Here is a 65659-nt window from a genome sequence, read left to right as displayed (position 1 = left end):
CTCTGCCCCCCCCCCATGACACCGCGTCCCCCCCCCAGACTGGACAGAGGGTGAACGGTGCGAGCGGTGCCGCGCCGGCAGCTTCGGGGACGCGCGGGCACCGGGCGGCTGCCAACCCTGCCAGTGCCATGGCCACAGCCGGCCCGAGCGCGGCCACTGCCACCGTGACACTGGCCACTGCTTCTGCCGCCCCCCCGCCGAGGGCCCCCACTGCGAGCGCTGCGCCCCCGGCCACATCGGGGACCCCAGGTGAGGGGGGGGGGGGCAAGAACACCCCAAAATAGCCCCAAATCGCTCCAAAATATCCCAAATTGTTCCAAAATACCCCAAAATCACCCCCAAAACATCCCCTGACACCTACCCCAGGGCACTTTGGGGACTCCAGGTGAGGGGGGGCAAGAACACCCCAAAATCACCCCAAAATACCCCCAAACACCCCAAAATCACCCCAAAAACATCCCCTGACACCTACTCAGGGTACCTTGGGGACCCCAGGTGAGGGGGGGCAAGAACACCCCAAAATCACCCCAAAATACCCCCAAACACCAGGAAACACCCCATAAACACCCTCTGACACCCCCCTGGGCCACCTCGGGGACCCCAATTCGCTGGTCCCAGCTCCCATTTCAGTAGCCCCAGCCCCCGCTGACACCCTCCAGCCTCCCCCGGTCCTCCTGACTCCCCCAAACTCCCCCTCTCTCCCCAGGAATGGGGGTCTGTGCTACCGGGCATGCGGGGGCCGGCACTTGGTAGCCAACCTGTCCTCGTCGCTAGCCCTGAGCACACGGGGGGGCCCTGGAGCCGGGGGGAGCCTCTCCTACTGCCTGTGGGTGCTGTCGGTCGGGGGGGGCCCCGAGCCCTGCCCCCCCGGCCAGCCGTGCCCCCCCATCAGCCTCACGCTGCAGCCGGACCCCCACGGACCCTGCACGGTGAGGGGGTCTGAGGGGGAACGGGGAGGGGTTAGGGGGCTGGGGGCGTTGGGGTTTGGGGGGGCACGAGGGGAGTAGGGGGTGGGAGGGGGGCAATCCCAGGGGGATTTGGGGGTGTGGGAGGGGCGCGAGGGAGTCCTGATGGGATTGGGGGGCTCAGGGGAGGGCACAGGAGTTGCAGGGGGGGGGGGGCATGGGGGTTGCTGGGGACTTAAGGGTCACAGAAGGAGTGTGGGGGGGTCCTGGTGGGATTGGGGGGGTTTGGGGGCGCACAGGCAGTGCAGGGGGGATTGGGGGTGCAGGAGGGGGCACAGGGAGTTGATAGGAGTTTGAGGGGTTCAGAGGGGGTGTGGGAGGGTACCAGTGAGATTGCGGTGTTCCTGTGAGATTGGGGGGTGCACAGAGGGGGGCACAGGGGAGTCCTGGTGGGATTGGGGGGTACGGGGGGATCCCAGTGGGATTGTGGGGCACAAGGGGGCACAGAGGGATGTGGGGGGGGCGCCCGGGGGTCCCGGTGGGATTGGGGTGTGCAGGGGGTCACAGAGGGGCTTGAGGGGGTGCGGGGTGGGGGGGGCTGGGGAAATGGTGGGGGCATGGGGTCTGGGGAGGAATGGGGGTTGCTGGGGCCTTGGGGGGCACAGAGGGCTTTTGGGGGGTACAGGGGACCCTGGGAGGGGGTGTGAGGTTCAGGGGTGCATCAGCACCTCCTCCCATTTCCCCATACCCCCCCCACCCCCCCCCAGCACAGCTTTGCCTACGCCTTCGACGGAGCGCCGGCGCTGCTGCACGGCGGCGCCATCGAGGGGGACCCCGCGCTGCTGGGGGCCTTCTGCGGGGGGGGGCGCCCCCGGCCCCTCCGCCTGCGCGCCACCTCGGGTACGGGGGAGGGTCTGGGGGCGTCGGGGGGGTAATGGGGGTGCAGGGGGGAGTGATGGAGAGCATGGGGCAGATCTGAGGGATATGGGATGGGTTGGGATACGGGCAGGATGTGGGGTGGGGTGGTTTGGGATAGGGGCAGGATATAGGATGGGATGGGTTGGGATACGGTTGGGTATATTTGAGGGGTCGGGGGGGGGGGCGTGAAGAGGAGAGGGGTAGTGGCAAAACCCACTGTGGGGTTTCAGGGGGGGTGGCTTTGAGGGGGTTAAAGGGGAGATGGGGAGTGGGTTGTGGAGGTGAAGGGCAAATGATGTAGATTGGGGGACTGGGGGGATGGAGATGGGGGTGAGTCTGTGGGAGTGACGGGGAGATGGGGCAGGGGGTCAATGGGGGGGCTGATGTGGTGAAGAGGAGATGGGGGGTGGGTTTGGGGGGCTGAGGGGGTGCAGGGGGATGGGTTTGTGCCCCTCCCGGGGTGCTGGTTGGGGGGTCTGGGGGGGGTTCTGTGCCCCTGACCCCCCCCCCGTGCCCCTCCCGGGGTGCTGATTGGGGGGCACTGGGGGAGTGTATGTGTGTCTGTGCTTCTGACTACCCTGTTTCCCCCCCCCCCCCCGGGCTGCTGGTTCTCTACGTGGAAGCAAACGGGACGGGAGGGACGGGGCTCAACGCCAGCGTGGGGGTCGGCGACTGTGGGGAGGAACCGGGGGGGCCCGGCTGCCCCCCCGAGTGCCCAGGGGGCTGCAGAGGCCCCACACAGGGGGAATGCGACCAGGTGAGGGGGGGGGGCAACATGGCGGGGGGCACAGAAGAGGTGTTTTGGGGTGAAGATTGGGGGCGCGGGAGGGATTTTGGGGGTGCGTGGGGGTTATTGGGGATGCTTGGGGGAGTTCGAGGGCGCAAGGTGGGGGGTGGGGGCCTGGGGACCTCTGGGGGTGCGGGGGGGTCATGGGGTTTATTGGGGACACAAGGGGGAGTTTGGGGGTGTAAGGGAGCATTTTGGGTTGTGAGGGGGACTCCGGGTGAGTATTTGTGGGTGCAGCTCCCCCTGACTCCCCCACCCCTGCAGAGCCTGGGCCAGTGCCGCTGCTGGGGGGGCTTCTTGGGCCCTGACTGCTTGGAGCCCCCCGAGACTGAGCCCCTGGGCTGGGAGCGCCTGGGCGGGGGACAGGGCGACACGGTAAGTGCCTGGGGGGGGGCAGCACCCCCAGACTGCCCCCCCAGACCCCAATAACCCCCCCACCCCCACCAGTCAAGACCCCTGGGGTGGCAACAGCCCCCCCAGACCCCCAATAGCCCCCCAATGCCCCCCCCACGCCCCTCAGCCCCTCCTCACTCCCCAAATTTCACCCCCAGCCCCCTTCACTCCCCCCGCACCCCTCCCAGGCGCTCCCCCCTATCTGTTCTTCACGCCCCCCGACCCCCAAATCCTCCCCATCTCCCCTGAACCCCCACAACCCCCCCCCCCCCGCCCCATGACCCCCTCATCAACCCCCAGGACCCCTTCACTACCCTCATGCCCACATTTGCACCCACAATCCCCTCACTCCCCTGCCCCTCCTGGACCCCCTGCTCCCCCCTAACGGCCCCCCCCCACACTCTCCTTCTCCCCCCCCCCATTGCCTCCGGGACCCTCCCTCACCCCCCTGTCCCCCCAGGACCCCCCCAGCGGGTTCCTGCGCCGCCTGGGGCACAGCCTCGTCCCCGGCCCCGAGGGGACGCTCTGGATGTTTGGGGGTCTCGCGCCTGACCGGGGGCCCCTCGGCAGCCTGCACCGGTGAGACCCAACACGGGGGGGGGGGGGGGCCCAAATTGGGGGGGGCACCCCATAAACAGGGGGCAGAGGGCAGGGTTGAAGGGTTTGGAGTTGCAGGGAATCAGGGCTCTGGGGTTTGGGGGACAGGGGCTCAGGGTTCAGGGGTTTGGGGGTGCAGGATTTAGGGTTCTGGGGTTTGGGGATGCAGGGACTCAAGGATGCAGAAGCTCAGGGCTCTGGATTTTGGGGGATCAGGGGTGCAGGGACTCAGGGTTCAAGGGTTTGGGGTCCCAGTGTTTTTGGGTGTAGGGGTTCAAAGATGCAGGAGCTCAGGGTTCTGGATTTTGGGGGTACAAGTGCTCTGGGTTTGGGGTTTCAGGGGTTTGAGGGCGCAGGGTTTGGGGTCCCAGGGGTTTGGGGGTGCAGGGACTCAAGGCTCTGGGGTTTGGGGGTGCAGGGTTTGGGGTCCCAGTGGTTTAGGGGTGCAGGGACTCGGGACTCTGTGGTTTAGGGGTGCAGGAGCTTGAGGACTCAGGAGCTCAGGGCTCTGGATTTTGGGGTTCAGGGTTCAGGTTCCCCCTGTTCCTCCAGGTACTCCATCGCAGAGGGCCGCTGGCGGCAGATGCTGGCGGGCGCGGAGGATGGGGGGCCGGGCCCTGCCCCCCGATATTTCCACGCGGCGGCAGCGCTGCCGGGACGCCGGGCGCTGCTGGTTGTTGGAGGGATGACACGCGACGGCGCCGCCAGCGACGCATGGCTGCTCAACCTCACCACGCTGCAGTGGCGCCCCGCACAGGTGGGGCACCCCCAAACCCAGCCAGACCCCAAACCCCATCCTGGGGGGGGCTCCGGGACCCCCAAACCCCATCCTGGGGGCTCTGTGAGCCCCCCAACCCTGTCCTGGGGGCTCTGTGACCCCGAAACCCCATCCTGGTGAGATCTCTGTGTTTCCTGCGCCCCCAAACCCCATCCTGGGAGGCTCTGTGACCCCCCATCCCATCCTGGGGGGATCTCTGAGTCCCTTCCATCCCCAAACCCCATCCTGGGGGACTCCTGAGCCCCAAATCCTGTCGTGGGGGGGCTCTGTGACTCCCAAACCCCATCCTGGGGAGATCTCTGGGTCCCCTGTGCCCCCAAAACCTTTCTGGGGTGGCTTTGTGACCCCCAAGCCCCATCCTGGGGGACTCCCTGACCCCCAAACCCCATCCTGGGGGCTCTGTGACCCCCTTATCCCATCCTGGGTGGCTCCATGACCCCCAAACCCTGTTGTGGGGATCTGTGTGTCCCCCAGTCCCCCTCATCTGCCGCTGTTGCCCCCCAGGACCCGGTGTTGCCCCCCCTGGCCGGGCACACGCTGACTCCGCGCCGGGGGTTGTCGCTGCTGCTCATCGGGGGCTTCGCCCCCCAGGCCGGATTCAACCAGAAGCTGCTGGAATTCGGAGTGAACTCAGAGCGCTGGGAGACAGCGCCGCAGGCCGGGACCCCCCCCACCGGTACCACCATGACCCACACTTACGGGGCTGGGAATGCCAGTTATGGGGCTGGGAATTCTGGTTATGGGGCTGGGAACTCCAGTTATGGGGTGGAATCCCTGTTCTGGGGTGGAATCCCCCAGTTATGGAGTTGGGAACTCCAGTTAAGGGGTGGAATCGCTGTTAGTAGGGTGTAATTCCCCAGTTATGGGGTGGAATCTCTCAGGTTTGGGGCTAGGAGCTCTGGTTGTGGGGCTGGGAATGCCCATTATGGGGTGGAATCCCTGGTTGTGGGGTGAAGACCCCAAACTGTGGGGCTGAGACTCCCACCTGTGGGGTGGGAACCCCAAATTAGAGGTGGGACACCTGAGCTGCGGGCCGGGACCCGTGGTTATGGGTCTGTGAGTCGCAGTTAAGGGGTGGGACCCCCCATTTATGGGGCTGTGGGTCACCCCTCCCCTGCTGTGGGTCAGTCCCATAGCCGTGGGTCACCCCCCAGGGCTGTACGGGCACTCGGCCGTGTACCACGCGCCGTCAGACGCAGTGTTCGTTTTCGGGGGGCAGCGGTTCCTGGGGGGGCGCCTCGCCCCGTCCCCCGATCTCTACAGCCTGCACTGCCCGACCCACACGTGGGGGCTGCTGGCGCCCGCTCGCGGGGACAAGGTGCAGCTGGGGGCGCTGGGGGGATTTTGGGGGTGCTTGGGGAGGTCTGGGGGTGTCCAGGGGCCTGGGGAGGTTGAGGAGTCTGGGGGCTTTGGGGGAGTTTAGGGGTCTTGGGGTTTGAGGGGATTGGGGCGGTGTCTGGGGGTACAGGGGGTTAGGGGCCAGAGGGATTTGGGGGAGCTTGGGGGGGTCCAGGGGCGTCCAGGGGTCTGAGGAGTTTGGGGGGTTTTGGGGGGGTCTGGGGGCCTTGGGTTTCTGGGGAGTTTAGGGGGGTTTGGGGAGGTTGGGATGGTCTGGGGGTACAGGGGAGTTAGGGGTGGGGGGGCCTGAGGGGTTGGGGGGGGGCTGGGGGGGGTGGGGTTGGGATACAGGAAGGTTAGAGGCCTGGGGGGGGGGGTAGGGGTCTTGGGTTTTGGGGGGTTCTGGGGGGTTTAGGGATCTGGGGGGTTTGGGGGAGGTTTTCAGGTCCCCTCTGACCCCTTGGATCAGGGGGTTTTGGGGGGTGTCATTGGGTGTTTGGGGGGGGGGGGTCAGTGGTTTTGAGGGAGCTGTGGGGTTTTTGGGGTGCCCTCATGACTCACCGTTTGCCCCCCCCCCCAGCCCCAGCCGCGGTTCTTCCACGCGGCAGCAGCGCTGGGAGATGCGATGGTGGTGTTGGGGGGGCGTACAGAGCGTGAGGCCCTGGCGGAGGGGGCGCTGCTCTACCACCTGCGCTGCAATGCCTGGCTGCCCCCCCCTCCAGGTGAGGGGGGGACCCCAAAAATGGGGGGGCAGTGGGGCAAAACAGGGGAGGGACACTCCAAAAATAGGGGGGAGGGGGGCAAACTGGGAGGGGGGACACCCCAAAAATGAGGGGGAGGAGCACAAAATGAGGTCTGGGGGGGGTCCCCAAAGGGACCTGTGGGGGTCCCAAAGGGGGCTGGGGTTCCCAGAAAGGTTTTGAGGGATCCCTAAGGGGGTCTGGATGTCCCCAGAGAGGTCTGGAGGAGCTCCTAAAAGGGTCTGGGGGGTTCCCTAAGGGGTCTGGGAGTCCACAAAGAGCGGGGGGGATTCCCAAAGGAGTCCGGGGGTTCTCAAAGCGGTCTGAGAGGCCTCAAAGGGTTCTGGGGGTCCCCAAAGGCATCTAGGGGGGGGTCTCAAATGGGTCTGGAGGGTCTCAAAGGGTTCTGGGGGTCCCTAAAGTCGTCTGGGGGTATCAAAGGGTTCTGGGGGGGTCTCCAAAGGCATGTGGGGGGTCCCAAAGGGATCTGGGGGTCCCAAAAGGGTCTGGGAGGGTCTCAAAGGAGTCTGGGGGGGGTCTTGGGGGTCTGGGGGTCTCCATGCTGGTGGCCCCCCAGCCCCCCGTTGCCCACAGGCTGGGCTGGGGTCCCCGAGCCTGCGGTGGCCCTGGCGGTGGCCGAGGCCGAGGGCCGCGTCTTCGTCTCGGGGGGGTTCGCAGGGGTGGCCCTGGGGCAAGTGCTGGCCCTGCAGCTCCCCGGGGACCCGTGCGAGACCCTGCCCCCCCCCGCCTGCAACCGCTCGGGGGGCGTCTGCACCTGGTGCCGGGGGGGCTGTCGGGACCCCCACAGCGCCCACAGGTACAGGGAGGGCTGGGGGGCGGCTATGGGGGGCCAAGGGGGGGCTGCCGGGACCCCCACAGCGCCCACAGGTACAGGGGGGGGCTGGGGCGGGGGGGGCTATGCAGGGGCAATTGGGGGCTGCTGGGACCCCCGCAGTGCCCACAGGTACAGGGAGGGCTGGGGGAGGGGCGGGGGGGCTATGAGTGGGTTTGGGGGGGCTTTGGGGCTATGGGGGTATGCTGCGACTCCTACTGGTACAGAGGGGCTTGAGGTGGCTGTGGGGGCTATGGGGGGGCTGCTGTGACCCCCACAAGTATGGGGGGATCTGGGGGGGCTATGGGGGCTGTGGAACCATGGGGGGCGCTGCTGTGACCCTCACATCACCCAGAGGTACTACAGGGAGGGTTTTGGGCGGGCTATGCAAATGAGATGTAAATGAGATGCAGATGAGCTGCAAACATCACCCACCACCCCTCCCATCCCCAGGCTGGGGTGCTCACCTGAGGCCGCCTGCGCCCCCAGCCCCCGTGGCCCCCCCGACTGCCGGCGCCTGCGCAGCTGCAGCGAGTGCCTCGCGCTGCACCCCGAGACGCTGCAGCAGGGCACCCTGGTGAGGGGGAACAGCTGCACCCCAACCCCCCCCCCCAGCACCCCAACTGCCCCTGGCACCCTCAACCCCCAGCTTGCTCCTCAAACCCTGCACCCCAAACCCCCATGCACCCCAAGACACCTCGGTGAGGGGGGGCAGCTGCACCCCAACCCTTCCTGCACCCCCAACCCCCCCTGCACTCCAAGACCCCCCCCTGTACCCCCAAACCCCACTCTCTTACCCCACCCTCAAACGCCCCTATTGTCCTCCTGACCTCCCCCATTGCCTTCCAGCCCCCGCTATTGCTCCCCTGAGCCTCATATTGGCCCCCATACCCCTCTCTTTTGCTCCCCAGGGCCTCCCTCCCTGCAAGTGGTGCACCAGCTGCCCCGAGGGAACCTCCAGTTGCCTTCCAGCTCCCCCTATTGCCCCTCTGACCCCTTATTGGCCCCCGAGTTCCCCCATTGCCCCCCGACCTCCTTATTGCCCTCCTGACCCCCCCCCATTGCCTTCTAGCCCCCCCTTTTGCCCCCTGACTACCCATTTTGCCCCCCAACCCCTCCTATTGCCCCCTGACCCCCTCATTGCCCCCCCTAACCCCCCATTTTGTCCCCCAGGGCCCCCCTCCCTGCAAGTGGTGCACCAACTGCCCCGAGGGCGCCTGCATCGGGCGGGCCGCGAGCTGCGCGCAGGAGCACGACTGTCGCATCAACCAGCGCGAGGTCTTTGCCCCCCAAAACTGCTCTGAGGCCGCCTGCGGCGCCCCTGACTGTGCCTCCTGCACCGCTGGCGGTGCCTGCATGTGGACCCGGCAGTTCAAACGCACCGGTATGGGGAGCTGGGAGGGGCTGTGGGGGGCTGTGGGTCTGTGCGCCGCAGGTGAGGCGCGGCACATCCTGAGCATGCAGCCCAGATACAACTGGAGCTGTGGGGCCGCATCTGGGGGCTGTGGGTCGATGCGGGTCAGGTTATGGGTCCCTGCCCCACAAGTGAGACATGCCGCATTCTGAGCATCCAGCCCAGCTACGACTGGAGCTGTGGAGCCACTCCGGGGGCTGTGGGTTGCTATAGGTTGCTGTGGGTCAGGCTGTGGGTTGCTATGGGTCAGGCTATGGGTCGCTATGGATCGCTGTGGGTCTGGGCCCCACAGGTGAGACACGGCGCATCCTGAGCGTCCAGCCCAGCTACGACTGGAGCTGTTTCAGCCACTCGCTGCTCAACGTCTCGCCCATGCCTGTGGAGTCGTCACCGCCACTGCCCTGCCCCACACCCTGCCACCAGCTCGGCTCCTGCCCCACATGTTTGGGCTCCAAGGGGGCTGATGGCGGCTGGCAGCACTGCCTGTGGAGCGTGGCGCTGCAGGAGGTGAGCTATAGGGCTGGAGGGCCACTTGGAGGACAGCTGTGGGGCAACCGTGGGGCTTACTGTGGCCACTTGGGGGGCTGCATGCAAGGGTTTACGGCTCTGGTTATGGGTCTTGCAGGGTAGTTGGGGGGCTGGCTGGTGGCTGTGGGGCAGCTATGGGGCACTAATCCCCTCTGTGCTCCCTTGTAGTGCCTGAGCCCCTGTGTGGTGCCACTGCACTGTGTGGCGGGGGGCTGCGTGCAGGGGTTTGGGGGGCAGCTATGGGTCACAGGGGGGCAGCTATGGGGCGCTAATCCCCTCTCTGCACTCTTGCAGTGCCTGAGCTCCTGTGTGGTGCCACTGCACTGTGTGGCGGGGGGCTGCGTGCAGGGGTTTGGGGGGCAGCTGTGGGTCACAGGGGGGGCAGCTATGGGTCCTGGGGGGGGCAGCTATGGGTCCCGGGGGGCAGCTATGGGGCGCTAGTCCCCTCTCTGCCCTCTTGCAGTGCCTGAATCCCAGCGTGGTGCCACTGCGCTGCGTGGCGGGGGGCTGCGTGCAGGGGTTTGGGGGGCAGCTATGGGTCCCGGGGGGCAGCTATGGCGCGCTAGTCCCCTCTCTGCCCTCTTGCAGTGCCTGAGTCCCAGCGTGGTGCCGCTGCGCTGCGTGGCAGGGGGCTGCGGCCGCATGCTTCGCGCCCCCGAGAGCTGCACTCCCGGCTGCGCGGGGGCCTCCCAGTGCGCCCAGTGCCTGCGGCAGCCTCGCTGCGGCTGGTGCGCCCGCAAGGGGGGCAACGGCAGTGGCCGCTGCCTGGAGGGGGGCATCGGCGGCCCCCGCCACGGTACGGGGGGGGGAAATGGGGGGGAGTGGGGAGTTATGGGAGGAAGGGGGGCGGGTTTGGGAGGGAAATGGGAGGGTTATGGGGGGACTGGGATTGGGGGGAAGTTGGGGGGACATGGAGGGCTGGAGGGGGCAAACAGGTTATGAGAGGAAGTGGGGGGGGAAATGGGGTTATGGGGGGACTGAGAGGAGCTAGAGGGGGGAAATGGGGGGGTTAATGGGGGAAATAAGGGGGCAGCGGGAGGCTGTGGGGAGCTGGAGGGGGGAAATGGGCTATGGGGGAATAGGGGTGCTGGGGCGAGCAGGAGGGGAGAAATGGGGGCGTTATGTGGGGCTGGGGGGAAAGGGGGCTGTGCGGCAGGTTGGGGGGGTGTTATCAGAGACTGGGGGGTGAAATGGCGGGGGGGCTGTGGGGCTGCAGTGGGGGGTGGCTTTGGAGTCCTATGGGGAGAGCTGTGGGGCAGCTTCTGGGATGGATGGGGGAGGGAACTGGGGTCCGGGGGAGCTGTGGGGGGTCCCTGCCCCTAAGCCCCCCCCTCCCTCCCCCATTGCCCCCCAGGGCTGGCGCAGGCATGTGGGGCTGAGGCCGAATGGGCCTTTGTGCGCTGCCCCCCTGAGAACGAGTGCGAGAACGGGCACCACGACTGCGGCGCCAGCCAGGAGTGCCGCGACCTGCCAGAGGGCTTCACCTGCGCCTGCCGGCCTGGCTACCGGCCCCACAAGTGAGCTATGGGGCAGGGAGTGGGGCTGGGGGGTTGGCCTGCTGCCCCACAAGTGAGCTATGGAGCAGGCAGTGGGGCTGCGGGGTTGACCTGCTGCCCCACAAGGAATCTATGGAGCAGGATTAAAGGGGCGTGGCCTGGGCTTTGGCCCCGCCCCCTCCCACAGAGTAGGGCTCTTGTGGCTTATGACGGGGAGAGGGCGTGGCCATGGCTGGTTTGCTCCGCCCCTCAGCTCCTTGTATGGGGGATGTGGGTGTCTGCCCCGCCCCTTATTCCCTTATATGGACATAGTGGGCGCGGCCGTTCCTGACCCTGCCCTCCCGCAGTGCGTAGGGCGTGTGTTTATGAACGAGAGGTGTGGCTATTGCTTTGGCCCCGCCCCTCATTCCCTTAAGTGGGTGGGGGCGTCGACTGGCCGGTTGGTCACACCCCTTGCTCCCTTATATGGGCACGGTGGGCGTATCCACGGCTGACCCCGCCCCTCCCCGCAGCGACTCCACCTCGTGCCGCCCGGTGTGTGAGCGCGGCTGCCGCAACGGCACCTGCGTGGAGCCGAACCGCTGCCGCTGCCACTTCGGCTTCGTGGGCCCCGACTGCTCCGTACCGTGTGGCTGCAACGGCCACGGGCAGTGCCCGGGCCCCGCCGCCAGGGAGCAGTGCCCACGCTGCCTCAACAACACCCAGGTGTGGGGCGGGGGGGTGCCTCAACGACACCCAGGTGTGGGACTGAGGAGGGGGCTGGGGGTCTCAACAACACCCAGATGTGGGGCAGGGGGCCGGCTCGTGGTGTCTCAACAACACCCAGGTGTGGGGCGGGCTGTGGGGTAGATGTGGCGCTGGAGGGAGCTGGGAGGGAGGGGCTGGGGGGGGGCGGTATCTCAAGAACACCCAGGTGTGGTGGGGGGAGGGGGCAGGATGTGGGGCGGGATGTGGGGTGGGGGTGCCTCAACAACACCCAGGTGTGGGGGTACCTCAATGACACCCAGGTGTGGGGCTGGGGGTGCCTCAACGACACCCAGGTGTGGGGCATGGAGACAGGTAGTTATGGGGCGGCTGTTGGAATGGGTAGAGGGGGATGCAGAGGGCTGTGGGTCAGCTCTGGGTCTGTCCCCCCCCAGGGCCCCCAGTGTGAGCGCTGCCGGCCGCTGTTTGTGGGCTCGGCACGGGGAGGGGGCACGTGCCGCCCCTGCCGCAGCTTCTGCCGCCACAACGCCGACGTCTGCCTGCGCCGCGAGGAGCGTGACCGTGCCAGCGCCGACCCACAGCGCTTCCCCCTCGACCCTGAGCTGGTCAGTGGAGCGCCCCACAGAAACGGGGCGGTGGGGGGACATGGGAGAGACCCCCTGCCCCACATCTTGGGTTGGAGATCCCCACCTCCTGCCCCACATCTTGGGTTGGAGATCCCCACCTCCTGCCCTACATCCTGGGGGGATCCCCCTCTTCTGCCCCACATCCCGGGTTGAGGGGGATCCCCACCCCCTGCCCCACATCCTGGGGGGGTCCTCATCTCCTGCCCCACACTGGGTCCCCCTCCCCAGCCCTCCAGCTCCTGGGATTTGGAAGGAGGGGGGCTCCGTCTCGCCCAGCCCCACATCTCGGGGTCTCCCCGTGCCCCATAGATCCCGACGTGGGTGCCGGAGGGCCCAAGTGAGGAGGCGGCTGTGTGCGTGGGCTGCCAGAATGACAGCGTGGGTGAGCGCTGCGAGCGCTGCCGCCCCGGCTTCTTCCTGCTCGATGGTGTCTGCACAAGGTGGGGGGGGACAGGGTGCAGGGGGGGTCCCTGTGCAAGGTCCTCGTGCAAGGGGGTCCCCGTGTGAAGAGGGGGATCCCAGTGCAAAGTCCTTGTGCAAGGGGGGGGTCCTTGTGCGACGTCCCTGTGCTTGGTCCCCATGCGAGGTGGGGTCCCCGTGCGACGTCCCTGTGGAAGGGGGGACCCCTGTGCCCCTCCTGCCTCCTTGTGCAAGGTCCCCATGCGAGGTGGGGTCCCCGTGCGACGTCCCTGTGGAAGGGGGGACCCCTGTGCCCCTCCTGTCTCCTTGTGCAAGGTCCCCATGTGAAGTGGGTTCCCCGTGTGAGGTCCCCGTGCGAGGCGGGCTGTGGGTGTGAGGTCCCCGTGCGAGGCGGGCAGTGGGTGTGAGGTCCCCGTGCGAGGTGGGCTGAAGGTGTGAGGTCCCCATGCGAGGCGGGCTGGAGGTGCGAGGTCCCTGTGCAAGGTGTGGGTGCGGCAGGTGCCAGTGCAACGGGCACGCAGCCACGTGCAACGAGGATGGCACCGGCTGCCCCTGCCAGAACAACACTGAGAGCGCCAGCTGTGCCGGCCCCGACCGCCGTGACTGCTACCGCCACCAGGTCTGACCCTGACCCATAGCCCTGCCCCATGGCTGCCCCACAGCCCTGCTTCTCCTCTCTAGCCCCTGTGGTCCCCATGTACCCCACACCTCGATCTGTGCTGTCCCCGTCCCTGTGTCCCCACACCCCTGATGTCCTCGTGGTCCTGTGTCCTCTCTGATCCCGTTCTTGATGTCCCCATGTCCCCTCTGACCCCATCCCCCATGTCCCTGAAGTTCCCGTGTCCTCTCTGACCCCATCCCCGATGTCCCTGTGTCCCCTCTGACCCCATCCCCGATGTCCCCATGTCCCCCTGACGCCATTCCACGTCCCCCAGTGCTCCAAGTGCCGCGACTCGTTCCATGGGCACCCTGTGGGGGGGCAGCAGTGCTACCGCCTGATGGCGGTGGAGCAGGAATACTGTCTGGACCCCGGCTCGCAGAGCAACTGCTTCCACGCGCCGCAGCGCCAGCCGCTCCCCGCCGGCCGCACCGTCCTCTTCGGCGTCCAGCCCAAATTCACCAACGTGGACATCCGCATCACACTGGACGTCACCTTCGGCGCCGTCGACCTCTTTGTTTCCACGGCCTACGACACCTTCGCCGTGGACGTGGAGCCGGGCAGCGGGCGGCACCGCGTGCGGCTGCAGAGCTCGGCCAACGCCTCGCGCCTGCGGGAGGAACGCGCCGACGGGCTCCTCACCTACCTGACAGTGCGGCAGACGCCGGCCGCGGCCCTGGTGGTGCGTGGCGTGCGTGATCGACTCGTGCTCACCTACCCGCACACCCGCCACCCGCTCAAATCGACGCGCTTCTACCTGGTGGTGCTGGGCACCGGCGAGGGCCCCGCGCAGGGGCTGCTGTTCTTCCGCCAGGACCAGGCACACATCGACCTCTTCGTCTTCTTCTCCGTCTTCTTCTCCTGCTTCTTCCTCTTCCTGGCGCTCTGCGTGCTGCTCTGGAAGGCCAAGCAGGGCCTGGATGCGCGGCACGAGCAGCGACGGCACCTGCAGGAGATGAGCAAGATGGCGAGTCGGCCCTTCGCCACCGTCACTGTCTGCTTTGAGCGCGGACCCCCGGCCGCCCCCCAGCGCCGTCGCGGACGCCCACCCGGTATCGGCGCGGGGCCGGTGACGCTGGAGCCCACGGAGGACGGTGTGGCGGCCGTGGCCACACTGCTGCTGCAGCTGCCAGGGGGTGGTTTGGGGGGGCCCCCCCCACGCGCCGCCTTGGCCTCAGCGCTGGTGACGCTGCGGCCGGCTGAGGGTGGGGGGGGCGTCCCACGTAAGGGAGGGCACGAACTGACAGCCATGGCGCTGTGAGGGGGACACCCCCTTTATTCACCCCCATTTGAGGGGGGGGGGTCACCCCCCTATTCACCACATTTGAGGGGGGGTCACCCCCCTATTCACCCCTGTTAGGGTGGGAGACCCCTCGTTTGCTCCTGTTTGGGGGGGGGACCGAGTTATGGGGGGGTCACCCCCTTATTCACTCCTGTTTGGAGGGGTCACCTCTTATTCACAGAAGGAGCCCCTGTTTTGGGGGGGACCCTGAGTTATGGGGGGGATCCCCCTATTCACAGGAGGACCCCATTTTGGGGGGGACCCTGAGTAAGGGGGGGGGTTCACCCCCTTATTCACTCCTGTTTGGAGGTCACCCCTTATTCACAGAAGGACCCCGTTTTTGGGGGGACGGGGATCACCCCCTTATTCACCCCATGTACAGAGGGACTCCCCTGTTTTTGGGGGGGGAGGTGAGGTTTGCACACACCCCCAATACAAAGCACTGCAGTATTTAGGGGGGGCAGCACGGTTCCCCCCCTTTTGGGCGTCAGGACCTTGCTGGGTGGGAGGCACCCCCATATTCATAGGGAAGGGAGGCTGCCCCCCCCACCACACACATACTTCACAACCCAAACCATGGCAGTATTTATTGGGGGGGCTATGAGTGAGATTGAGGGCTTTGATGGCGGGGGGGGGGGGAAACGTGTGTTCTGGGGTGAATTCCTCCCATTTTGGGGTGGGAGTCGCTGTGTTCTGGGGGGGGGCTCATGGCTGGTGTCGCCCTCCCCAGATCCGTTTTGGGGCCAATTCTGCCCAGTTTGGCTCATTCCCCTCCACCCCCAGACTTCAATTTGCAACTGAACACGGGTTTATTTTTGCTGAGCGCTAATTAAATCTTTAAATTCTGGGACACCCCCCCCCCATTGATTGCCTTGGGGGGGGGCACCCCAAATGTGGGGGGCTCAGGACCCCACTTCGCGCCCTGCGGGGCCACTGGGGCGGCGAGGGGGCGGTGGCCGGCCATGGGGCAGGGCAGCCCTTATGCTGTGGGGCAGGACAGCTCTGGCATGGGGTGGTGATGCCCCATTGTTGTGGGGCAGTGCTGCAACGGTGCTGTGGGGCAGAGCGGTGCCATCGCTGTGGGTCAGAGTGTTGCTGTGGGTCAATGCAGCCCCACTACTGTCGGTAAGGGTGGTGCCGTGGGTCACAGCAGCCCCATTGCTGTGGGTCAGAGCGGGGCCATCGCTGTGGGTCACAGCAGCCCCACTGCTGTGGGTCAGAGCGGGGCCATCGCTGTGGGTCACGGCAGCCCCACTGCTGTGGGTCAGAGCGGGGCCATCGCTGTGGGTCACAGCAGCCCCACTGCTGTGGGTCACAGCAGCCCCACTGCTGTGGGTCTGGGCAGAGGCTCCACTGCCGACTCTGCTGCTGTGGGGCAGGGCAGAGCTGCCCACATCCCCCAGGTTGTGGGTCGCTGCTGTCAGGGGCCCGAGCCTCTCTATGCCCCCCGTGCTGTGGGTCAGGAGGCTGTCCCTGCGCGTCCCCCCCAACACCGACCCATGGCGGGGGGCGTCCTGTGGGGCCAGGCTGTTCCTACGGGCCCCCAACAACACCGACCCCCGGCGAGGGCTCTCGTGTGGGGCCAAGCCGTCCCCCGCAAACACCGACCCACGGCGGGGAAGGTCCTGTGGGGCCAGGCTGTCCCTACGGGCCCCCAACAACACCGACCCACGGCGGGAGCTGTCGTGCGGGGCCAGGCCGCCCCCCAGCACCGACCCACGGCGAGGTGTGTCCTGTGGGGCCAGGCTGTCCCTTCGCGTCCCCAGCAGCATCGACCCACGGCGAGGGGCGTCCTGTGGGTCCAGACCGCTCCCCAGAAGCACCGACCCCCGTCGGGGGCTCTCGTGTGGGGCCAGGCCGCCCCCCAAGTACACGGAGCCCCTGCGGGGCAGCTCGTGCGGGGCCAGGCTGCCGCGGCCGTCGGGCGCTAGGACCGCGCGGATGCGGCGCGTGCAGAGGTCGGCGGCGCGGCGCGCTTCGGGGCTGAGCGCTCCGAGGCTGAGAAAGCCGTGCGGCAGGTCCGGCACCACGGACAGCGACACGGGGCGGCCCAGAGCGCGCAGGCGCCGCGCCAGAGCCACGGAGTCATCCAGCATCGGGTCCAGAGCGCAGGCCTGGGGGGGGGGCGAGGGGGATATGGGGGGGCTTAGGGGAGGGGGTTTGGGGGGGGGCGGGGGGAGAAGGGGGCGCAGGGGGAGAGGGGATGGGGAAGATATGGGTGGGAGAGAGAGCGTGGGGTGAGGATAGGGGGGAGAAGGGGGGGTATTGGGGGGTTAGGGGAGGGGGGTTGGGGGAATGGGGGGAGAAGGGGGGAGCATTGGGGGAGAAGGGGGGGTGGGGGGAATGGGGGAGAGGGGACAGGGGTCATTAGGGGGATGGGGGGAGAATGGGAGTACGTAGGGGTTTGGGGGGAGCAGAGGGGAGCAGGAGACAATGGGAGGGGTTGGGGGTCCGGGGGGGTCAGGGGTGCAGAGGGAGGGAGGGGAGGAAGGGGCCACATCAGAGTCTGGGGGACACTTTGGGGGGGGAGGTCCCACGGGGAGGTTTGGGGGTGCCGCGGGGGGTTGGGGTCCCGGGGGGGGGAGGTGGGTTCTCACCACGAGGTGCAGGGGGGGCAGCCCCCCCAGCATGCTGTCGGGTGCCAGCAGGGGAGACACGTAGGGGTTGCGGGCGAGGGGTGCGGGGGGTGCGCAGAAGCGCGCAGGGGGGCCGCGGCTGCGCAAGGGGCAGAACTCGTCTGGGTACCCTTCGGCCCCCTCAGCCTCGGGGGGGGCCTCGGGGGGGGCAGGCGGCTCCTCGGGGGGCTCCCGCGGCCCACCCGGCAGGCTCTTGTCTGAGGTGGGGGGGGGAAACCAGTGATGGGGGGGGGGAGCCCCCAAAGGGACCCCCAGTCCCCAAATCCCTGTTAACCCCATTGCCCCCCCTCCCTTCAATGCCTCCCAACCCTCTCCCTATTACCCCCCAGGGCCCTCATCTCTCCCGCCCGCCCCCCCCCCCCCGCCCCTCCGTGTCCCCCCCCATTGCCCCCTCATTTGCCCCCCAGCCCCCTATCTCCTCCCCCCTCCACTGCCCCCCCCAGCCTCCCCTCTTTCCCCCCATGTCCCCATTATTGCCCCCCCCAGCCCCCATCTCCCCCCCCCCCCAATGCCCCCCTCGACCACTCCATTGCCCCTTTATGTCTCCGCCTCTCCCCTCATTGCCCTCTCATCACCTCCCCTTACCGCTGGAGGGGGGTCCCCGGCCCAGCAGCCCCCCCAGCCAGGCCCCCCCCCGCCGCAGCCCCCCCACCAGCCGCTCGGTCTCTCGCTGCAGCAGCCGCCGGGGGCCCAGGGGCTCTGGTGGGGGGGACGCCTCAGCCTCAGCCTCCGTGCCTGGGGGGGGCAAAGGGGGGGTCCAGAACTGCCCCATAGCAAAGGGGAGGGGGTGGTGGGGAGTGTCAGCAATGGGGGGGGGCAAGAGGGGGGTCCAGAAGTGCCCCACAGCAATGGAGGCGGGGTAAAGGGGGGGTCCAGAACTGCCCCACAGCAAGGGGGGGGTAAAGGGGGGGTCCAGAACTGCCCCACAGCAATGGGGGAGCAAAGGGGGGGTCTAGAACTGCCCCACAGCAATGGGGGGGAAGGGAAGGGGGGGTCCAGAACTGCCCCACAGTAAAGGGGAGGGGGTGGCGGGGAGTGTCAGCCATGGGGAGGGCAAGAGGGGGGTCCAGAAGTGCCCCACAGCAATGGGGGGGGAAAAGGGGGGTCCAGAACTGCCCCACAGCAATGGGGGGGAAAAGGGGGCGTCCAGAAGTGCCCCACAGCAATGGGGGGCACGGGGACAGGTCCAGAACTGACTGCCCCAGAGCAATGGCTGCCGCCCTCCCATATCCCCAACTCCCCCTCCTTTGCCCCCACCCAGCCCCACAACTGCTCCCCTGTGCCATCCTCCATCTTGGTGGGATCTCACGGGAGACCCCAGCCCCACAGACCCCTCCTCACCCCATAGGCGATGAGGCCCTTTCAGAGCACGGCGAGGGGGCTGGAGGAGGTCGAGCAGGAAGGGACCCCAGACCCACTGCCCCCTATTGCCCCCCATGCCCCCCCCCCAGGCCTCAGAGCCTCCCCATAGCCCCTCCTCCCCGGCCCCCTCCTCACCCCAGAGGCGCTGAGGCCCTTGCAGAGCACAGAGGGGGCCCCAGACCCACTGCCCCCCCATGTCCCCCCCCTCACCCGCGTAGGCGCTGAGGCACTTGCAGAGCACGGCAAGGGGCAGGAGGGGGTCGAGGAGGGTGAGGAGCCGCGATGGCGACGCCGCTGCCTGCACGAGGGTGACGGGGTAGGCGGCCACGATGCCGTGGGGGGGGCGCACCCCCAGAGCTGCCGCCCGCAGTGACACTGCCAGGCACAGGTTCCCCCCCGCACTGTCTCCCGCCAGGCAGACGCGCTGTGCTGTTGAGCCTGGGGGGGGCCAAAAGGGGGGGGCACGGTCACACCACGGGGCCTCCAGCCCCGCCCCCCGCAGCCCCCCATGCTCACCCACAGCCCCCCCAGAGCCCCCCCATGCTCACCCACAGCCCCCACAGAGCCCCCTCATTCGCACCCAGAGCCCTCCCAGGGCCCCCCATTCTCACCCATAGCCGCCCCCAGCCCCCCCATTCTCACCCATAGACCCCCAGTTCTCACTCATAGCCCCCCCCCCAGTCCCCCATTCTCACCCATAGCGCCCCCATTTTCATTCCTGCCCCCCCATTCTCACCCATAGACCCCCAGTTCTCACTCCCCCCAGTCCCCTATTCTCACCCATAGCCCCCCCCATTTCTCACCCAGGAGGTGGCAGTGCCGCAGCGCCCAGCAGTACCCGTAGAAGCACTCCTCCAGCGCCCTGGGGAAGGGGCTCTCGGGGGCCAGCGCGTAGTCGACGGAGAGGATGGGGGCACCCAGCTCGCACGCCCACCCCCTCAGGTAGGGCTCGTGCGACCGTGATGTCTGTGCCACGAAGCCCCCCCCGTGGAAATGAACCAGCAGCGAGGGCGAAGGGGGCAGGGGGGGCCCCTGGCGCCAGCGCAGCGGAGCCCGTGGGCCCTCAGAGCGCGTCAAGGCGCTCAGCGCTGCGCTGTCCTGGGGGGAGGGCAGGATGAGACCACAAGGACCCCCCCCAACCGGTGTCCCCATCCCCCCAGTGCCCTCAGATTCACCTCTTCGTGTCCCCCAAGTTCCCCCCTCCCCCATGTCCCTCTGCACCCCAATATGTCCCTGTTCCCCCTATGCCCCCTGACCCCCCTTTGAGTCCCTCCAGCACAGGTGATACGACAGCAGCCGCATGTGCATGGGACCCCCACGTCCCTGTACCCCCACCTATTGCTGCCCCTGTGCCCCCTGACCTCCCCCCACCCGTGCCCCCCAGGTCCCCCACAATTCTACCCATATCCCCCTGGTGCAGGTGATGCGACAGCAATCGCACATGCATGGGACCCCCATGTCCCTGTACCTAGTGCCCACCCCATGCCCCCTGACCCCCCCAACAAGACCCTCATATCTCCCAAGTCTCCCCCAAATCCCCCCAAGCCCCCCCACCTGCCCCTGGCGCAGGTGATGTGACAGCAGCCTCATGTGCACGGGTCCCGGCCCCGTGTGCGCCACGGGGGGGGCGATGGTCACAGTGACTGAGGGGTCTGTGGCCAGCGGCAGCTCCAGGGGTTCGGGGGGCACCGTCAGCGCCCGGCACACCCCGACCGGTGTGGAGGTCATGCTGGCCACCGACTGGGGGGGACAATAAAGAGTTAGAACCCCCTCTGCAGCCCCTGGGCACGGGGAGGGGACTCTGGGGGGGATTTGTGGGGGGTTTGGGGTGCTGGGAGAGCCAGCAGCTCAGTCTCAATGAGGGACTTGGGGGTCTCTGGGGTGTTTTGGGGGGTGCTCTGGGGGTCTCACCGGCAGCAGTTTGGTTTCGGTTAGGGGCTTTGGGGGTCTCTGGGGGTCTCAGAGGGGCTCTGGGGGGTCTCAGAGGTGGTCTCGGGTGTCTCACCGCCAGCAGCTCGGTCTCGGTGAGGTTCCAGAAGCTCTTCCAGAAATGCACGTCCAGGTTCTGCGTGAGGCGCTCGAACTCGGCGCCGCGCAGCTCAGGGTCGATGGCGAATTTCCCGCTGGTGAAGAGGGAACCGGCCGCCACCCCTGGGGGGACACAGTGAAGTGACGTGGGGGACGCAGGCAGTGGGGACCCCCCCGGGCCCCCCGGCGCTCACCCAGCCCCAGCTCATTCCGCTTGTAGTTTTCGCCGAAGGAGACGAGCCCGATGGCGATGGTCTGCAGGAACGGGCGGATGGACGGCGCGAACTGGGGAGGCATCGCGTGTCATCACGTGTCACTGCATGTCCACAGCTCTGAGGCCCTGTGACCCCGTCCACCACGGATCCATCCCCACTGCGAGCTCGTCGCCGTGTCCCCATGTCCCTGTCCCACAGCGTCCTCATGTTCCTGAGCCCCCAGACCCAAACCACCATGTGCTCAGCCCCCTGTCCCTCTCCATCCCTGTCCCCTTGTCCTCCTGTGTCCCTGTCCTGCTCCATCCTTGTCCCTGTGTCCTCGTGTCCCCGTCCCTCTCCATCCCTGTCCCCGTGCTCCCATGTCCCCGTCCCTTTCCATTCCTGACCCCATGTCCCCCTATCCCTCGTCCCTCTCCCCTCGTCCTGCTCCATTCTCGTCCCTCTCCATTCCTGACCCCTTTCTTGCCCTACTGTGTCCCCATGTCCCTGTCCCTCTCCATCCCCATTCCTTGTCCTGCTACATGCCTGTCCCTCTCCATCCCTGTCCCCGTGGCCCCATGTCCCCATTCCTCTCCATCCCTGTCCCCGTGGCCCCATGTCCCCATGTCCCCATTCCTCTCCATCCCTGTCCTCTCCACCCCTGTCCCCATGTCCCCATTCCTCTCTATCCCTGTCCCCGTGGCCCCATGTCCCCATTCCTCTCCATCCCTGTCCCCGTGGCCCCATGTCCCCGTGTCCTCGCCTGGAAGCCGAGGCAGCGCCCGTAGAAGCAGCCGTTGTGCATGGTGCTGTACTCACGCAGTACCAGCTCACTCAGCCCGGCCTCCTCGGGAGGGAAGAGGCAGCCGGGGCGGCTGTGGGCGAGGAGCCGCTGCGCCAGGCACAGGACGGCGCGGAGCTGTGCTAAGGCCGCCACGTACGCCTCCAGCTCGGCCGCGTTGTGCCCAGCACGGAAGAAGACGCTGCGGCGATGGGCAGCCACGTAGCGGCTCTTCTGCACGGCATGAGCCAGGCAGGCGCGTGCCGTCTGCACCAGGCTGCGGAAACCATTCCCCGGCGTGGCCTCGTCCAGGTCGAAGCGGTGGTAGAGGCGTGAAAAATGGCGCAGGGCGGGCTCGAGGCGGCGGCCGTGCTCCCGCAGCGCCTGGAAGGCGGCAGCGAAGCGGCGGCCGCTCTCTGTGCCGCTGCTCTGGAAGAAGGCGACGTTCTCCTCGGCCAGAGTCTGCAGCGACTGGAACAGCGGCCGCGCGTCCATGCTGTGGGAGGGAGCCTCAGCAGGGCAGCCCTAGAGATGGGGGGCCAGGAGGGGGGCAGCCCTAGAGATGGGGGGCAGGGAGACAGGGATGCACCCCTAGAGATGGGGGGCTGGCAGGGGGGCTGCAGCCCTAGAGATGTGGGGCAGGGAGAGCTGCACCCCTAGAGCTGTGGGGCAGGGAGTGAGGCAGGGGGGCTGCAGCCCTAGCGAAGTGGGGCAGGGAGGAAAGAGAGGGACAGGCGGCTGCCCCCCCTTATATCCGTGGGGCAGAGAGAAGGAGGAGCTGGGAGAGGTCAACCATGGGGCAGGAGCAGAGTTTGGGGTCCCATGGGGCCAGGGTTGAGCAAGGGAGTGGGGCAGGGGGCACGGGGACAGCAGTAGGACATAGGGACAGCTGTGGGGCAGGGCTGGGGTTGAGCAAGGGCTGTGGGGCAGAGGGGACGGGGGTGGGGGAGACAGCACGGACTGGGGCCAAGGGCGTGGGGACAGGGGTGGCTGCGGGGCAGGGGCGGCTATGGGGCAGGGGCCAGGCTGTGGAGCTGCTGTGGAGCTGCCATGGGGCACTGTGGGGCAGAGCCCAGGCTGTGGGGCAGTCGTGGGGCCCAAGCTGGGCTGTGGGGCAGAGAGAGGGGGAAGGGGCAGCCACAGGGGATCTCGGCACAGGCCAAGCTGTGGGGTAGCCATGGGGCCACTGTGGAGCACAGCCCAGACTGTAGGGTGACTGTGGGGCACTGTTGGGCCGCTATGGGGCAGCCGTGGAGCTGCTATGGGGCAGAGCCCAGGCTGTGGAGCACTATGGGGCAGCCATGGGGCGCTATGGGGCACATCCCAGGCTATGAGGCCTCTACAGGGCAGCTATGGGGACGGTATAGGGCACAGCCCGGGCTGTGGGGCAGCCGTGGGTCTGCTATGGGGCAGAGCACGGGCTGTGGAGCGCTATGGGGCAGCCGTGGGGCAATATGGGGCACAGCCCGGGCTATGAGGCTGCTACCGGGCAGCTGTAGGGCCGCTATGGGGCACAGCCCGGGCTGTGGGGCAGCCGTGGGTCTGCTATAGGGCAGAGCACAGGCTGTGGAGCGCTATGGGGCAGCCGTGGGGCAATATGGGGCACAGCCCGGGCTATCAGGCCGCTACCGGGCAGCTGTAGGGCCGCTATGGGGCACAGCCCGGGTTATGGGGCAGCTGTGGGGCCGCTATGGGGCAGCCGTGGGGTGCCATAGGACAGAGCCCAACTTGCGCGTTTCCCACCCGCCTCCGTCTCCCCGTTAACACCACCTCCCCCCCCCGTTTTCCCCCCGCCACCTCCGCTCCATCGCGCGCCGCTTCCGCTCACGTGACGCGCACCCCGCCAATCACCGCCCCTCCTCCGCGCGCGACCGTCGCCATGGCAGCCGCCCCCCCCCCGGGTTAGAAGACCCCGGCCCGGCGCGTGCAGAGCTTTAATGGCGTCACGTGGGGCCACAAGGGGCGGAGTCAGGGGTCGCGAGGGAATCACGGGGTCACCAAGGGGTCACGGGGTCACCGAGGAGTCACAAGGAGGGGTCACGACGGGGACACGGGGGTCACAAGGGGGGGGCCACTTGGTTTGGGGGGCCAATGGGGGAGGATCTGAGGGGCAAAGGGGGTTTTGGGGGAGGTTAGAGGTCATGGGGGGTCAAAATGGGGGAGTCATGGGGGTCACAATGGGGGAGTGTTGTAGGCCAAATTGGGGGGGGGGGCAAAGGCGAGGTTGGGGGTCTGGGGCGGCTCAAGGGTGTCTCGGGGGGGGGTCACAATTGGGCGGGGTCGGGGGGCAAATGGAGGGGGGGCACTGGGGTTGGAAGACAAAGGTGGGGGGCGGGCGGGGTCCGGGGGGGAGTTAAGGGGAGGGTTTGTGGGGAGGGTTAAATGGGGTGGGAGGAGTTTGGGCTGAGGAGGAGCGTCTGGGGGGGGGCTAGAGGAGTCTGGGGGGGGGCTAGAGGGGTCTGGGGGGGCTAAAAGGGAATCTGGGGGGGCCTAGAGGGGTCTGGGGGGGCTAAAAGGGAGTCGGGGGGGGGGGGCTAGAGGGGCAGCGCTAGAGGGGCAGCGCGAGGCCCCTGGTGGGGGTGCGGCAGCGAGGGGTGTCCCATCCCCGCCGGTGGCTCCTGAGGGTCCCTGGGGGGGCAGAGGGGGGGGGTCAGGGGGTTCTCCAAACTCCTGCCCCCCTCCCCCGCCTTCTTGGGGTTCCTGGGGGGGGGAAAGGGAGTTGGGATCAAAGGGGCACCCCAACCCCCTGTCCCCCCCTTTTGTGAGTCCCTTGGGGGCCAGGGGGCTCCCCCGAACTCTAAAACCCCTCCACCCTCTGAGGGTCCCGGTAGGGTCGGGGGGGGGGGTCAGGGGGGTTTCCCAAACTCCTGCCCCCCCCACCCACCCTCTGGGGGCCCATGGGGGGGGTTAGAGGGGGGGGTCAAAGGGCCCCCCACACCCCCTGCCCCCCTCCTCACCCTCCGTCCCGCAGGCTCCATGCACCCCTCTTTTCCCCCCGATCTGGGGGGGGTCCTGGTGGGTGGGGGGTCTCCGAGGAACCCCCCAATGGCGGCGGGGGGGTCGTGGGGGGGCAGTGCCCTCCCCTTCCCCCAGCAGCAGCAGCAGCAGCAGCAACAGAAGCGGCCACGGAGACATTTTTGGGTGCCCCCCCCCCCCCCCCCCCGGCTTTTTGCACTCCCCCCCAGGTAGGGTGCGGCTGCCGGGAAACGGCGGGCGGGGGGGGGGGGACCGGGGGAGGAGACCTGGAGAGGATGCCCTGGGCCGAGAATCCTCCCAGGACACCCCCAGACTCCCCCTGGGACCCCCCAGACTCCCCCTGAGACCCCCCCAGAATCTCTGGGACACCCCTAGAATCCCAGGACCCCCCCCAGGATACCCCCAAATCTCCGAGACCCTCTCCCAGACCCCTCCAGGTTCCCCTGGGAGTCCCTAGACCCCCCCCCGCCCAGGACACCCCCAGCCCCCCTGGGACACCCCAGACCCCTGGGAGTCCCTAGACCCCCCAAAGCCCCCCACCCAGGACCCCCAGGATCCCGGTCCCCCCCAAATCTCTGAGACCCCCTCAGACCCCTCCAGGTTCCCCTGGACCATCTGGCACCCCCAGGACCACTTCCCTCCTGGACCCCCTGGGACCCCCAACCCTCCCCCGAGGACCCCTTGGGACTCCCTTGACCCCCCCCAGGAACCCCCCAAGAACTCCAGGACGCCCCCCCCCCCCGGGCACTTTGGGACCCCCTGGGAACCCCAGTAATAAAGGAGGTGATGGGAGCAGAGACCCTCACACACACGTGTGACCCCTACAACCGCCCCCCCCCGTCCCCCTTCAACCCTTCCCAACCCGGTTTAACCCCTCCCCAACCCAACTGAACTCCCCCAACTCAGTTTAACCCCTTCCTAATCCGTTTTAACCCCTCCGTAACCCAGTTTAACCCCTCCGTTTGGGGGCGTGGCCAAAGCGCGATGAGGGTGTGGTCATGCAGGGAAGGGGCGGACCCAGAGCGGATGGGGCGTGGTCATATCGGATAGTGGGCGTGGCCAACGCACGGGCGGACCTGGGACGTGTCCGCATGGGGCGTGGTCAGCGCGCGAAAAGGGGCGTGGTGTCTGGAATGGGGCGTGGCCACCGCGCCGGCTCCGCCCCTCGGGGGTACCCTCGCTGGAGCCCCTGCGGGGGGGGGGGGCACGGACCATGGGGAGCCCAAAAAGGCGTTTTAGGGGTGTTCGGGGGAGGTACGGGATCCCTCAAGTCACCCCGAGTACTGTATAAAGTCCCAAGCCCCTCCCCGCCCCCCCCCCCCCCGGGCGGGGAATCCCCTGCCCCTCCCACCCTTGGGGCTCGAGGGGGGCGGGGAGGGGGCGGCCCCGATCGTCCCAGCGGGGAAATCCCGGGTCTGTTCCTTTGCAGAGGGGGCCGCGATCGGGGGGTGGGGGCGGGGGTCCCAGGAGGGCCCCAAAGAGCAGAGGTGGGAGGTGTCAGGGGTCCGGGGGGGTCACAGTGATCCGGGGGTGCACAAAGATCCAGAAAGAGGGGGTCAAGGATCCAGGAAGGGGGGGACCCCGAGATTCGGGGGATTAAGGGGGATCCAGGCACTCAGAAAGGAGGGGGGGTGTCCAGGGATCCATAAAAGGGGGGGGTCAGGGATCCATAAAAGGGGGGGGGTCAAGGATCCGGGAGGGTCAAGGGTTCAGCAAGGGGGAGCCCAGGGATTAGAGGGGGTCCAGGCATCCAGAAAGGGTGCGGTGGGAGTCCAGGAATCCATAAAGGAGGGGGTTAAGGATCTGGGGGATCCAGCAAGGGGGGTCCAGAGGTTAGGAGGGGTCCCAGAGATGCAGGGAGGGGGGGTCAGGGATTAGGGGGGGTCCCAGAGATCCGGGGGGGGGGGCGGGTCTCAGAGCTCTATCAAGGGGTTCCCCAGGGATTAAGGAAGGCGTCAGGGCTCCAGGTTCCCCCGTGGGTTGGGGGGGGGGTCGGGGCCCCCCCATGTCGGAGGAGTTGCCCGTGGACCTGAGGACCCGCCGAGGGCCCCCCTCCGGCCCGGGCCCCCCCGAAACTTCGCTGCCGCTGAGGAAGAGGCGCTCGGTGACCAGGGGGGCGGCGGCGGGGGGCGACACGCAAGGACTTCCCCCGCGAAAAGCCCCTCGACCCGCCCCCCCCGGGCCCCCCGTGGCCATGGCCTTTGCCCCACCACCCGCTGCCTTCTTCACAGGTGAGAGACCCCCTGACCCCAAAAACCGCGCGCCTAGAGGTGTCTGGGACCCCCCCCCCCCCGCTCCAAAAACTGTGGGTCTGGGGGTGTTAGCTCCCCCCCCAACTGTTGCCCCCCCCTATCCCCCCAGGGCTGCAGGCGGAGCCGCTGCAGGGGGGGCTGTCGGGAGGGGTGCTGGCTCTGCCCCCCCCCCCTGCTGTTGGGCCCCTCCGAGTCCCACTTGGCGGCGGAGATCGCGGCTGCCACCGCCCAGGACGAGGACGGCGACACGTGAGTGGGGACACCCCCCCCCCCATGGACTCCCCCTTTGGGACCCCCACATAGACACCCCCCCTTGGGGCCCCCCTCCTAAACTCCCCAAAGACCCCCCATAGCCCCCCCCAGATGCCCCCATCCCGCCCCCATAACCTCCCCCCATCCCTCCCTCATAACCCCCCCCTTCCCCGAACCCCCATAGCCCCCCACTCCCCCCAAGACCTCTCCCTTTTACCGCTCCCCCTTCCCCACTCCCCCGCGGGGAATCCCCGGGCCTGCCCCTCGTGACGTCATAGCGCTGGCCCCGCCCCTTACTGGAAGCGGTAGGGGGAGGGGCGGCTCCTTCCTCTGCCCCCCCCCCCCTTTGTCCCTCGTGTCCCCATGTGACACCCCCCCCCATGTCCCCCATGTCCCCCCATCTCCCCAGGGCTCTGCACATCGCTGTCGCTCAGGGATCTTTCGTTGCCACCCGCCGCCTCGTGGGGCTTTTTCTTCAGGGGGGGCGAGATCTGGATGTTTATAATCGGCTGCGGCAGGTGAGAAGGGGGCTCTGCCCCCTCAAAGCCCCCCTGGATCCACCTAAAGCCCCCCCCCAAAGTCCCAAGACCCACTCTTAATACCCCTGTGCCTCTCCCTGATGCCCCCAGACCCACCCTGATGGCCCCTAATGCCCCCGTGCTCCTCTCTGACCCCCCCCTAAAGCCCCCAGACCCACTCTAATGCCCCCTAAACCCCCCAATTCCCCGCAGACCCCCCTGCATCTGGCGGTGATCACGGCGCAGCCGGCCCTGGTGCGGCTCCTGGTAGCCCACGGTGCGTCGCCCATGGCCCTGGACCGACTGGGGCGCACGGCCCCCCACCTCGCCTGTGAGACCCCCAGTGCCCGCTGCCTGCGGGAGCTCCTGCGCCCTGGACCCCGCTTGCCCCCTGACCTGGGGGCAAGAAACTACGAGGGTGAGAGCCCTAAAAATGGGGCGAGAGGTGGTTATGGGGCACAGAACCCCCCAAAAATAGAGTTTGGGGGTGGTTATGGGGGTCAGACCCCCCCAAAAAATGGGGCTGGGGGTGGTTATGGCTGTCAGAAACCCCCTAAAATGGGGCTGCGGTGTGGTTAGAGGGGACAGACCCCCTGAAAAGGAGGTTTGAGGGTGGTTACGGGGGCCATAACCTCCTATAATGAGGCTGGGGAGTGGTTATGGGGCACAGAACCTCCCAAAAATGGGGTTTGGGGGTGGTTATGGGGGTCAGACCTCCCCCAAAAAATGGGGCTGAGGGTGGTTATGGGTGTCAGAAACCCCCTAAAATGGGCCTGCGGGGTGGTTAGAGGGGACAGAACCCCCCGAGAAGGAGATTTGAGGGTGGTTACGGGGGTCATAACCTCCTATAATGAGGCTGGGGAGTGGTTATGGGGCACAGAACCCCCCAAAAATGGGGTTTGGGGGTGGTTATGAGGGTCAGACCCCCCCCAAAAAATGGGGCTGAGGGTGGTTATGGGTGTCAGAAACCCCCTAAAATGGGGTTTGGGGGTGGTTATGGGTGTCAGAAACCCCCTAAAATGGGGCTGTGGGGTGGTTAGAGGGGTCAGAAACCCCCTAAAATGGGGCTGTGGGGTGGTTATGGGTGTCAGAAACCCCCTAAAATGGGGCAGTGGGGTGGTTAGAGAGGACAGAACCCCCCAAAAAGGAGGTTTGAGGGTGGTTATGGGGGCCATAACCTCCTATAATGAGGCTGGGGAGTGGTTATGGGGGGCAGAACCCCCCCAAGAATGGGGTTGGTGGATTCTGGGGGTTTGGGGAGCCCCTCCTGACCCCCTCTCTTTGTTCCCCCCCCCCAGGTTTGACTCCCCTGCACGTGGCTGTGAACTCGGGGTCCCGAGAGAGCGTCCTTGTGCTGCTGGAGCACGGGGCTGACATCGACGCTGTGGTGGGGGTTGGGGGGGATTTGGGGGGCTCGGGGGAGATTTGGCGGCCTCTGGGGGTGGTGGTGGGCCCTGGGGGGGGACTCAGAAGGTTTGGGGGGGAGCTGGGTTGCATTAGTTTGTGGAGCTTGGAGAAGTCTGGAGGGATTTGGGGGTGCAGGGCAGCTCTGGGGGGTGTCAGGGAGCTTTTAGGGGCCCTGAGGGCAAAGCTGAGGATCGCTGCGGGGGGGGGGAGGGTCCTGAGGGGTCTTTGGTGGGCCTGGAGGGGCTCCAGAGGTTTGGGGTGTGCTGGGTTGTATTGATTTTGTGAGCTTGGAGAAGCCTTTTTGGGGGGGAGTTGGGGGTGCAGGGCAGTTCTGGGGGGTGTCAGGGTTTTTTTTGGGGGGCTTGGGGGATTTGAGGGGCATTGAGGGGATTTGGGGGTCCCTGAGGGGGTTTTGGGGGACCCTGAGGGGCTCAGGAGGTTTGGGCAGGGCTGGGTTGCATTGGTTTGGGGAGCTTGGAGAAGTCTGTGGGGATTTGGGAGTGCAGGGCAGTTCTGGGGAGTCTCAGGGGAGTGGGTTTGGGGCACCCTGTGGGGGTTTTGTGGGGTCCTGTGGGGGGTTTGGGGGGCTCTGGGGGGCTCAGGAGGCTTGGGGGGGCTGGGTTGTATTGGTTTGGGGAGCTTGGAGAAGTCTGGAGGGATTTGGGGGTGCAGGGCGGTTTTGGGGGGGCTTTAGGGGCTTTGGGGGGGGCCTGGGGGTCTCAGGACCTTTGGAGGGTGCTGGGTTGCATTGGTTTCTGGAGCTTGGGGAATCCTGTGTGGGGTTTGGGGAGTGCAGGGCAGCTCTGGGGGGAGTCTCGGGGTGTGGGGGGGGTGTCCTGGGGGGCTGAGGGGGTTTTGGGGTCCCCCCCAGGACATCAAGAGCGGGCGCTCACCGCTGCTGCACGCGGTGGAGAGCAACAGCCTGGAGATGGCCGAGCTGCTGATCGAGGTGGGTGTCCGTCCGTCTGTTTGTCCGCATGTCCATGTGTTTGTCAGGGCGGGTCTGGGGGGGGGTCTCATTTTGGTCTCACTCCGGTGTCACTCTGGATCAGCACTGTACCAGTGTGAATACTCAGTCCTCCGCTGGGTGTATGCCTTCATGCGTCCACATGTCCGTGTGTCTGCGTGTCTGCGTGTCCGTGTGTTGGGGCAGCTCTCTGGGGTCTCTCTGGGGTCTCACTCCGGTGTCACTCCGGATCAGCGTGGTGCCAGTGTGAATGCCCAGTCCTACGCCGGCTGTACCCCTCTCCATGCCGCCGCGGGTCGGTCGCTGCTCCCGGTTCTGCGACTCCTGCTTCGGGCCGGGGCCAACGGGGCCCTCCGGAACCTCCACAACGAGACCGCGCTCGCTGTGGCCACCGACAGCAGGGTCAGAGTTTTAGGGTGCATTGGGGGTGTTTTGGGGTACATTGGGGGTCTTTCGGGTGCATTGGAGGGTTTTGGAGTGCATTGGGGGGTTTGGGATGCATTAGGGGTCTTTTGGGGTGCAGGGTGTGGGGTTTGGGGTGCAGAGGTGGGGAGTGCAGGGAGATTTTGGGGTGCATTGGGGGTTTTGGGGTGCATTAAGGGGTTTTGGGGTGCATTGAGGGGTTGAGCTGCAGGGATGGGGGGTGCGTTGGGGGGTTTGGGGTGCATTGGGGGGTTTAGGGGTGCCTGTGAGGGTTTTGGGGTGCAGGGCTAACCCCCCCTTTCCCCTCCCAGGCCATCGACATCCTGCGGGGCAAGGCCTCCTCGCGCCCCCCCCCGCCCCCCCCCCCGCTGCCCCCCCAGAACCCAATGGTGAGGGGCAGAGAGGGGAGCTCGAATGGGGGGGTCTCCAGGGGTGTGATTGGGGAGAGGGGGTCCTGGGGATGGGTGGGGGTCCCTGGGGGAGGCTGGGATCACGGGGGGAGGTCCTGAGGGTCCCTGAGGGGGATATGAGATTGAGGAGGAGGGGTCGGACAGGGGGGTCCCGGGGACCTCTGGGGATGGTCCCTGGGGGGCTGGAATCAGGTGGGGGGAGAGGTCCTAGGGGTCCCGGGGCGAGTGAGATTGTGTGTGTGGGGGGGGTGCTGGAGGGGAGAGGGGGTTGGACACGGGGGTCCTGGGGGGTAGGTTGAGGGGGGGGTCCTAGGGGTTGGGGGGGGTCCCTGGGGGGCTGGCATCGGGTGGGGGGAGAGGTCCTAGGGATCCTGGGGGGTGAGATTGGGGGGGGGGGGGTGCTGGAGGGGAGAGGGGGTTGGACATGAGGGTCCTGGGGGGAAGGTTGGGGGAGGGGGGGTGTCGGTCCTAGGGGTTGGGGGGGTCCCTGGGGGGGGGGGGTGGCCGGAGGGGGTCCTAAGGTTGCAGGTGGGGGGGTCTCAGGGCCCATCCTGAGCGCCTCCCCCCCCTCCAGGCCAGGGCTCCCCCCACCCCCCTCCCAGGGACCAGTCAGGGTCTGGGGCTGAAGGACCCCCGAGGTGACCCCGGCCCCCCCGCCCCTCAAATCCATCCACCCCCAGTGAGCATTATCCCCTTACCGCCCCCCCCCGGGCGGGGCCAGACCCAGCTTGGGGCCAAATAAAGCAATTTTGGCGCAAAAAGAGAAAAGCATTTGATGTGGATCTTTGTCTTGAAAATCCTGGTGGGGCAGCAGGGGGGGGGGGGGGGGGGGGGGCGGGGGAGGATCCAGCCCCACTGATCCCCACATCCAGCCCCACTGATCCCCACTGATCCCCACATCCAGCCCCACATCCAGCCCCACTGATCCCCACACCCAGCCCCACTGATCCCGACATCCAGCCCCACATCCAGCCCCACTGCTCCCCACACCCAGCCCCACTGATCCCCACATCCAGCGCCACGCCCAGCCCCGCTGATCCTCACGCCCAGCCCCGCTGATCCCCACTGATCCCCACATCCAGCCCCACTGATTCCCACACCCAGCCTCGTTTCTCCCCCTATTCAACCGCACTCACATACTTTTATTTCCACCTTCACCCTTACATTCCAGACCCCTTCCCATTTGCAGCCACACAAAATAGGTTTCTGCTTTCTAAGGCAAAACCCCCTCTGTTTTAATAGTAAATACGTAGCATATAATTCAGGGTTTGATAATATCCAACACAGAGACTGGGAAGAAACCCCCTTTATCCCTAGGAGAGTCCTCAGGGTCACTAGAGGGGCTCTGGGTTTCCTAGAGGGGTCTTAGGGGGCTCTGGAAGGATCCTGGGTGTCCCTAAAGGGGTCCTCGGGGTCAGTGGAGGGGTTCTGAGGGTCCTAGAGGGGCCCTAGGAGGCCCTGAAATGGTCCTGGGGGGCTCTAGAGGGGTCGTGGGGATCTCTGGAGGGGTCTTGAGTGTCCTAGAGGGGTTCTGGGGGTCCTTAAAGGGGTCATTGGGGGCTCTAGAGTGATCCTGGGGGACTCCAGAGGCTTCCTGGGTGTCCCTTATTTGTTCCTGGAGGTCCAAGAGGGGTCCTGGGGGGCTTTATAGTAATCCTAGGGCTTCCTAGAAGTGTCCTGTGCATCCTAGAGGGATCCTGGGGGTTCCTGGGTGTCCTAGAGGGTCCTGGGGAGATAGAGGGACCCTGGTGGTCCTGGGTGTCCTACTAGGGTGCTAGGGGGCTCTAGAGGGGTTCTGGGGATCCCCAGAGAAGTTTTAGGGGTCCCAGAGGGGTCCTGGGCGACGGTAAAGATGTCCTGGGGGTCCCTAGATGGGTTCTGGCAGGCTCTAAAAGGGTTCCAGGGGGTCTTAGAGGCATGCAGGGAGTCACTAGATGGATCCTGAGAGTCCCTAAAGGGGTCCTGGGGGTCCTTCGGCTCCGCTCCGCAGAGCATCAGTAGAGGCGGCCTCTGCAGACCCCCGCCAGGAGCCACCTTAGAGCACCCTGGAACCGATTTAAGGCATTTCAGGATCCCCGTAAGACCCATAGGATCTTTCTAGAGTCTGTCCAGGGACCCGAAGGACCCCTCTAGGATCCCAGAATTCATAAAGCCATCCAGAACCCTTCTAGGATCCTTAGGACCCATCTAGGGACCCCCAGGATCCTTCTGGAGCCCCCCAGAACCCCTCTAAAATCCTCAGGACTCTCCTAGAGCCTTCTAGGACCCCTCTTGAGCCTCCCTGGGATCATTCCAACACCCCCAGGACCCCTCTAGAGCCCTCTGGGACCCCTCTGGAGCCACCCAGGATTTATTTAAGAAACACCCAAGGATACTGTTAGCTTGCCTATATTGCTGGGAAGTTTTTTTTGCTTAATCTACATCAGCACCTGTGGACTCCAGGGAGGTAAATATGAGAGCAGTTATAGAAACACTTCCTAGGGAAGAGTCAGTCAACTATTCCCCAGTGAGGCTGTGACAACTGTGCCAGGCAAGTTATTAGAAATGGTAACGAATAATGGAATTGCAGGGTATGGATGAGTGTGGTGTTTGTATGGGGAAATCCTACTGTACCATCTGTCAGTTTTTTGAGGGAAACTGCAACTGTGAATATTAGAATGATTAGACCTGCAGAAGCTCCGTAGAGACCCCCAGGTGCCCCATAGAGACCCAAAGGAGCATTTCAGGACCACCAGGTGCCCTGTAGAGACCCCCAGGAGCATTTCAGGATCCCTAGGAACCTATAGAGACTCCCAGGAAACTTTAAGAATGCCCAGGAGCCCCCCAGAGACCCCTAGGAGCCTTTCAGGATTCCCAGGAACCCTGCAGAGACCCCTGGGAACCTTTCAGGATCCTCAGGAACACTGCAGAGACTTCCAAGAGCCTTTCAGAGTCCCCAGGGCCTATTCAGGGTCCCCAGGTGCCCTGTAGAGACAACCAGGAGACTTTAAGGATCTCCAGGAACCCTGCAGAGACTCCCAGGAGCCTTTCAGGATACACAGGAGCATTCCAGGGTCCCCAGGAGCTCTGTACAGACCCCCAGGAGCATTTCAGGATCCTCCAGAACCCTGTAGAGACTCCCAGGAGAATGTAGGATCCCCAAGATCCCTTCATAGACTCCCAGGACTCTTTCAGATTCACCAGGAGCCCTGTAGAGACACCCAGGAGCCTTTCAGCATCCCAGGGAACCCTGCAGAGACCCCCAGGACCTTTTCAGGGTCCCCAGAAGCCCTGTAGAGACTTCCAGGAGCCCTTCAGTTTCCCCAGGAGCCCTGCAGAGAATCCCAGGAGCCTTTTGTGATCCCCAGGATCTTTTCAGGATCCCGAGGAACCCTGCAGAAATTCCCAGAAGCCCTTCAGGATCCCCATGAGCCCTGTAGACGCACCCAGGAACATTTCAGGATCCCCAGGAACCATGCAGAGACTCCTAGGAGCCTTTCAGTCTCCCGAAGAACTTGCAGAGACTCCCAGGAGTCTTTCAGGATCCCCTACAACCCTGTAGACACCCCAGGAGCCTTTCATGATCACCAGGAAGCCTGCAGAGACGCCTAGGAGCCTTTCAGGGTCCCCAGGAGCCTTGCAGACAGCCCCAGGAGCCCTGTAGACACACCCAGGAACATTTCAGGATCCCCAGGAATCTGCAGAGACTCCGAAGAGTCTTTCAGGATCCCCTGCAGCCCTGTAGACACCCCCAGGAGCCTTTCATGATCACCAGGATCCCTGCAGAGACCCCCAGGAGCCCTGTAGAGACTCCCCGTGGCCGTTCAGAGTCCCAGGAGCCTTTCAGTGTCCCCAGGAGCCCTCTAGAGATTCCCAGGGCCCATTCAGGATCCCCAGGAGCCCTGTAGACACCCCCAGGAGCCTTCCAGGGTCTCCAGGAGCCCTGCAGAGACTCCCAGCATCCTTTCAGGATCCCCAGAAAGCCTGCAGAGATTCCCAGGAGCATTTCAGGATTCCCAGGAGCCATTCAGGATCCCCAGGAACCCTGTAGAGACTCCCAGGAGCCTTTCAGAGTCCCCAGGAGCCCTGCAGAGACTCCCAGAAGACTTTCAGTATCCCCAGGAACCCTGCAGAGACTCCCATGATGATGAAAGACTGCAGAGTCTTTCATGATCCCCAGAATTCCTGCAGAGACTCGCAGGAGCCTTTCAGGATTCCCAGGAGCCGCTTAGAGACCCCAAGGAGACTTTCAGGGTCCCCAGGAGCCCTGTTGAGAGCCCCCAGGAGCCCTGTAGACACCCCCAGGAGCTTTTTAGGGTCCTCAGGAACCATGAAGAGACTCCCAAGAGCCCTTCAGGACCCCAGGAGCCCTGTAGAGACTCCCAGGAGGCTTTCAGGATCCCCGTAGAGACTCCCAGGGGCCTTTCAGGATCCCAAGGAACCCTGTTGAGACCCCGGGGAGCCTTTGAGTATCCTCAGGAGCCCTGTAGAGAGCCCCAGGAGCCTTGTAGAGAACCGCAGGAGCATTTCAGGATCCTCAGGCGCCCTGCAGAGACGCCCAGGAGCCCTGTAGAGACTCCCCATGGACCTTCAGAGTCCCAGGAGCCTTTCAGTGTCCCCAGGAGTCCTGTAGAGATGCCCAGGAGCCCTGCAGAGACTCCCAGGAGGCATTCAGAATCCCCAGGGGCCTTTCAGGATGCCCAAGAGCCCTGTAGAGACTCCCAAAGGCCTTTCAGGATCCCCAGGAGCCTTCCAGGGTCTCCAGGAGCCCTGCAGAGACTCCCAGGAGCCTTTCAGGATCCCCAGGAGCTATAGACATCCACAGGAGCCTTTCAGGGTCCCCTGGAACCCTGCAGAGACTCACAGGGGCTCTTCAAGATCCCCACGAACCCTGTAGAAACACCCAGGGGCTTTCAGGATCCCCAGGAGCCTTTCAGGATCCCGAAAATCCCTGCAGAGATCCCCTGGAGATTTCAGGATCCCCAGGATCCTTTCAGGATCCACAGAAACACTGCAGAGACTCCCAGGAGCCTTTCAGGATCCCCAGAAGCATTTCAGGGTCCCCATGAATCCTGCAGAGACTCCCAGGAACCTTTCACGATCCCCAGGAGCCCTGAAGAGACCCGCAGGAGCATTTCAGGATACTGTGTTTTACAGATGCAGAGGGACGACGTGTGTCGTTAGGAAAACCAAGGGAAAAAAGTAGTACGACTGCACTGTAAATACAAGGAACCAAGAAGTCTAATCCTAAAATGTTCTGTACCTAGTCACATCGCTGGCACAATGTTGTATTGAAAGAGCGTATGCCATTATTTCTGCTAAGATTTCTTTTTTGCGTTCAGTGCTTTTCTTGCTGTGAATGTAAGGCAGAGTTAATACCATCCAGGGGCTCCCCAGGCCCTATTTATGCCTTGGAGGGGTTTGCCCCCCCCCCCATTCCCAGGTGGTGGGTGGGGAGGCCCCAGGGATATGTAAGCCACAGGCCTTTCCTCTGGAGGTCATTCAGCTTCTGCTCTTTGAGATGAGGACTCCGCTGTTCTTTCAAGTGTTTACTGTTTTGAAGCATGCTAAGCTATTTTAGCAACTATTTTTTTTTTTTTTTTTTGTCTTTTAGAGAAGTAGAGGCGTATATTGGAGGTAAGAGCTGTGAGAAGAGCCCAGGCTAAGCAACATATACAACTGTGAGTATATTTTTGTGTACAAGGGTGTGTTTGTTTTTAAGTCAGTAATTTATTTAATGGGTGCTGGAGATGGCAAGATGTTTTAATAGCCTTTCAGGATCCCCAGGAGTCCTGTAGAGACCCCCAGAAGCCTTTCAGGATCCCCAGGAGCCCTGTGGAAAGTTCCAGCAGACGTGTAGAGAGCTCCAGGAGCCTCTCAGTATACCTGGGACCCCTGTAGACAGACGCAGGAACCTCTCAGTATCCCCAGGAGCCATGTAGCGAGCCCCAGGAGCCTCTCAGTATCCTCTACAGAACTTTAGTGAGCCCCCGGAGCCTCTCAGAATCCTCTGGAGCCCTGTAGAAAGCCCCCGAATCCTCTAAGACTCCCCTGAAGCCCTGTAGAGAATCCCAGTAGCTTCTCAGTATCACCGGGAGCCCTGTAGAGAGCCGCAGGAGTCTCTCAGTAACCCTGGGAGCCCTGTAGAGAGCCCTAGGAGCCTCTCAGTAACCGCTGGAGCCCTGTAAAGAGCCCTAGGCACCTCTCAGAATCCTCTGGAGCCCTGTAGAAAGCCCCCGGATCCTCTAAGACTCCCCTGAAGCCCTGTAGAGAATCCCAGTAGCTTCTCAGCATTCCTGGAATCCCTGTAGAGAGCTCCAGGAGCCTCTCAGCAACCCTGTGACCCCTGTAGAAAGACCCAGGAGCCTCTCAGCATCACCAGGAGCCCTGTAGAGAGCACCAGGAGCCTCTCAGCAGCCCCTGGAGCCATCTAGAGAACCCCAGGAGCCTCTCAGAATCCCCTGGAGCACTGTAGAGAGCCCCAGGAGCCTCTAAGTGTCCATGGGAGCCCTGTAGAAAGCCCCAGGAGCCTCTCGGTATCCTCAGGTGCTCTGTAGAGAGTTCCAGGAGCCTCTCCGTAAGCCCTGGAGACCTGTAGAGAGCCCCAGGAGCCTCTCAGAATCCCCTGAAACCCCGTAGAGAGCCCCAGGAGCCTCTCAGTATTCCCAGGAGCCCTGTAGAATGCCCCAGGAGTCTCCCAGTAACCCCTGGAGCACTGTAGAGACCCCCAGGAGACTTTCAGTATCCCCAGGAGCCCTGTAGAGAGACCCAGGAGACTCTCAGTATCCCCAGAAGCCCTGTAGAGAGCCCCAGGAGACTCTCAGTATCCCCTGGAGCCCTGTAGAGAGCCCCAGGAGCCTCTCAGAATCCCCTGGAGCCCTGTAGAGAGCCCCAGGAGCCTCTCAGTAACCCCTGGAGCCCTGTAGAGAGCCCCAGGAGCCTCTCCGTATCCCCTGGAGCCCTGTAGAGAGCCTCAGGAGCCTCTCAGTATCCCCAGGAGCCCTGTAGAGAACCCAAGGAACCTCTCAGTATCCCCAGGATCCCTTTAGAGAGCCCCAGGATCCTCTCAGTATCCTTGGGAGCCCTGTAGTGAACACCAGGAGCCGTGTAGACAGCCCCAGGAGCCTCTCAGTATCCCTAGGAGCCTTGTAGAGACCCCAGGAGCCCTGTAGGAGCTTCTCAGTACTACCAGGACTCCTGTAGAGAGCCCCAAGAGTCTCTCAGTATCCCCAGGAGCCCTGTAGAGAACACCAGGAGCAGTGTAGACAGCCCCAGGAGCCTCTCAGTATTCCTAGGAGCCTTGTAGACAGCCCCGGGAGTCTCTCAGTATGCCCAGGAGCCTTGTAGAGAATCCCAGGAGCCTCTTAGTATTCCTTGGAGCCCTGTAAATAGACCCAGGAGCCTTTCAGTATACTTGGGATCCCTGTAGAGACTCAAGGAGCCTCTCAGTATCCCCGGGAGCCCTGTAGAGAGCCCCAGGAGCCTCTCAGTATCCCCAAGAACCCCGTAGAGAATCCCAGGAGCCTCTCAGTATCCCTGGGAGCCTTGTAGAGAGCCCCACGAGATTCTCAGTATCCCCGAGAATCCTGTAGAGAGCCTGAGGAGTGCCTCAGTATCCCCATGATCCCTGTAGAGAGCACCAGGACACTCTCAGTACCCCGAGGTGCCTTTTAGAGAGCCCCAGGAGCCTCTCAGTATCCCCGGGATGCCAGCAGAGAGACCTAGGAGCCTCTCAGTATCCCCAGGACCCTTGTAGAGACATACAGGAAACTTTCAGTATCCCCAGGAGCCCTGCAGAGAGCCCCAGGAGCCTCTCAGTGTGCCCAGAAGCCCTGTAGAGAGCCCCAGGAGCCTCTCAGTGTCCCCAGAAGCCCTGTAGAGAGCCCCAGGAGCCTCTCAATATCTCCAGGATCCATTTAGAGAGCCCAAGAGCCTCTCAGTATCTCCTGGAACCACTCAGTATCTCCGGGAGCTATGTAGAGAGCCCCAGGACCCTCTCAGTAACCCCTGGAGCCGTGTAGAGTGCCCCAGGAGACTCTCAGTATCCCCAGGAGCCCTGTAGAGAGCCCCAGTTGACACTCGGTAACACCTAGAGCCCTATAGAGAGCTTCAGGAGCCTCTCAGCATCCCCTGGACCCCTGCAGAGAGCCCCAGGAGCCTCTCCGTATCCCCTGGAGCCCTGTAGAGAGCCCCAGGAGCCTCTCAGTATTACCAGAAGCCCTGTAGAGTACCTCAGGAGCCTCGTTGTATCCCTGGGAGTCCTGTAGAGAGCCCCAGGAGCCTCTCAGTATCTCCAGCACCCTTGTAGAGACCCCCAGGAGACTTTCAGTATCCCCAGGAGCCCTGTAGAGAGACCCAGGAGACTCTCAGTATCCCCAGAAGCCCTGTAGAGAGCCCCAGGAGACTCTCAGTATCCCCGGGATCCCTGTAGAGAGCCCCAGGAGCCTCTCAATATCCCCGGGATCTCTGTAGAGAGCCCCAGGAGCTTCTCAGTACAACCAGGACTCCTGTAGAGAGACCCAGGAGCCTCTCAGTATCCCCAAGAATCCTGTAGAGAGTCTGAGGAGTGCCTCAGTATCCCCAGAAGCCCTGTAGAGAGCACCAGGAGACTCTCAGTATCCCGATGTGCTTTTTAGAGAGCCCCAGGAACCTCTCAGTAACCCCTGGAGCCCTGTAGAGAGCCCCAGGAGCCTCTCAGTAGCCCCGAGAGTCCTGTAGAGTACCTCAGGAGCCTCTTTGTATCCCTGGGAGCCCTGTTGACCACCCCAGGAGCCTCTCAGTATCCCCAAAACCCATGTAGAGAGTCCCAGAAGCCTTTCAGTAACACCAGGAGCCCTGTAGAGAGTCCCAGGACCCTCTCAGTATCCCGAGGAGTTAGGTAGAGAGCCCCAGGAGCATCTCTGCATCTCCAGAATCCCTGTAGAAAACCCCAGGTGCCTCTCAATAAGCACAGGAGACCTGTAGAGAGCCCGAGGATTCTACAGGAGTCCTGGGGATACTGAGAGGCTCCTGGGGCTCTCTACATGATTTCCGGGATACTGAGGGGCTCCTGGGGCTCTCTACAGGGATCCCCAGGATACTGAGAGGGTACTGCAGCTCTCTACAGGGCTCATGGGGTTCTCTACAGGGCTTCTGGGGTTACTGAGAGTCTCCTGGGGCTTTCTAAAGCGCTACTGGGTATACCGAGAGGCTTCTGGGGCTCTCTACAAGGCTCGTGGGCTTCTCTACATGGCTCTCGGGGATACTGAGATGCTCCTCAGGCTCTCTACAGGGCTCCTGGTGATACCGAGAAGCTTCTTGGGCTCTTTACAGAACCCGTGGGGTTCTCTACAGGGCTCGTGGGGTTACTGAGAGGCTCCTGGAGCTCTCTAAAGGGCTCCAGGGGATACTGAGAGGCTTCTTGGGCTCCTTAAATAACTCGTAGGATTCTCTACAGGGCTCCTGGGTTTACTGAGAGGCTCCTGGAACTCTCTACATGGCTCCTGTATATAATGAGAGGCTCCTGGGGCTCTCTACAGGACACCTAGGGATATTGAGAGACTCCTGGTTCTCTCTACAGTAGTCCTGAGGATAGTGAGAGGTTCCTGGAGCTCACAACAGGGCTCCCGGAGGCACTGAGAAGATTGTGGGGCACTCTACAGGGCTCCACGGGATACTGAGAGGCTCCTGGGGCTCTCTAAAGGGATCCCAGGCATAGTGAGAGGCTCCTGGGGCTCTCTACACAGATCCCAGGGATACAAAGAGGCTCCTGATGTACTCCACAGAGCTCCCGAGGATACTGAGAGGCTCTTTGGGCTCTCTACAGGCCTCCTAGGGGTACTGAGAGGCCTGGGGCTCTCTAATGGGGTTCCTGGGGATACTGAGAGGCTCCTGAGGCTCTCTACAAGAGTTCTGAGGATACTGAGAGGCTCCTGGGGCTCTCTACAGGGATCCCGGGGATACTGAGAGCCTCGTGGGGCTCACTACAGTGCTCCTGGTATTACTGAGAGGCTCTTGGGGCTCTCTACAGGGATACTGGAGATTCTGAGAGGCTCTTGGGACACTCTACAGGAGGCCTGGGGATACAAAGAGGCTACTGAAGTACTCTACAGGGCTCACGGGGATACTGAGAGGCTCCTGGGTCTCTCTACAAGGCTCCTGGGGACACTGAGAGGGTATGGGGCATTCTACAGGGTTCCTGGGGATACTGAGAGGATCATGGGGCAGTTTACAGGGCTCCCCGGCATAATGAGAGGGTCGTGGGGCTCTCTGCCAGGCTCCCGGGGATACTGAGAGGCTCCTTGTCCTATCTACAGGTGTCCTGGGGTTACTGAGAGGCACCTTGGTTTTGTCTATAGGGATCCTGGAGATGCAGGATCTCTACCTAACTCCTCAGGATACTGAGAGTGTCCTGGGACTCTCTACAGGGCTTCCAGGAATACTGAGAGGCTCCTGGGGTTACTGAAAGGCTCCTATGGCTCTCTACACGGGTTTTGGGGATACTTAGAGGCTCCTGGGGCTCTCAACAGGGCTCCCAGGGATACAAAGAGGCTCCTGAGGTACTCTACAGGACTCTCGGGGATACTGAGACGCTCCTGGGGATCTCTACAGTAGTCCTGGGGATACTGAGAAGCTGCTGGGGCTCTCTACAGGGATCCCGGGCATACTGAGAGAATCTGCCGTATAGTCTTTGGCATCTAAATCTGTAATGTTGTCTTGTATCTGACTCTGTAATGTTGCATCTGACTCTATAATGTTGCGTTGTGTCTGACTGTTGTGTGGCACCCAGCTCTAATGTTGCATTGCGTCTAACTCTGTAACGTTGCATTGCATCTAACTCTGTAACGTTGTGTCTGTTGTGTGGCATCCAACTCTAATGTGGCATTGTATTTAACTCTAACATTGCATTGTGTCTAACTCTGTAATGTTGCGTCTGACTCTAATGTTGCATCGCGTCTAGCTCTGTGCTGCATCCAACTCTAATGTTGCATTGCCTCTAACTCTGTAATGTTGCATTGCCTCTAACTCTGTAATGTTGCATTGCCTCTAACTCTGTAATGTTGCATTGCCTCTAACTCTGTAATGTTGCATTGCCTCTAACTCTGTAATGTTGCATTGCCTCTAACTCTGTGTGGTATCCAACTCTAATGTTGCATTGCATTTAACTCTAATGTTGCATTGCATTTAACTCTAATGTTGCATTGCATTGTGTCTAACTCTGGTGTGTGGCATCCAACTCTAATGTTGCATTGTATCTAACTCTGTAATGTTGTGTGTCCCCACGGGGCCGCCCCCAGACACTGTCCCCTGCCACCACGCTGTCCCCACCCACAGACACCATCCCCTCCCACCACACCATCCCTGCCCCCAGACACTGTCCCACTGCCACCACGCTGTCCCCACCCACAGACACCATCCCCTCCCACCGCACCATCCCTGCCCCCAGACACTGTCCCCTGCCACCACGCTGTCCCCACCCACAGACATCATCCCCTCCCACTGCACCATCCCCGCCCCAGACACAATTTACCTCCACTGTGCTGTCCGCGCCCCTGGAAGCCGTCCAAGAAGCACATCCCCATGTAAATGGAACAACGCCCCTCATGTTGACCACCCCCTATGTAAACGGAACAACGCCCCTTGCATTGACCACGCCCCCTGCACAAGCGGAACAGCATCCCTGATGTCGACCATGCCCTCGCATAATCAGAACCCTGCCCCTTACATCCACCACACCCCCTCTGTAACGCAAACCCTACCACATATGTATACCATGGCCCCTATAACTGGAACCACGCCCCCTATATCAACTGTAACCCCCATGCAACCATAACCACGCCTGTTAAATCGACCATGCCCACCATATCCAGAACCACACCTCTATGTCGACCACGCTCTTTGTCCCTGACATGGACCACAACCCCTGTGTAACCAGAAGCCCGCCCCTTATGTTGACCCTGCCCCCTGCGTAACCTGAACCCTGTCCCTTACATTGACCCCACCCCCGTGTAACTGAAACCATGATACTGATGTCGACCCCGCCCCCTGTGTAACAAGAACCGCACCCTTGATGTCAACCCCACCCCATGCGTAACTGGAACGACGCCCCTTATGCCGACCACGCCCCCATAACCTGAATCACGCCCTCTAAGTCAATCACACCCCCCACTTAACCAGAACACCACCCTTTACGTCGACCACGCCCACCAAAATTAGGGTCAGGGGTTAGGGTTTAGCATTAGGGGTTAAACTTAGGGGTTAAGGTTGGGGTTAGTGTTTAGGGTTAGGGTGGGGGTTAGGGTCGTTAGGGTAAGGGGTTAGGGTTAGGTTTAGGGTCATTAGGGTTTAGGGTTAGGGGTTAGAGTTAGGGGTTAGGGCGGCGGCCATTAGGGTTAGGGTTACTGTTGGGGTTAGGGTTAGAGTTACTGTTGGGGTTAGGGTTAGAGTTAGAGGTTAGGGTTTAGGAGTTATGTTTAGGCTTAGAGTTTAGGGTCGTTAGGGTTAGAGTTAGGGTCAATAGGGTTAGGGTCGTTAGGGTTAGGGGAGTTAGGGTTAGGGGTAGGTCAGCGACAGCCATTAGTGTTAGGGTAAGGGTTAGGTGTTAGTGCTAGGGTTAGGGTTAGTGTTTAGGGTTAGGGGTAGTAGTACGGAGAAGGACCATGTGTTTGAGAACCACAAGGGACTGGATTAAAGAAAAAGAGAGAAATTAGGAGCCCTGCAGACACAGGATTATAAAAAAGCACAGTGATTAGCAAAAAAGATCAGAAATAGAAAGAGGAGCAGGAAAAGGGACTGTCAAGACACAGAATGAAAGGAAAAACTAGATTAAGCAATAGTGAGGAATACAAAGGGATAGGGAGAAAAAGAGAAGGGTGGAAAGAGAGAAAGGAAGGCACTTGCAGGCACAGAAAAAGAAAGTACTCCAGGGATAAAGCCCATGAAATTGTGGGGAAAAAGAGAAGGCTATAGATTGGGACAAAGATGGAAAAGGAAAAAAGAACTATGGCCACAGGACAGAGACAGAAAACTGAAAAGGGAGAGAAAACAGAAGAGAAAAATAAAAGAAGAGAGGTACAGGGAAACTGGGGGGGGGGGGGGGGAAGGGGAAATGTGAAAGAACAAGTAAAAGAGCAAATACCCTTATTTCCAGTAAAGTTCCTTTTTTGCATTCAATGTTTTACTTGTTGTGAATGTAAGGCAAAGTTAATAAAACACAGCTGCTCCCCAGGCTCTATTTATGCCTTTGAGGGGTTTGCCACACCCTATTCCCAGGTGGTGGGTATGGAGGCCCCAGGGGTATATAAGCTACAGGCCTTCCACTAGGGAGTCATTCAGCTTCTGGTCTTCCTTAAGATCAGTGCTCTCCTACTCTTTCAATTCATTGCAGCTTTGGGGTAGGTTGAGCTTTTTTGGTAAGGTGTTTGGTTGGTTAGTTGGTTGGTTTTTTTGTGGTTCTTTTTTGTTTTGTTTTTTTTTTTGTTTGTATCTTTTTTAGAGACGCAGAGGCTGCTGTTCGAGGTAAGAGTTTGGGACCAGTCTAGGCTAAGCAGTATACGCAGCTGTAAGTACATTTGTTTTGTTTATAGAGGTGAATGCTTTTCTTTTAAGGTCTGTAACTTTTTATTGGGTGTTGGAGGGGGCAAGATGTTTCTTTTTATTTCATTCTCTGGGCTTTGCCTTTGCCTAGAATTTCTGGTTATGGGACAACTTGTTGCTGTTCTTCATTCCATGTGGGATGATGCTTTGGCTCTAGAGCTTTTGCAGTTTGTAATGGGCATCTTGTAGATTATAATAATCTGGAATTTAGTTTACAAGCTTAGAGTGGGAGTTTGACTCCATGGGCTGGCAGAAGATAGAAGTGGCTAGCAGAACACAGGGAAGGGTTTAGAAGCACAGCTCTTAAGGAGCAGCAGCATAGGAGGGTTAGGGGGCTAAAAAAAATAGCGCAGGTGCCCTTGGGAAGGAGCAGGGTTCCTTCTCTGACCATTCAGGAGGGAGAAGGACTTTAATGGCTTGGGGGATGGTTAGGGGAAGCAAGATGGGTTCATTGATCTTCCTCGGTTTAGTTTAGCAGTCAGGTGTGAGGGCCATCCATGTTTGCCCTGTTCTAGTCTCTCTGCAGCTGATGGGTGATACGATGAAGTTGAGACACAAGGTATGGGTCATCTTGACCTCTGTGCAGCAATCGTCTGGTTTGAACATCAGATAAGTTTGATCTTGAAAAGCATCAGCTACACTCAAAACCTAATCTCTAGGGCTCCAAGATCTCTCTTCCATTGTGCCTTCTACTTCCCGTGTTCCCCCACTGACTTCTTTGGATGCATCCTGTCTCCATTCATCTGAATGTCAGAGATCTTACTGCTTAAAGGTATGGAGTCTGCGCTTTTCTGCAATGCAGGGTTCTGTCCCTACTTTCCCTTGCATCTCTCAGGGAAGAGGATGGATGTTATCTTGGCTTGTGACAGTTAGCAGCAGAGCAACTCTTCTTCATCTAGTCTGTGGGCACGCAAGCCTCCCTTACTACCAGAGTCTTGGATTTTTCCTTAGCTTATCAGTGAGGTTTGCTCTAGTATCATTTGCAGTAGTTGTTACCTTATCCTTGTTATCAATTGTGGTTTTTACGGTCATTGAGTTTCCAATTTAGGTCTTTGAGTAGTCAAATCCCACCATTGTGAGTTTTTTCCATTGACTGATGGTCTCTGTAATTCAAGTCTCCATTGCTGTATGGCAAGTGTCCTGTGTTTTTTCTCTGTGTCAATCATCTTTACTGTATTTCAATTAGAATATTTTTGCAATTTTTTTTGTTCGTTCCTGTGACTAAAGTTGGGTAATCTGCTAACATCTGGATCCCTGTGGCTCATCTTTTGTCCTGGGTATCACCACTACTGTGTTCCTATGATGGGAGCGGTGGAGAGGAGAGGTAAGCAGACCACGTGGAATTCTGTGGTACCGGTGAGATAGTCAGGCTTATTCTCATCATTGTGGGGCTGATGGTGAGGAGGAAGTTAGATATGTCTCAAAGAACAAAGTATTTGGCAACTTGGTTAAGTATTTACCCTTGGTTTTGCAGGTGCTGTGCGGGCCACCTTGGGAATGGGAAGAGCATTTGAGATGAGCTGAGTAGTAGGGAGAAGGAGCATGAGACAGACTTCTCACAAGCACAACAGTAATTCTCTGGGACTTAGTTGTCCCAGGTAATAATGGCCACAGCGTCTGACGCTAGAAATGGTGCATAGCAAGAGAGCGAGCAACGTGGCACTTGGGCAGAGCAAGTTGTCGTGCAAGACACTGACATTGACCGGTGCAATACTGACTGTTGGCAGTGTTTGTCTTCCATTTCATTTTCTTGCAGATGGCAAAGAGGAACCTGGTGACTGTAGGATCATCCCACATAGCTGATGCTGTTGGAGTTTTTTCTTTTTCTGCTGAGGATGACCCCTGGCCTTCTGAAAGCAAAGTTGAGGGGCCAGGGCTCGGGTGGAACTGGGAAGAGGGGAGAATGTTTGGAATGGCAGGGAGGGGTTTTAAAAGTAATGTAGGGGAGAGGACCAGGCAGGAAGAGTCCTATTTGGGCAGGGAAAGGCAGAGAGGCCTACTTCTCAGCCCAAAACTAGCACGGGGAGGGCAGTTCCAGCCCACATCTGTTGTCATCTAGTTTCTGTAGTCTGTGCGCCACATCTTAAGTTTTCTGCAGGTCTTGATGTCCTCTTTGCACTCAAGGCATGCCGGACATGCCTTGGGCACCGTGTCTAGGGTCCCGAATGCTTGTACTCATCAAAGCAGTGTCAATCGGGCACTGCTCTTCTTGCATCGCAATCCTAAAGCATGGATTGGTCTTGTGTTTGGGAAGTTTCGGATCAGATGTCTCTTACGCTGCGGCCTTGCAGCCTGTGTCGGCATCCATGTTTGTTAGTCATCCATTTTCTTGGATCCCTGTTCTGGGACTTGTTCGGTGCATCCTCTGCACCTCTAGGTCTTTCAGCGGGGCTTCCTGTTATCTTGTTTCTGTAGTCTGTGCGCCACGTCTTCAGTTTTCTGCAGGTCTTGATGTCCTCTTTGCACTCAAGGCATGCCAGACATGCCTTGGGCACCGTGTCTAGGGTCCTGAATGCATGTACTCATCAATGCAGTCTCGATCGGGCACTGCTCTTCTTGCATCGCAATCCTAAAGCGTGGATCGGTCTTGTGTTTTGGAAGTTTGGGATCAGATGTCTCTTTGGCTGCAGCCTTGCAGCCTGCATTGGCATCTGTGTTCGTTAGTCATCCATTTTCTTGGATCCCTGTTCTGGGACTCGTTCCATGCATCCTCTGCATCTTTAGGTCTTTAAACGGGGCTTCTTGCTCCTTCATCCTCCCAGTTGCGGCTGTATCTCTTTGTAATGAGCCATGATCCTTCACTTTTCCAGGGCCCCCATAGACTCTTCGTTGTAGCCCCATACAGCGTCTTGCCTGATGGCATGTGTGGTCCAGGAATCATTCTTCCTACAGTGAGTTCTTTTGTCCCTGGTTCACGACATCTGTCTTGTGTGTGGTGTTGTTCTTTGTGTGTTTTGTATCTGGCTGGAGCTGCTTTGCCCGATGCACGGAGGTGATAAGAGTGAGCAGAGGTAGAAGGGCAAGATTCTGTGGTTAATGTGCTGATAGGCATACACCTTGCAGTCTGGGGGCGTACCATTCTTTGCAGAAGAAGTAGCCCTAGGTGCAGTGGGTGATGAGGAGAGTAGTTTCTGCTTGGCTCTGCAGCCACAGAGGGGATGACCAAAAGTGTGTGGGAGAATCCAGTGGAGCAGTACCGGAGCAGTTTAAATTCAAAGGGAATGGAACTTAATGTTTGGGTTTGGTTGTGGATTTGTTGTGCCTGGCTGTAGTGTGCGGTAGAGATGGTACCGCTAAATGGAAGCGAGAGGTCTGGAACCGTTAAGGCGTCACTGAGCATCCGAGTGACTTCTTTGATATTGTTTTTCAGATGCAGAGGGATGACCTGTGTGCCAAATGCCACTGATGGACTTGTGGGTGGAGCGCCATAGGGAGGCGAGTCGGCTGTGGTGTAGGTGGGAAGATGTGGCCAGTGGCAATATAAATAGCTGATCTGCGTTTTCAGTTTGATCTTAAAAGCATCCCTTGTTGTTTGTGTATTACAGGTGGAGAGCAAGCCTCAACATGGCAGCCTGAGATGATGGATGCTGGGCAGGAGAGCGGTCAAGGTAACATAGCAGGAGATGGGTATTGCTGGGGGCAGCTTCTGCTTTGCGTTAGTATCCCAAGTACCTCTCTTCTTTTGCAGGTGCTACATGCAGCCTCAGAGGGGTGGAGCTTCATGCTGAGAAATGGTTTGAGCGGTGAGGAGGTGGTTGTCCAAATTGGTGTCTAAGAGCAATGTAGTACACAGCAACTCCATTGAGCGTTTCTCTTTGACTTTTGCAGGTGCTGTGCGGGCTGCCTTTGCGATGGGAAGAGCAGTTGAGGTGAGCTGTGTAGTTGGGAGAAGGAGCACGCGACTGATTTCTCAGAAGCACAACAGTAATCTTTGTGTCTGGCTATCTTAGGTGCCCCAGGTGATGACGGCTGCTGCATTGGATGTTCGAATTGGGACGGAACAGGTGAGCAGAATGTCTTGGCCATTTAGCAGTGGGTGTAGTACAAGTGTTAGCACTGTGCAGTGCGATGCTGAGTATGGGTACTGTTTTTCTGTTTGGTTTTCTTGCAGATGATAATCAAGAGGAACCTGGCAATGCAGGATCGTCCCAGTTAGCTGACTCGTTTTGAGCTTTTTCTGCCAGGGATGGCTTCAGGCCTTTGGCCCTCTGAAAGTTAAGTTGAGGGGGTTGTGTTTTGGGGTTGGGAAGAAGGCAGAATGTTGAGAATGGCAGAGAAGGAATTTAGCACATGGTAGAGGGCTGTGCTGGAAGAGTAACCTTTTGTGCAGGTATAGGGAGGGGTTCAATCCTCAGCGCAGAGCTAGCGTGTGCCAGGCAGGGTAGTTACAGCCTGTATCTGTTGCTGTTTAGTCTATGTAGTCTGTCTGCCATGTATAAAGTCTTCCACAGGTCTTGATGTCATCTTTGTGCTTAAGGCATGTGCCACGTGCCTCGGGCATCATCTCTAGGGTCTTGAATGTCTGTTCTCGGTAAGGTGCCAATCGGGCACTGCTTTTCTTGCATCGCCATCTTAAAGCTTGGATCGGTCTTGCGTTTTGGAAATTTCTGGTCAGTTGTCTATTGCATAGTCATTGCAGGACATGTCGGCATCCTCAATGATTATTCATCCATTTTCCTAAAGCCCTGTTTTGGGACTTCTTCCACGCATCCTCCATTTTTAGGCCTTTAAGCAGGGCTTCTTGCACTTGCATCCTTCCAGTTGCAGCCATATGTCTTTACATGGCCTCAGTATTCCACTCTTCAAGGGCTGCTATAGGTTCTATCTTGCAGCTCCCTACATCATCTCACCCAATGCAGACTCTTGTGTGCGAGTCATTCTTGCTGAGTCTTCTTTTGTTTCTGCATCATGTCATTGGTCTTTTGTGCAGAGTTTGTCTGCGTGTGTCTGGCTGGAACTGCTCTGCTCGAGCCATAGAAGCAGTAGTTGGTGGGAGAATAGCAGTAAGAATCTATATTTAATATAGATACACACTTGGACTTGGAACGCCAAGGCCATATGGTCCATTACAGAGCAAGTAGCCACAGACGTATCGGGTGAGAAGCACTTCTGCTCAGCTATGCAGCCACAGAGGGGATGACTAAAGCTGTCTCGGATATGCCCCTGTAGTGTTTGTAGAACAGTTTACAGTCTAAGGCCAATAAATTTGGTATGTGTTTAATATTTAATATTTCATTTTATCCTGTTTTTTCCTGCCTGGCTGTAGTGTGAAATAGAGATGGTATTCCTAAATGTAAACATTGTGTCTGGAATTGTTTGGCTATTGCTGACTTATTGAATATTGTGTTTTTTTCAGGTGCAGAAGCACGAGCTCTGGCACCAAGGGGTGACGATGGAGTTGGGGTTAGATTCCTGTAGCAAGGTGGGTTGGCTGCAGTGTTGGCAGTTAGATGCAACTGGTGTCTACATGACTAGTAATTGTATTTTGGTTTTATTTTTTCTCTTTGAAGATGCAGAGCAATGAGCAAAACAGCATACCGGCACGGGAGCTGTCTTGGGCAAGAAGAACAACGGTGAGTTATGTGAAGAAACAGTTATTGTTCACGTCTTATAGTCTGTGGAGTTATAAGCCTCCTTTGCTCTTTGCCTATTACAGGTGGTGCGAGAGCCTCGATGGGACAAGAGAAGATGGCGCCATCTGAGTGGGCAAGCGGTCAAGATAAGAGAGCAGGACATGAGGAATAATGACTGCGGGCAGCCTATGCTTTAGGGTAGTATCTGAGCATGTCTTGTTTTGTCTTCCGCAGGTGCTACGTGCAGCCTCAGAGGGGTGAATCTTCATGCAGGCAAATGGCCTGAGAGGTGAGGAGGTCGCTGTCTAAACAGGTATTGCAGGGCTAAATTTTACAGAGCAACTCAGCTGAGCATTTCTATTTGATTTTGTAGGTGCCACGCGGGCTGCCTTTGGAACGGGAAGAGCATTTGAGGTGAGGTGGGTAATGGGGGGATGGGGCACGGGCCTGTCGATTTCTCACAAATGGGGTGCTGTGTAGCACAATGCTGACCGCTGGCACTGTTTTCCGTTCTGTCTTCTTGCAGATAAAGAGAAATATGTTGACTGCAGGATCATATCAGGCAGCAGATGTGACTTGAGCTGCTTCTGCCAAGCATGGCTCAGGCTCTCGGACCTCTGAAAGCTAGGTGGAGGGACTAGGGCTGGGGTTGTGCTGGGAAGAGCGGAGATGACTTGTAATAGCAGGGAGCGGTTTGAGAGGTAGCGTAGAAGAGAGAACTGTGCAGGAAGAGTCCCCTTTGGGCAGGTAAAGGCAGAGGGGTCTCCTTCTCAGTCTAAAGCGATCGTGTGCCAGGCAAAGTGGTTCTAGTCTGTCTGTGTTGTTGTCGTTTACGTAGTCCACGTGCTGTGCCTTAGGTCTTTCACAGGCCTCAATGTCCTCTTTGTGCTCAAGGAATGCTTGGGCATCATCTCTAGGGTCTCAAGTGCCTGTACTCATTGTTCCCATGCCAATTGGGCACCGCTTGTCTCGCATTGCTGTCTTACAGCATGCATGGTTCTTGCTTTCTGGAAGTTTCTGGTCAGTTGTCTATTGCAGCGGCATTGCAGGCCACGTCAACTTCTCTGATCGAGTGCTTGCTTGCGCTTCCTTGCATCTGTCCCCTCTTCTGGGACTTCTTCTGTGCATCCTCTACGTTCTAAGGTCTTTAAGCACCACTTCTTGCACTTGCATCCTCCCACTTCTGGCCATATCCCTTACTAAGGGACTACGGTCTTCCACTTTTCTGGGGCTGCCGCTGAGACTTCCTCGCAGCCCCTACGTGTTCTTGCGCTGTGGCATCTCTGGTCTGGGGGTCATTCTCCTCAGAGTTTTCTTTTGTCTCTGGTGTGTCATTGGTTTCACGTGCAGTGTCGTTGCATGTATTTGTCTGGTTGGAGCTGCTCTGCCCGAGGCAAGGAAGTAATAAGTGTCAACAGAAGTATATCGGTAAGGTTCTGTAGTTAATGTGCTGATATGCTCTGTACTTGTAGCCTAGTATACGTACAGTATGCTGCCCATCCAGTAGCCATAGATGCAACAGCTGAGGAAAGTAGTTTCTGCCTGGCTCTGCAGCTACAGGGGGGTGAACAAGACTGTGTGGGATAAGCCATTGGAGCGGTAGCAAAGCAGTTCATAATCAAGGGTGTTATTTATGGTATGTGTGGGACTTAACATTTGGGTTTGGTTGGGTTTTTTGGTTTCCGTTTCTGCCTGCTTGTAGTGTGAAAGAGGGTTATTATTCTCAAATGGAAACAAGATGTCTGTAATTGTTAAGCTACTGCTGAGTATTGAGGTAACTTATTCAATATTGTTTTTCAGATGCAGGAGGGCAACCTGTGTGCCAAATGGTGATTGCTAGGCAAGGAGAATGCAAGCATCAGGTGCATGCAAGCGAGCCAGCCCTCGGTGCATGCAAGCCAGCCCTCAGTGCAAGGAACCCAGCATTTGTGTGCAGGCTAGGCCTCGGTGCATGCACTTGAAACAAGGACTTGGTGCAAGCAAGCCGACCCTTGGTGCATACTCCTAAAGCAAGGACTTGATGCAAGGGCTTAGTGCAGCCACGTAATCACTCGATGCCAGCTCTTGCCAGCCAGAAGTTAATGCAGGCATGAAAGCAAGGCAGCCAGATAGTCTTTAGTGGGTGTACTTGATGTCAGCTAGCCCTTGGTGCGTGCATACAAGCAAGCAGTTGCTGCCAAGACTGGACGCCAGCCAGCAAGGACTTGGTGCACGCACTTGATGCCTGCCTGCCAGCAAGCGAGGACTTGGTGCACGCCTGTCAAGCGAGGACTTGGTGCACGCCTGTCAAGCGAGGACTTGGTGCGTGTACTTGATGCCTGCCTGCCAGCTAGTCCTTGGCTCATGCCCCTGAAGCAGTGAGGACTTGGCTCCTGGCCTGTGGTGTATGAATTGTGTATGCAAACCAGTCATCAGTGTTCACATGCAAGCAAGGATGTGATGGAAGAAGTTGGTGCAAGCAAGGACTTGATGCAAGCCTGGCCTTAGTGCATGCATGCAAGAATGTCCTTGATGCCTGTCAGCATGGATGGAAGCAATTATTTCACTTGTGCAGGCAAGCCCTTGATGTGTTTATGCAAGCAAGCTAGCGATGGAAGAACTTGACGCAAGCCCTAGGTGCAAGCAAGGACTTGAAGCAAGGCCTTGATGCATGCATGCAAGCCAGCCCCAGGTGGAAGCAAAGACTTGAAGCAAGAAGGCCCTTGGTGGCTAAAAGGAAGCACTTCACCTCTGTGCAAGCATTTGATGTGTCTGAATGCGTCTAGGGGGGAATGTGAGCGTGTGTGTAGGTGGATCAGTGTCTGAGGCTGTAGAGGTGGGAGTCATTTATTATTGTACTCTTTGAGGTTGTATGTGAAGTAGAATGTCTTGCCATGCAGGCAGTTAGCACAAAGAAATAGAACATAGAATTAACGATTTTTTTTCCCTGGGTCCTGGCGAGTCTGCGAGGCGATGATCATCGCCAAGGTTTGGGCGCCGGCCGAGCTGGGACTGGGTTTTTTTGAGGCAAGGCCAAGTTTTGAGGTGCCTGGGAACACAGTTCCTAGGGAGCCGTGCAGCCTAGGGGTGATGGCTTGTTGTGGCTGGCAGGGGGTGGCACGCATGGGCTGGGAGGGAGGAGCGGTTCATGTGGCAGGGATTGCTTGTGTGGTTGGGGGGTGGTGGAGTTGCTTCTGAGGTTGTCTGTGTATTGTTTTGCTTTACAGGTACTTAGCTTTAAAAAAAAAAAATTTAGAATAAAAAAACCCCAGCTGGGGGATTTTTTTTTTTTCCCCCAGCTGGGTTTTTTTTCCCTGGTCCCGGCCGGTCTGCGAGGCGATGATCATCGCCAAGGTTTGGGCGCAGGCCGAGCCGGGACTGGGTTTTTTTTGAGGCAGGGCCAAATTTTGAGGCGCCTGGGAACACAGTTCCTAGGGAGCCGTGCAGCCCAGGGGTGATGGCTTGTTGTGGCTGGCAGGGGGTGGCACGCATGGGCTGGGAGGGAGGAGCGGTTTATGTGGCAGGGATTGCCTGTGTGGTTGGGGGGTTGGTGGGGTTGCTTCTGAGGTTGTCTGTGTAGTGTTTTGCTTTGCAGGTACTTAGCTTTAAAAAAAAAAAAAAAATAGAATAAAAAAACCCCAGCTGGGGGATTTTTTTTTTTTTTCCCCCAGCTGGGTTTTTTTTCCCTGGTCCCGGCCGGTCTGCGAGGCGATGATCATCGCCAAGGTTTGGGCGCAGGCCGAGCTGGGACTGGGTTTTTTTTGAGGCAGGGCCAAATTTTGAGGCGCCTGGGAACACAGTTCCTAGGGAGCCGTGCAGCCCAGGGGTGATGGCTTGTTGTGGCTGGCAGGGGGTGGCACGCATGGGCTGGGAGGGAGGAGCGGTTTATGTGGCAGGGATTGCCTGTGTGGTTGGGGGGTTGGTGGGGTTGCTTCTGAGGTTGTCTGTGTAGTGTTTTGCTTTGCAGGTACTTAGCTTTAAAAAAAAAAAAAAAAATAGAATAAAAAAAACCCAGCTGGGGGATTTTTTTTTTTTTCCCCCAGCTGGGTTTTTTTTCCCTGGTCCCGGCCGGTCTGCGAGGCGATGATCATCGCCAAGGTTTGGGCGCAGGCCGAGCCGGGGCTGGGTTTTTTTTGAGGCAGGGCCAAATTTTGAGGCGCCTGGGAACACAGTTCCTAGGGAGCCGTGCAGCCTAGGGGTGATGGCTTGTTGTGGCTGGCAGGGGGTGGCACGCATGGGCTGGGAGGGAGGAGTGGTTTGTGTGGCAGGGATTGCCTGTGTGGTTGGGGGGTGGTGGAGTTGCTTCTGAGGTTGTTTGTATAATGTTTTGCTTTGCAGGTACTGAGGTGTTTTGTTTTTTTTTTTTTTTACAAAAAATAGAATAAAAAAACCCCAGCTGGGGGATTTTTTTTTTTTCCCCCAGCTGGGTTTTTTTTCCCTGGTCCCGGCCGGTCTGCGAGGCGATGATCATCGCCAAGGTTTGGGCGCAGGCCGAGCTGGGACTGGGTTTTTTTTTTTTTAGGCAGGGCCAACTTTTGAAGCACCTGGGAACACTGTTCCTGGGGTGTGCTCCCCTGGAATGTGGTAATAGTTTATGGTGGGCAGGTAGGTTTTGTGCATGGTGATATGGAGTTTGTGTGGTATGTTGCAGTTGAAGGGTTAGGTGAGTCTGTCCTGCTGGTAGTGTTGAGGACAACTAGATTATAGTAAGTTAACTATAAATTTGATGTCTTTGAGAGGGGGTTGTAGTTGATAGTATAATCATATGAAATAATACTTTTAAAAAAGCAGATCTGACTTTTGAGGGCCCACTGAGGTCTGTATATCTTTCTCTCTTTCTGGCTTGAGAGACTAGTTCTGGCTAAGATGTTGCCTCAATGATGGAAGCTTGATCATGTGTACTGCTGGGGTGAGAGGTGTGGAATAGGCTGTAGTTACTGTGTTGAGAATGCTGGGACAGGAAAAGTAGGTACATCTAGGCGGTTTTGGGTTTTTTCACTCCTTTGCAGTTGCGCCTCGGGACGGCCGGAGGAGTCGCCGTGGAGCCGCGCCTCGGGACGGCCAGAGGAGTCGCCGTGGAGCCGCGCCTCGGCACGGCCAGAGGACTTCCTAAAAGCAAACATTGTTCAGAAGTATAGTTAAGAGTGCTGGTGCAACTTTAAGTCACTGTACTTTCCTGTGAGGTTCCCAGGTACCTACCTGGTAAAAAAGCTAGTAATGTTGAAGTTGAAATTTCATGTATAGTTTTCAGTGTAACAGTTGTACAGTAGTGTTTTGAGTATAACTTGTATGGACAGTAGCTCTATTGAGTGTAACTTGTACCGTGTGTGATTTTATAGTATTCCACAGTTTTGAGTAGAATTTGGATTGAGCGTACAATTTTGAATTTAGCTATTGTAATCAGTCTGTGTTGAGTCTACCTCTATTGTGTTATGTCGTATTGAATAATGGTACTGTCTTGCATAGTGTTTAGTTGTCTTACTCTCTTGCGTTGTATCTCACTCCGCAAACTAGCGTGTAGTGTTTTGTAGTCTCTAGCTGTTTGACTCTGCTGTATAGTCTTTGGCATCTAACTCTGTCATTTAGTGTCGGGTCTAACTCTGATGTATTGTCTAACTAATGTTGTGTCTGACTTTGTAATGTTGCAATGTGTTGTGTCTAACTAATGTTGTATCACGTTTAACTACGTAATATTGGATCACATCTAACTATTGTTGCATCTAATTATAGCTTTTGTGCCCAACTCTAATGTTGTCTTGCATTGGACTGTAATGTTGCATCACATGTAACTCTAATGTTGTGTCGGGTCTGACTGTACTGCTGTGTTTAACTCTGTAAGGCTGTGTTGTGTCCGTGTGGCATCCCACTGATGTTGCATTGTATCGAAGTCCGTAATGGAGTGTTGCGTCGGGTCTGGCTGTACCGTTTCATCTCACTCTAAGGTTGTATCTAACTCTGTGTGGCATCCAACTCTAATGTTGTATTGTGCCTAACTCTACAGTTGCGTCAAACTCTGTAAGGTTGCATTGTGTCTAACTCTGTAACATTGTGTTGTGTCTAACATGGCATCTAACACTGTAATATTGCACTGTGTTGGTCTGACTGTACTGTTGCATTGCATCTAGCTCTGTGTGGCATCCAACTCTAATGTTGCATTGTATCTATCTCTGTGATGTAGTGTTGTCTGTAATTAATGTTGTGTCACCTCTAACTCTGTAATGTTGCGCTGGATATGACTACTGTTGCGCCTTGGACTCTGTAACGCGTTGCCTTGCGCCTTGGACTCTGTAACGCGTTGCCTTGCGTCTTAACTCTGTAACAGGTTGCCTTGCGTCTTAGACTCTGTAACAGGTTGCCTTGCGTCTTAACTCTGTAACAGGTTGCCTTGTGCCTTAACCTCTGCAACACATTGCCTTGCGCCTTAGACTCTGTAACGCGTTGCCTTGCGTCTTAGACTCTGTAACAGGTTGCCTTGTGCCTTTAGACTCTGTAACAGGTTGCCTTGTGCCTTAACCTCTGCAATGCGTTGCCTTGCGTCTTGGACTCTGTAACGCGTTGCCTTGCGTCTTAGACTCTGTAACGCGTTGCCTTGCGTCTTAGACTCTGTAACAGGTTGCCTTGCGTCTTGGACTCTGTAACGCGTTGCCTTGCGCCTTAGACTCTGTAACGCGTTGCCTTGCGTCTTGGACTCTGTAACGCGTTGCCTTGCGCCTTGGACTCTGTAACGCGTTGCCTTGCGTCTTAACTCTGTAACAGGTTGCCTTGCGTCTTAGACTCTGTAACAGGTTGCCTTGCGTCTTAACTCTGTAACAGGTTGCCTTGTGCCTTAACCTCTGCAACACATTGCCTTGCGCCTTAGACTCTGTAACAGGTTGCCTTGTGCCTTTAGACTCTGTAACAGGTTGCCTTGTGCCTTAACCTGTGCAACACATTGCCTTGCGTCTTGGACTCTGTAACGCGTTGCCTTGCGTCTTGGACTCTGTAATGCGTTGCCTTGCGTCTTGGACTCTGTAACAGGTTGCCTTGCGTCTTGGACTCTGTAACGCGTTGCCTTGCGTCTTAGACTCTGTAACGCGTTGCCTTGCATCTTAGACTCTGTAACAGGTTGCCTTGAGCCTTAGATTCTGTATTGTGTTGCCTTGTGTCTTAACTCTGTAACGCGTTGCCTTGCGTCTTAACTCTGTAACGCGTTGCCTTGCGTCTTAACTCTGTAACGCGTTGCCTTGCGCCTTAGACTCTGTAACGCGTTGCCTTGCGCCTTAGACTCTGTAACGCGTTGCCTTGCGTCTTGGACTCTGTAACGCGTTGCCTTGCGTCTTGGACTCTGTAACGCGTTGCCTTGCGTCTTAGACTCTGTAACAGGTTGCCTTGCGCCTTAGACTCTGTAACAGGTTGCCTTGTGTCTTAACTCTGTAACGCGTTGCCTTGCATCTTAGACTCTGTAACAGGTTGCCTTGCATCTTAGACTCTGTAACAGGTTGCCTTGAGCCTTAGATTCTGTATTGTGTTGCCTTGTGTCTTAACTCTGTAACGCGTTGCCTTGCGCCTTAGACTCTGTAACAGGTTGCCTTGCGTCTTGGACTCTGTAACGCGTTGCCTTGCGCCTTAGACTCTGTAACAGGTTGCCTTGCGTCTTGGACTCTGTAACGCGTTGCCTTGCGTCTTAACTCTGTAACGCGTTGCCTTGCGCCTTAGACTCTGTAACAGGTTGCCTTGCGTCTTGGACTCTGTAACACGTTGCCTTGCGTCTTGGACTCTGTAACACGTTGCCTTGCGTCTTAGACTCTGTATTGCGTTGCCTTGTGTCTTAACTCTGTAACAGGTTGCCTTGCGTCTTAGACTCTGTATTGCGTTGCCTTGTGTCTTAACTCTGTAACAGGTTGCCTTGCGTCTTGGACTTTGTAATGCGTTGCCTTGTGCCTTAGACTCTGTTAAAGGTTGCCTTGCGTCTTGGACTTTGTAATGCGTTGCCTTGTGCCTTAGACTCTGTTAAAGGTTGCCTTGCGCCTTAGACTCTGTAACGTGTTGCCTTGTGCCTTAGACTCTGTTAAAGGTTGCCTTGCGCCTTAGACTCTGTAACAGGCTGCCTTGCGTCTTGGACTCCGTAACGCGTTGCCTTGTGCCTTAACTCTGTAACAGGTTGCCTTGCGTCTTAGACTCTGTATTGCGTTGCCTTGCGTCTTAACTCTGTAACAGGTTGCCTTGCGTCTTGGACTCTGTAACAGGTTGCCTTGCGTCTTGGACTTTGTAATGCGTTGCCTTGTGCCTTAGACTCTGTAAAAGGTTGCCTTGCGTCTTGGACTCTGTAACAGGTTGCCTTGCATCTTGGACTCTGTAACAGGTTGCCTTGCGTCTTAGACTCTGTAACAGGTTGCATTGTGCCTTAGACTTGTAATGCATTGCCTTGTGTCTTAACTCTGTAACGTGTTGCCTTGCACCTTAGCCTCTGTAACAGGTTGCCTTGCGCCTTAGCCTCTGTAACACATTGCCTTGCGCCTTAGACTCTGTAACAGGTTGACTTGCATCTTAGACTCTGTAATGCGTTGCCTTGCGTCTTAGACTCTGTAACAGGTTGACTTGCATCTTAGATTCTGTATTGCATTGCCTTGCGTCTTAGCCTCTGTAACATGTTGCCTTGCGTCTTAGCCTCTGTAACACATTGACTTGCATCTTAAACTCTGTTGCATTTTGCTGAAAAGTGTTGTTTTGTGTCCAAGTTTGTAGTATTGTTTTCCAGTCTTGTAATAAAAAGAGCACCACACTAAGTAATAAAGAAGGAAAAAAACCCACCCACGCTTCAGTGACAGAAACCTTTAATAAATGCCTCTTTGTTGTCTTGTGTCAGTTACTTTTGTAGCAATAATGTTTGTTTGTCTATGATTTTCTTTGATTTATTTAGATTTTCTGATTCATTGTTTTGAATCAGAGCAGCAGTAGAAAATGGCTCACTCCTTGGGAGTAAAAAAATTTTTCATTTTTAAAATTATTTACAATAAATAAAATTACTCCCAAGGACCGAGCCATTTTCTACTGCTGCACCAGTATATTTTCTTATTATTTTTTCTTCTTTTTATTATACTATTGTAATCACCATACACCACCTGGAAAGAACACTTCAAACACACACACACACACACACACACACACCCCCCCCACCACTCCCTGACCTGCGCGCGCACGCCCCAGCCCCTCCCCTCACGCCGTCCCCGCCGCCCCGTGACCCGAGGCACACGCCCACCCTCACACCACCCCCCTGCCACTTGCGCCCGCCCCCCTGCCGCTCCCGCCCCCTCGCCGCGCGCCCCTCCTCCACGCGCCGCCCCCCAGTCGCTCGCGCCCCCCCCCTCCACGCGCAGCCCGCCCGCTGCTCCCGCCCCCTCGCCGCGCGCCCGCCCTCCACGCGCCGCCCCCCCCCCTGCCGCGCCCGCCCCCTCGCCGCGCGCCCGCCCTCCACGCGCCGCCCCCCCTGCCGCGCCCGCCCCCTCGCCGCGCGCCCGCCCTCCACGCGCCGCCCCCCCTGCCGCGCCCGCCCTCCACGCGCCGCCCCCCTGCCGCTCCCGCCCCCTCGCCGCGCGCCCGCCCTCCACGCGCCGGCCCCGCCCTCCACGCGCCGCCCCCCTGCCGCTCCCGCCCCCTCGCCGCGCGCCCGCCCTCCACGCGCAGCCCGCCTGCTGCTTCCGCCCCCTCGCCGCGCGCCCGCCCTCCACGCGCCGCCCCCCTGCCGCTCCCGCCCCCTCGCCGCGCGCCACACCCCGTAGCCCACAACCCCTCGCAACACGGCGACCGGAAGTCCCCCCCGGACGCCATCACCACCCGCCCCTCCCTCGCGCGCCACACCGCTGCTACTCGCGCCCGCGAGGCGCCCTGCCGCTCGCGCGCCCGCCACGCACACGCCGCCCCCCCGCAGTCCACAACCCCTCGCCCCGCGCGCGCTGCCCGCCCCGCACACCACCGCCTGCCAAACGCGCCCGCCGCGGGACCGGAAGTGCGCCCCGCGGGCCATCGCGGGGGAACCGGAAGTCCTCCCCGGACGCCATCAATGCCCGCCGCGCGCCCGGAAGTCCACCAGGAACGCCATCAATGCCGGCCGCGGGACCGGAAGTCCGCCAGGGACGCCATCAATGGCGGCCGCGGGACCGGAAGTCCGCCAGGGACGCCATGACAGTCCGCCAGCGACCGGAAGTCCGCCATGACAGTCCGCCAGCGACCGGAAGTCCTCCCCGGACGCCATGACAGTCCGCCAGCGACCGGAAGTCCTCCCCGGACGCCATGACAGTCCGCCAGCGACCGGAAGTCCGCCAGGGACGCCATGACAGTCCGCCAGCGACCGGAAGTCCTCCCCGGACGCCATGACAGTCGGCCAGCGACCGGAAGTCCTCCCCGGAGGCCATGACAGTCCGCCAGCGACCGGAAGTCCTCCCCGGAGGCCATGACAGTCCGCCAGCGACCGGAAGTCCTCCCCGGACGCCATGACAGTCCGCCAGCGACCGGAAGTCCTCCCCGGACGCCATGACAGTCCGCCAGCGACCGGAAGTCCTCCCCGGACGCCATGACAGTCCGCCAGCGACCGGAAGTCCGCCAGGGACGCCATGACAGTCCGCCAGCGACCGGAAGTCCTCCCCGGACGCCATGACAGTCGGCCAGCGACCGGAAGTCCTCCCCGGAGGCCATGACAGTCCGCCAGCGACCGGAAGTCCTCCCCGGACGCCATCACGGCCCGCCGCATGACCGGAAGTCCTCCACGAACGCCATCAATGCCCGTCTCGCGACCGGAAGTGCGTGTTTTACACCCGCCCCGCCCACTACGTGACCAGAAGTGCGTCTTTAAGGTAGGCCCCGCCCCCCAAGTGACCGGAAATGCGTCTCTAAGGTAGGCCCCGCCCCCCGCGTGACCGGAAATGCGTATTTTACGCAAGCCCCGCCCCCCGCGTGACCGGAAGTGCGTCTTAGAGGCAGGCCCCGCCCCCCGCGTGACCGGAAGTGCGTCTTAGAGGCAGGCCCCTCCCACCGCGTGACCGGAAGTGCGTCTTAGAGGCAGGCCCCGCCCCCCAAGTGACCGGAAATGCGTCTCTAAGGTAGGCCCCGCCCCCCGCGTCACCGGAAGTGCGCCTTTAACGCAGGTCCCGCCCACCGCGTCACTGGAAGTGCATCTTAAACACAGGCCCCGCCCACCTCGTCACCGGAAGTGGGCCTTTTACGTCGGTCTCGCCCCCCGCGTCACCGGAAGTGCGTCTTTAAGGCAGGCCCCGCCCCCGCGTGACCGGAAGTGCGTGTTTTACCTCAGCCCCGCCCCCGGCGTGACCGGAAGTGAGTCTTTAAGGTAGGCCCCGCCCACCGCGAGACCGGAAGCGCGTGTTTTACGCCCGCCCCGCCCACTACGTGACCGGAAGTGCGTCTTTAAGGTAGGCCCCGCCCACCGCGTGACCGGAAGTGCGTCTTTAAGGTAGCCCCCGCCCCCCGCGTGACCGGAAGTGCGTGTTTTAGTCAGGCCCCGCCCACCGCGTGACCGGAAGTGCGTGTTTTACGTCGGCCACGCCTACTAGGGTTAGGGTTAGGGTTAGGGGTTAGGGTTAGGGGTTAGGGTTTAGGGTCATTAGGGTTAGGGTCATTAGGGTTAGGGTTAGGGGTTAGGGTTAGGGGTAGGGTTAGGGTTAGGGGTTAGGGTTAGGGTTAGGGTTAGGGTTAGGGTTAGGGTTAGGGTTAGGGTTAGGGTTAGGGTTAGGGTTAGGGTTAGGGTTAGGGTTAGGGTTAGGGTTAGGGTTAGGGTTAGGGTTAGGGTTAGGGTTAGGGTTAGGGTTAGGGTTAGGGTTAGGGTTAGGGTTAGGGTTAGGGTTAGGGTTAGGGTTAGGGTTAGGGTTAGGGTTAGGGTTAGGGTTAGGGTTAGGGTTAGGGTTAGGGTTAGGGTTAGGGTTAGGGTTAGGGTTAGGGTTAGGGTTAGGGTTAGGGTTAGGGTTAGGGTTAGGGTTAGGGTTAGGGTTAGGGTTAGGGTTAGGGTTAGGGTTAGGGTTAGGGTTAGGGTTAGGGTTAGGGTTAGGGTTAGGGTTAGGGTTAGGGTTAGGGTTAGGGTTAGGGTTAGGGTTAGGGTTAGGGTTAGGGTTAGGGTTAGGGTTAGGGTTAGGGTTAGGGTTAGGGTTAGGGTTAGGGTTAGGGTTAGGGTTAGGGTTAGGGTTAGGGTTAGGGTTAGGGTTAGGGTTAGGGTTAGGGTTAGGGTTAGGGTTAGGGTTAGGGTTAGGGTTAGGGTTAGGGTTAGGGTTAGGGTTAGGGTTAGGGTTAGGGTTAGGGTTAGGGTTAGGGTTAGGGTTAGGGTTAGGGTTAGGGTTAGGGTTAGGGTTAGGGTTAGGGTTAGGGTTAGGGTTAGGGTTAGGGTTAGGGTTAGGGTTAGGGTTAGGGTTAGGGTTAGGGTTAGGGTTAGGGTTAGGGTTAGGGTTAGGGTTAGGGTTAGGGTTAGGGTTAGGGTTAGGGTTAGGGTTAGGGTTAGGGTTAGGGTTAGGGTTAGGGTTAGGGTTAGGGTTAGGGTTAGGGTTAGGGTTAGGGTTAGGGTTAGGGTTAGGGTTAGGGTTAGGGTTAGGGTTAGGGTTAGGGTTAGGGTTAGGGTTAGGGTTAGGGTTAGGGTTAGGGTTAGGGTTAGGGTTAGGGTTAGGGTTAGGGTTAGGGTTAGGGTTAGGGTTAGGGTTAGGGTTAGGGTTAGGGTTAGGGTTAGGGTTAGGGTTAGGGTTAGGGTTAGGGTTAGGGTTAGGGTTAGGGTTAGGGTTAGGGTTAGGGTTAGGGTTAGGGTTAGGGTTAGGGTTAGGGTTAGGGTTAGGGTTAGGGTTAGGGTTAGGGTTAGGGTTAGGGTTAGGGTTAGGGTTAGGGTTAGGGTTAGGGTTAGGGTTAGGGTTAGGGTTAGGGTTAGGGTTAGGGTTAGGGTTAGGGTTAGGGTTAGGGTTAGGGTTAGGGTTAGGGTTAGGGTTAGGGTTAGGGTTAGGGTTAGGGTTAGGGTTAGGGTTAGGGTTAGGGTTAGGGTTAGGGTTAGGGTTAGGGTTAGGGTTAGGGTTAGGGTTAGGGTTAGGGTTAGGGTTAGGGTTAGGGTTAGGGTTAGGGTTAGGGTTAGGGTTAGGGTTAGGGTTAGGGTTAGGGTTAGGGTTAGGGTTAGGGTTAGGGTTAGGGTTAGGGTTAGGGTTAGGGTTAGGGTTAGGGTTAGGGTTAGGGTTAGGGTTAGGGTTAGGGTTAGGGTTAGGGTTAGGGTTAGGGTTAGGGTTAGGGTTAGGGTTAGGGTTAGGGTTAGGGTTAGGGTTAGGGTTAGGGTTAGGGTTAGGGTTAGGGTTAGGGTTAGGGTTAGGGTTAGGGTTAGGGTTAGGGTTAGGGTTAGGGTTAGGGTTAGGGTTAGGGTTAGGGTTAGGGTTAGGGTTAGGGTTAGGGTTAGGGTTAGGGTTAGGGTTAGGGTTAGGGTTAGGGTTAGGGTTAGGGTTAGGGTTAGGGTTAGGGTTAGGGTTAGGGTTAGGGTTAGGGTTAGGGTTAGGGTTAGGGTTAGGGTTAGGGTTAGGGTTAGGGTTAGGGTTAGGGTTAGGGTTAGGGTTAGGGTTAGGGTTAGGGTTAGGGTTAGGGTTAGGGTTAGGGTTAGGGTTAGGGTTAGGGTTAGGGTTAGGGTTAGGGTTAGGGTTAGGGTTAGGGTTAGGGTTAGGGTTAGGGTTAGGGTTAGGGTTAGGGTTAGGGTTAGGGTTAGGGTTAGGGTTAGGGTTAGGGTTAGGGTTAGGGTTAGGGTTAGGGTTAGGGTTAGGGTTAGGGTTAGGGTTAGGGTTAGGGTTAGGGTTAGGGTTAGGGTTAGGGTTAGGGTTAGGGTTAGGGTTAGGGTTAGGGTTAGGGTTAGGGTTAGGGTTAGGGTTAGGGTTAGGGTTAGGGTTAGGGTTAGGGTTAGGGTTAGGGTTAGGGTTAGGGTTAGGGTTAGGGTTAGGGTTAGGGTTAGGGTTAGGGTTAGGGTTAGGGTTAGGGTTAGGGTTAGGGTTAGGGTTAGGGTTAGGGTTAGGGTTAGGGTTAGGGTTAGGGTTAGGGTTAGGGTTAGGGTTAGGGTTAGGGTTAGGGTTAGGGTTAGGGTTAGGGTTAGGGTTAGGGTTAGGGTTAGGGTTAGGGTTAGGGTTAGGGTTAGGGTTAGGGTTAGGGTTAGGGTTAGGGTTAGGGTTAGGGTTAGGGTTAGGGTTAGGGTTAGGGTTAGGGTTAGGGTTAGGGTTAGGGTTAGGGTTAGGGTTAGGGTTAGGGTTAGGGTTAGGGTTAGGGTTAGGGTTAGGGTTAGGGTTAGGGTTAGGGTTAGGGTTAGGGTTAGGGTTAGGGTTAGGGTTAGGGTTAGGGTTAGGGTTAGGGTTAGGGTTAGGGTTAGGGTTAGGGTTAGGGTTAGGGTTAGGGTTAGGGTTAGGGTTAGGGTTAGGGTTAGGGTTAGGGTTAGGGTTAGGGTTAGGGTTAGGGTTAGGGTTAGGGTTAGGGTTAGGGTTAGGGTTAGGGTTAGGGTTAGGGTTAGGGTTAGGGTTAGGGTTAGGGTTAGGGTTAGGGTTAGGGTTAGGGTTAGGGTTAGGGTTAGGGTTAGGGTTAGGGTTAGGGTTAGGGTTAGGGTTAGGGTTAGGGTTAGGGTTAGGGTTAGGGTTAGGGTTAGGGTTAGGGTTAGGGTTAGGGTTAGGGTTAGGGTTAGGGTTAGGGTTAGGGTTAGGGTTAGGGTTAGGGTTAGGGTTAGGGTTAGGGTTAGGGTTAGGGTTAGGGTTAGGGTTAGGGTTAGGGTTAGGGTTAGGGTTAGGGTTAGGGTTAGGGTTAGGGTTAGGGTTAGGGTTAGGGTTAGGGTTAGGGTTAGGGTTAGGGTTAGGGTTAGGGTTAGGGTTAGGGTTAGGGTTAGGGTTAGGGTTAGGGTTAGGGTTAGGGTTAGGGTTAGGGTTAGGGTTAGGGTTAGGGTTAGGGTTAGGGTTAGGGTTAGGGTTAGGGTTAGGGTTAGGGTTAGGGTTAGGGTTAGGGTTAGGGTTAGGGTTAGGGTTAGGGTTAGGGTTAGGGTTAGGGTTAGGGTTAGGGTTAGGGTTAGGGTTAGGGTTAGGGTTAGGGTTAGGGTTAGGGTTAGGGTTAGGGTTAGGGTTAGGGTTAGGGTTAGGGTTAGGGTTAGGGTTAGGGTTAGGGTTAGGGTTAGGGTTAGGGTTAGGGTTAGGGTTAGGGTTAGGGTTAGGGTTAGGGTTAGGGTTAGGGTTAGGGTTAGGGTTAGGGTTAGGGTTAGGGTTAGGGTTAGGGTTAGGGTTAGGGTTAGGGTTAGGGTTAGGTTAGGGTTAGGGTTAGGGTTAGGGTTAGGGTTAGGGTTAGGGTTAGGGTTAGGGTTAGGGTTAGGGTTAGGGTTAGGGTTAGGGTTAGGGTTAGGGTTAGGGTTAGGGTAGGGTTAGGGTTAGGGTTAGGGTTAGGGTTAGGGTTAGGGTTAGGGTTAGGGTTAGGGTTAGGGTTAGGGTTAGGGTTAGGGTTAGGGTTAGGGTTAGGGTTAGGGTTAGGGTTAGGGTTAGGGTTAGGGTTAGGGTTAGGGTTAGGGTTAGGGTTAGGGTTAGGGTTAGGGTTAGGGTTAGGGTTAGGGTTAGGGTTAGGGTTAGGGTTAGGGTTAGGGTTAGGGTTAGGGTTAGGGTTAGGGTTAGGGTTAGGGTTAGGGTTAGGGTTAGGGTTAGGGTTAGGGTTAGGGTTAGGGTTAGGGTTAGGGTTAGGGTTAGGGTTAGGGTTAGGGTTAGGGTTAGGGTTAGGGTTAGGGTTAGGGTTAGGGTTAGGGTTAGGGTTAGGGTTAGGGTTAGGGTTAGGGTTAGGGTTAGGGTTAGGGTTAGGGTTAGGGTTAGGGTTAGGGTTAGGGTTAGGGTTAGGGTTAGGGTTAGGGTTAGGGTTAGGGTTAGGGTTAGGGTTAGGGTTAGGGTTAGGGTTAGGGTTAGGGTTAGGGTTAGGGTTAGGGTTAGGTTA

The 65659-nt window shown here is 59.6% G+C and overlaps 3 protein-coding genes and 4 long non-coding RNA genes across 8 annotated transcripts in view; 6 read left to right on the top strand and 1 right to left on the bottom strand.

The window, feature by feature from the left end:
• The window catches only part of MEGF8 (multiple EGF like domains 8), a 32395-nt gene extending 17359 nt beyond the window's left edge, over positions 1 to 15036 (top strand). Inside the window, 21 exon segments of the mRNA XM_054052582.1 lie at positions 39 to 249; positions 707 to 929; positions 1673 to 1806; positions 2424 to 2580; positions 2875 to 2985; positions 3464 to 3582; positions 4153 to 4357; positions 4883 to 5054; positions 5533 to 5696; positions 6297 to 6438; positions 7051 to 7273; positions 7742 to 7865; positions 8462 to 8672; positions 8995 to 9209; positions 9819 to 10026; positions 10585 to 10747; positions 11239 to 11431; positions 11866 to 12036; positions 12367 to 12497; positions 12976 to 13096; positions 13413 to 15036. Of these exon segments, the coding sequence (XP_053908557.1) occupies positions 39 to 249; positions 707 to 929; positions 1673 to 1806; positions 2424 to 2580; positions 2875 to 2985; positions 3464 to 3582; positions 4153 to 4357; positions 4883 to 5054; positions 5533 to 5696; positions 6297 to 6438; positions 7051 to 7273; positions 7742 to 7865; positions 8462 to 8672; positions 8995 to 9209; positions 9819 to 10026; positions 10585 to 10747; positions 11239 to 11431; positions 11866 to 12036; positions 12367 to 12497; positions 12976 to 13096; positions 13413 to 14396 (4382 nt within the window). The 3' untranslated portion in view covers positions 14397 to 15036.
• A 67-nt stretch (positions 15037 to 15103) lies between these two features.
• LIPE (lipase E, hormone sensitive type) lies at positions 15104 to 23453 on the bottom strand. Of its 2 annotated transcripts, none has more exons than XM_054052583.1 (10): positions 23216 to 23453; positions 21401 to 21914; positions 20638 to 20728; positions 20421 to 20566; positions 19970 to 20155; positions 19219 to 19513; positions 18626 to 18853; positions 17639 to 17788; positions 17015 to 17250; positions 15104 to 16531 (listed from the first exon to the last, which is right to left on the bottom strand). In XM_054052583.1, the coding sequence occupies exons 1-10, from the start codon at positions 23224 to 23226 to the stop codon at positions 15320 to 15322; spliced, it is 3069 nt and encodes a 1022-aa protein (XP_053908558.1). In that variant the 5' UTR covers positions 23227 to 23453; the 3' UTR covers positions 15104 to 15319. The 2 variants fall into 2 exon arrangements, with proteins under 2 accessions (XP_053908558.1, XP_053908559.1); XM_054052584.1 differs by having other exon boundaries at positions 23258 to 23453.
• A 2946-nt stretch (positions 23454 to 26399) lies between these two features.
• Positions 26400 to 31682, top strand: BCL3 (BCL3 transcription coactivator). The gene is made up of 9 exons (XM_054052666.1): positions 26400 to 26699; positions 26756 to 26895; positions 27308 to 27416; positions 27630 to 27834; positions 28715 to 28803; positions 29695 to 29772; positions 30025 to 30192; positions 30525 to 30645; positions 31618 to 31682. The coding sequence occupies exons 1-9, from the start codon at positions 26400 to 26402 to the stop codon at positions 31680 to 31682; spliced, it is 1275 nt and encodes a 424-aa protein (XP_053908641.1).
• A 12055-nt stretch (positions 31683 to 43737) lies between these two features.
• On the top strand, positions 43738 to 45047 carry LOC128849926 (uncharacterized). The gene is made up of 3 exons (XR_008447507.1): positions 43738 to 43975; positions 44077 to 44099; positions 44837 to 45047. It is a non-coding gene; the product is annotated as an uncharacterized LOC128849926 (long non-coding RNA).
• A 351-nt stretch (positions 45048 to 45398) lies between these two features.
• On the top strand, positions 45399 to 46018 carry LOC128849925 (uncharacterized). Its single transcript, XR_008447506.1, has 3 exons — positions 45399 to 45501; positions 45652 to 45775; positions 45934 to 46018. It is a non-coding gene; the product is annotated as an uncharacterized LOC128849925 (long non-coding RNA).
• Positions 46019 to 46126: 108 nt separating this feature from the next.
• LOC128849924 (uncharacterized) lies at positions 46127 to 48781 on the top strand. Its single transcript, XR_008447505.1, has 6 exons — positions 46127 to 47632; positions 47723 to 47785; positions 47866 to 47920; positions 48006 to 48046; positions 48128 to 48181; positions 48289 to 48781. It is a non-coding gene; the product is annotated as an uncharacterized LOC128849924 (long non-coding RNA).
• A 750-nt stretch (positions 48782 to 49531) lies between these two features.
• On the top strand, positions 49532 to 50164 carry LOC128849940 (uncharacterized). The gene is made up of 4 exons (XR_008447510.1): positions 49532 to 49599; positions 49688 to 49750; positions 49834 to 50039; positions 50124 to 50164. It is a non-coding gene; the product is annotated as an uncharacterized LOC128849940 (long non-coding RNA).
• The last annotated feature ends 15495 nt before the right edge of the window (positions 50165 to 65659 follow it).

The sequence above is a fragment of the Cuculus canorus genome, chromosome 35 (assembly GCF_017976375.1).
Source record: "Cuculus canorus isolate bCucCan1 chromosome 35, bCucCan1.pri, whole genome shotgun sequence".
In the NCBI taxonomy this organism is placed as follows: Eukaryota; Metazoa; Chordata; class Aves; order Cuculiformes; family Cuculidae; genus Cuculus; species Cuculus canorus.
The sequence above is the reverse complement of the archived record's forward strand: the minus strand, read 5'-3'. Positions and strand labels throughout refer to the sequence as shown.

Coding starts and splice junctions, on each gene's coding strand:
- LIPE (XM_054052583.1), bottom strand. Junction 20,567..20,637: donor GCGGAATGAGCTGGGGCTGG/GTGAGCGCCGGG, acceptor GTGTCCCCCCAG/GGGTGGCGGCCGGTTCCCTC. Junction 20,156..20,420: donor CCGAGACCGAGCTGCTGGCG/GTGAGACACCCG, acceptor TGTCCCCCCCAG/TCGGTGGCCAGCATGACCTC.
- BCL3 (XM_054052666.1), top strand. CDS start 26,400: ATGTCGGAGGAGTTGCCCGTGGACCTGAGGACCCGCCGAGGGCCCCCC. Junction 27,417..27,629: donor TTTATAATCGGCTGCGGCAG/GTGAGAAGGGGG, acceptor AATTCCCCGCAG/ACCCCCCTGCATCTGGCGGT. Junction 27,835..28,714: donor GGGGGCAAGAAACTACGAGG/GTGAGAGCCCTA, acceptor CCCCCCCCCCAG/GTTTGACTCCCCTGCACGTG.